General features: G+C 35.2%; 3 protein-coding genes across 3 annotated transcripts in view; all 3 read left to right on the top strand.

The window, feature by feature from the left end:
• LOC136219281 (cellulose synthase-like protein E6) overlaps window positions 1–9,902 on the top strand; it is a 26,722-nt gene extending 16,820 nt beyond the window's left edge. Inside the window, exons 2-8 of the mRNA XM_066006633.1 lie at window positions 6,615–6,921; window positions 7,001–7,141; window positions 7,310–7,444; window positions 7,533–7,745; window positions 7,829–8,050; window positions 8,790–9,137; window positions 9,221–9,902. Coding sequence (XP_065862705.1) covers window positions 6,615–6,921; window positions 7,001–7,141; window positions 7,310–7,444; window positions 7,533–7,745; window positions 7,829–8,050; window positions 8,790–9,137; window positions 9,221–9,757 — 1,903 coding nt within the window. The 3' untranslated portion in view covers window positions 9,758–9,902. The remainder of the gene's footprint in view (window positions 1–6,614; window positions 6,922–7,000; window positions 7,142–7,309; window positions 7,445–7,532; window positions 7,746–7,828; window positions 8,051–8,789; window positions 9,138–9,220) is intronic.
• Window positions 9,903–20,749: 10,847 nt separating this feature from the next.
• LOC136217329 (uncharacterized) lies at window positions 20,750–35,838 on the top strand. The gene is made up of 18 exons (XM_066003929.1): window positions 20,750–21,425; window positions 25,149–25,455; window positions 25,535–25,675; window positions 25,858–25,992; window positions 26,080–26,292; window positions 26,370–26,591; window positions 26,894–27,241; window positions 27,311–27,844; window positions 28,830–28,940; window positions 29,394–29,444; window positions 30,812–31,068; window positions 31,382–31,688; window positions 33,871–34,011; window positions 34,090–34,221; window positions 34,301–34,459; window positions 34,544–34,768; window positions 34,858–35,205; window positions 35,293–35,838. Exons 1-18 carry the CDS (start codon window positions 21,172–21,174, stop codon window positions 35,836–35,838), a joined length of 4,431 nt encoding a protein of 1,476 aa, XP_065860001.1. The 5' UTR covers window positions 20,750–21,171.
• Window positions 35,839–39,242: 3,404 nt separating this feature from the next.
• On the top strand, window positions 39,243–46,803 carry LOC136219278 (cellulose synthase-like protein E1). The gene is made up of 8 exons (XM_066006630.1): window positions 39,243–39,594; window positions 39,673–39,985; window positions 44,733–44,873; window positions 44,953–45,084; window positions 45,165–45,377; window positions 45,454–45,678; window positions 45,768–46,115; window positions 46,193–46,803. Exons 1-8 carry the CDS (start codon window positions 39,338–39,340, stop codon window positions 46,736–46,738), a joined length of 2,175 nt encoding a protein of 724 aa, XP_065862702.1. The 5' UTR covers window positions 39,243–39,337; the 3' UTR covers window positions 46,739–46,803.
• The last annotated feature ends 25,286 nt before the right edge of the window (window positions 46,804–72,089 follow it).

The following is a 72,089-nucleotide window of genomic DNA, read 5'->3' as shown; positions in this document are numbered from 1 at the left end:
ATCTGTTGGCAAGGGGTGAGCTGCCTTCTCAATAAACATATTACACATATATGTATATACAAGTAATGTAAAGAGCACAAACCAAAATAGGTCATCAGTACCAAGTTAGAATTTATTCATTTAGAATAGTAATACTGATTTTAGAAAGGCCTTGCTATACTTAGACAATATATATAAAATGGTCATTGGGCCCAATCTGTATTCCGGCTCACTAAATTAGGAATACAATCATCTGTGCTACGGAGGAGTTACACTCAACTCACGTACTCATATATCTCAACACATGTGCTTCCGGCTCACAATATTCAGATAGCACTCTCAACTTAGACCATTTCACATATCCATCTAAGCAAGCTCATATTCATTTATAATCCAACCATTATTCAGTTCCAGTATGTGCACAAGGCTCAACATGCCGTATTTACTCATACCACTGCAACATACTCAATCATATCACTTTCTTATCAATCATGACGTATCAAAAACACTCAAACATTATCCACATCATTCACATCAGATTCAACCACATCTCACACTCAACAAGTCACAAGGCACAATACAGTCATACACATATATAAGCAATATGCTTACCGTCGCACTTGGTTCGATCTATTCAACATGATCGGGTGTGCGTTCAATTGCACCTTGCCCTCCTAATGTCACATAACATTGATCCAATTAGCCTTAACATAAACTTAATGAAAATATAAACTAAGGAATGCTATATGATTTACAAGACACTAATGCCACAAAGTTCATGCAATCTAATCCTTTTGTCTTAGATCATCATATGAACTACTTGCACATATTCTGCCATAACTCTCTCTATATAAATCCAAATGCCCTGATTCTTGAACCTACTGAAACTAGACATATATGGGTATAACATATCCAAAATTCATGTGAAGATCACTTCTACACAATATATGGAATGCAAAATGATTCTGTCCTGTTTCCTGCCAAGAAACAGACTATCCAGATTTGCATCTACCATAATTCACTCAACCTAGCTCACACTAAACACAATGGATTGCCAAATCCTTTTACATACATATACTTCAAGTAGTTAGGAACACTTTTGTATAAAGAAACTTTCTCAAATTATGACTCTAAGGTCCTCAAAATGCTACATCAACATGGCTACCTCACATGACATTCAATTTCGAGGCAGTCATGTTCCATCTAGGTTTTCTTCATCTATATATGGAATTAAAGTCTCATATTTTACAGAGGGTTTCATAACACATATAGGAACATATGTTATTCTTTATGTATCTTCAAATTCGAACAATATCAATATGAAAAACAGGCTCCAAAATGACTGAAAGCAGTACCCTAGATTTCTGTTTAGGGCACTTGATACATATATTTCATTTGGACAGCCTAAAACCAATGAAAACAACACCAAAACTCAACAAGCTCAATCAAAACTCATCCACAACAAATCCTATGATCATACCTAGGTTTTTTTCAGAATCTCCAACTCATAGAAAACAAGCTAAAACAGCATACTAACCTTCAACTTGTGTCTATCACCTAGTATGCTTCCTAACTTGACTTGTTTGGCTTGAAAATGGAAGAAATTGGAAGAGTTTTGTTTGGAGGATGTTAGGGTATATCAAAGGAAGGTTTGCTGAAGTTTTGGTCGAAATTGTGTCTGGAAATGAGGAGAAATGAGTTGTATCAATCATTGTTAAAACAAAGAGGCATACTTTGTCTTACTTGAGTGACACCTCGTGTTTGCTCACAAACCTCCAATCCAGCCCTCCACAAATGTAAGTTAATCAATTTAGGATATATGAATTCATTAATTCATTCATTTAAGTCCTAACTCAATTAACCAATCGTTACATCTTAACGACACACTAATCGCCTACTAATCGCACGATAATCGCATTATGCATACAAAACTTCTACTGACAATGAGATGAATCTAAAATGTATGTATTCAATCATGAAAATATATATGAATGTGGGAAGACTCATATGTTAGGGTTTTGGGGATGTTACATTAACAAACACCATGTCTCCAACTTGAAATTCTTTATCAGTTCGATAAGAGTCAGCCTGAGCTTTCATACGGAGCTGAGCTCGTTGTAGATTGGCCTTCAAGGTGGTAAGGATGGAAGTGCGGGCAAAGAGCAATTCATCCAAAGAGGCAATAGTAGAGGAGCCAGCAACGTGGTCAAGAAGAGAGGGCGGTGGGCGACCGTAAACAGCCTCAAATGGTGTCATTTGGATAAAGGAATGCCAAGCAGTATTATAGTGCCACTCTGCCAGTGGAAGAAATTGAACCCAGGATTTTGGATTGTCATGCACAAAACAACGCAAATAGTCTTCGAGACAACGGTTAACAACTTCAGACTGACCGTCCATTTGAGGATGATAAGCGCTGCTAGTGGACAAAACAGTACCCTGTAAACGGACGAGTTTAGTCCAGAACTCACTCATGAAGACGAGGTCTCTATCGGAGACGATGTTGGACTGAAAACCATGGAGGCGAACAATCTCCTTGAGAAAAACTTCAGCAACAGAAACAGCAGTAAGATGAGTTCCAAGGGCACAAAAGTGGGCTGCTTTTGTAAGGCGGTCGACAACGACCATGATAGTTTGTTTGCCGGAGGACAATGGCAGATGTGTGATGAAATCCATGGTTAAACAGTCCCAAATTTTTCCTGGAATGGCCAGAGGTTGTAGAAGTCCAGGAGAAGCTATATTCAGAGGTTTCACTTGTTGGCATACGGAACATTTGGAAACATAGTCCTGAACATCTTTGCGGAGGCGGGGCCAATAAAATTGAGATGCCAGTCGTGACACGGTACGTTTGACACCAGCATGACCACCTAATGGAGAGCAGTGAAACTCATGGAGTAATATTTCCTGCAAGGCAGAATCAGAAGGAACAAGAATTCGAGACTTGTACAACACTAAACCATCACGCACGACATAAGCGGGGTATGAACCATGGGATGATGTAATTTGTTGGAGGAAGGAGGCTGGGGTAGAGTTGGTTATATAGAACTGTTTGAGGGCTTGAATAAGGACCACAATGGGTCGAGATATAGTAGAAATCTGATGGAAGGAGGCCTCGGGTAAACGAGATAAAGCATCAGCGGGAATGTTCTCCTTGCCGGGTTTGTACACAATTTGGAAATCAAATCCAAGTAATTTAGCAATCCAGCGTTGCTGGTCAGGGGTTTGGATAGTTTGGGTCATGAGAGCTGTTAATGGTTGATGATCCGTCTGAATGATAAATGTGGTACCCAACAAATATTGGCGCCACTTAGCTACAGCAGAAGTAAGAGCAAACAGTTCTCGAATATAAGTAGAAGAAGCTTGTAATTTTAGGGAGAGTTGCTTACTGTGGAATGCAATGGGATGGCCTGATTGTGATAGGACATCCCCGATGCCTATGCCGGAAGCATCAGTTTGAACCACGAAGGTCTGAGAGAAGTCTGGAAGGAGCAATACAGGAGTAACAGTTAGGGCATGCTTGAGGGTGGTAAATGTTGCATCGGCCCCACCATCCCATCCAAAGGCATCTTTGCATAAAAGCTGAGTAAGAGGAGCCGAAAGCTGTGCATAGTGGGCAACAAACCTTCGATAATAACCGGTGAGCCCTAAAAATCCTCGTAATTGCTTTATGGATGTAGGAGGTGGCCAATCCACAACTTCCCGAATTTTCTCCGGATCAACTGACACTCTGGTAGCCGAAATAATATGTCCCAAATATCCTAACGAAGTCTTGCCAAATTCACATTTAGAGGATTTCACAAAAAAAGAGTTAGAAGACAGGATTTGGAATACCTCAGCCAAATGATTCAAATGATCTTCCCAAGTAGGGCTGTAGACAAGGATATCATCAAAGAAAACCAGAACAAACTTCCGCAGAACATGTTTGAAGGTAGAATTCATCTCCGATTGAAAGGAGGAAGGAGCGTTGGAAAGGCTAGAAGGCATGACCAAAAATTCGTAGTGACCCTGGTGAGTACGGAAAGCGGTTTTGTGAACATCAACATCAGCAACACGTAATTGATGAAATCTAGCCCTCAAATCAAGTTTAGAAAAGAATTGAGCTCCATAAAGCTCATTCAAGAGTTCGTCTACAGTGGGTATGGGGAAACGATCACGGACGGTTACCACATTTAGTGCGCGGTAGTCGACGCAGAATCGCCAACTTCCATCCTTCTTTTTTATCAGTAAAGCTGGGGAAGAGAACAGGCTAGAGCTGGGTCGAATGATTCCCTCTTGTAGAATTTCAGCCACAAGTTGTTCCATAGTATCTTTTTGGAAGTGGGGATAACGGTAAGGTTTAACATTAATGGGTGTGGTGTCAGGATAAAGGGGTATGTAATGATCGGAGTGGCGATGGGGAGGTAAGCCATGGGGAATAGAGAATATATGGGAATAGGTTTGAAAGAGGGATTGAAGGGAGATGGATTGATCTGATGGAAGGTGAGGGTCGAGGTTAGGAATGGTGGTGAGTGTAGAAGGGGGGTGGATAGTGTCAACAGACACAAGATAATACTGGGCTGTGGAATGGGTTTGGATATCTCTGTGGAGTTGATTAAGGGTCATGGTTGCAAGGGTTGGATGTTTAAGCCCATGTAAGGTAAGTTGTTGTCCCTCATGCAAGAAGCTCATCCAGAGGGATCTATAATCAAATAGAACAGGCCCAATAGAGGCCAGCCATTGGACGCCTAAAACGACATCGGCTCCATAGATTGGTAAGAGGTGAAAATCAACGATAAACTTACTTGACTGAAGAATTAGGGGAAGCTGGGAGCAGAGACCACTGCAGAGAAGGGCATCGCTGTTTCCCACGGTGACCTTGAGGTGAGAAGATGGTTCAATTGGTAATCCCAGTTTCTTGGCAACCCGAGTCTGAAGGAAGTTATGAGTAGATCCGCTGTCGATTAAAACCGTTACCGGAGTGTCATTAATGGTTCCTTCTAGGCGGAGCGTGGTGGGAACAAAGTGTCCTTCCAACGCGTGTAGAGAAATGGCTGGAACCGGTTCCGAGGAGGAAGCGACCGATGGCGGGTGAACAACAACCTCATTTGTGGGTTTAACTGAAATGGAATCGATAGATTCGGGGCTAAAGGTTCCATCGTCGAAATCCGTATCGGCAGCCATAAGGCAAAGAAATTGAGGTGTTTTACAGCGGTGACCTGGTGTGAATTTGTCATCACAATTAAAACAAAGACCCTTAGATCTGCGAGCAGCCATTTCGGCCGGAGTGAGGCATTTGATGGGTAATTTAGGGGGAGAAGGAGGTGGCGGTTTTGGTGGTGTAGGAGGATAGGTAAAGGTTTTGGTCGACATATTTGGTAGTTTTGGGTAAGCTCCCTCTATTTTTTCTTCAATAATTTTAGCCATACCAATAGCTTCATGAAGAGTGGGTGGTTTGTGGAGAAGTAATTCACGGCGAATCGGATCCTTGAGACCAGAGATAAAACAATTGCGCAAATTGAGGGGAGTGAGGCCAGTGGTTCTTGTAGAAAGGGATTCAAAGGACTATAGATAGGTTTGGACAGCAAAGGAGTTTTAGTTTTATCAAGGCGGAAGATGATATCAGTGAGGGCTTGTTGGATGGAATCAGATTGGGAGGCCTGTTTGGCAATATTTTCAGAATTTGCCCTAACAGAGAAGGAAACTTCTCTAAGTTCTTTATCCAGGCCATGGATAGCTTCTTCAAGAGCCTTGTGTCTGGTTTGAGCATCGTCAGCCATGTGCAGAATTCAATGAAAGCACCAATGATGAAGCCTTCTTGCTAATGAGCTGCACAGATAAAGCAGAGATAGAAAAAGGGAATAAAGGAGGAAGAGAAGAAGAATATAGAAAAGAGGTGGTTTGTAATTGCCTCCCTCACAACTTTTTCATTCCATCCATTAATAGCAACATAACAGAATTCAGTTACTACTCACTTGACAGCTCATACTAAAAACAAAGACTCAATTGACAGCTCATACTAAAAACAAAGATTACATAAAATCATTAAATCTCTTTGGTGGGCGGATGTTTCTAGTGCTTCTTCTTTCTTGCTGCACTTGTGATATTGGACCTAAATTGGGAATAGTTGGGCTTGAGCTTGAGACATCAATTAGACCTGCAACACATCAGGTCAATGGTGTCCCTAAAAACCCCTAAATTTTCTACATCAGGCACATGTATTCTGCACACCTTCAACGAATTACTCGTTGAACCCAGTCCTTTTTGATATTCTGAAATCAACCCGGCGAAAATTTCAGACTTTTTATGAGGGTTTTTAGCAATAATTACAGGGTTCTCAGGGCTAGGAGGATGGCCAGTTAAGGAACAACACCATAAAAACTTTCGAGGCTGAGAAATAGGGTCCTGGCGGCCGGAATCTGCCATGATTGAAATGCTAATGAAAGAAAGGAGGGAGCATAAGGAAAAGAGCTCGGAAGGAGGGTAAGGAAAAGGCTCCGATATCATGTCATGGAACCAATTGAATTAAAAGCTCAAACTGATAGTTAAGGTTCAATAATATATCTTATATTAATCTCCAATGATCACACATCCTTTTTTATTAGTAGTGTTGTTAACATATTGAAAATATAATATGTATTACTTCCTGATGTTAATTATAGATATGGAGAAAATATACCCGGAGTAGATATATTCATATGCACAGCAGACCCGATGATAGAGCCGCCCACAATGGTGATAAACACAGTTTTATCAGTTATGTCATACAATTATCCACCTCAAAAACTGTCTGTATACCTATCAGATGATGGCGGTTGTGAATTAACCTTTTATGCACTACTAGAAGCCTCCAAATTTTCTAAAATTTGGATACCATTCTGCAAAAAGTATAACATTTTACCAATGTCCCCTCAAGCCTACTTTGATCAACTCAATCATACTTTTCCTCCACAATTCTCACTCGTTAAGGTACGTACTTCAATACTCTCTTTTCCCCCAAATACATATGTTACTTTTAGCTTCTAATCATGATTTGAATCATATGAAGAAACAATATGAAGAAATGAAAGAAAGGATAGAATCAGCAGTGGAAAAAGGCAGTGTTTCTAGAGATATAAAGGATGAACACAAAGGCTTCTTAGAATGGAACCATAATGTAACAAAAAGAGATCATCAACCCATTGTCCAGGTGATCTACCTAATTACATTACTACTACTTTATTTTGGATCTGGTTAAGTTTTACGCTGGCCGCCACAAACCTACCACGACCCTGTAAATGCCACAAAGTGATCCTCACAGGTGGAGTTACTACTACTATATTAATTCCATTTAATCATTCTTCTGAATATATTATAGATTATGATAGACGGAAGAGATAATGAAAGTGGTGTAGATTATGATGGAAATCCAATGCCAACTCTTGTATATCAGTCAAGAGAAAAAAGACCCCAATTTCCTCATCACTTCAAAGCTGGTGCCATGAATTCTTTGGTAATATAATGTTCATTACCTTTGTTGCACGGACACAAAACACAGACACGAAAAACGATACTAAAGGTTGTAATTTGTTTGTATGCAGATAAGAGTATCATCAGTTATAAGCAATGGATCTATAATTCTGAACCTAGACTGTGACATGTACGCAAATGATTCAGATACACTTCGCGACACACTTTGTTTCTTCATGGACGAAAATAGAGGTCACGAAATTGCATTTGTACAACATCCTCAAGTCTTTAACAATAACTCCATCAATGATCTCTATGGAAATTCATTTCGGGTCGTCCGTCAGGTAAACATTCTTCAACTAGTTTATTCTTATCTTATGCCATAAAAAAGCAACCTCAACCACAATTTTTTACATGAATTTTGAAGCTGGAGCAACCTGGATTGAGTGGATATGGTTCAGCTGCTTATTTGGGGACAGGATGCTTCCATAGAAGAGAGACACTTTGTGGCAAAAAATACTCTGCAGAAACCAAATTAAAACTAGAAACTGATAATAAGAGAGATGGTAGAAGTGTTCATGAACTAGAAGAAGCATCAAAACTTGTTGCTAGTTGCATCTATGACAAAGATACTCTATGGGGCAAAGAGGTAATTAATTATCACTAGTGGAAAAATGAACATTAGGTGCGACACGTGTTCACATTGCGCGTCGTTATCTGCAACGCACATTCAAATGGTAAATATACTGTCATTTGGGACGTTTTTTTTAAGCGTGCCTAACAAAGAATAGTAAAAATTGATCTTTTGCGACGCTTTTTACATTGATGCGTCGCATTAGATTTATTATATGGGAAAAAATCTGCTGTTCCCATTTCGGTGTCTCCTACCATGCCCCTCTCACAAAAAGTGGTCATTTTTAATTAAAATAATATATTTTATGAGCCACGGGGACCCATATGATTAAAAGGGATCAATTTTTGTGAGAGTGACATGGAAGGGGACACCGAAATGGGGACAACAGATTTTCTCCCAACTTATATTATCATTTGTGATGAAAGATTCCGTAGCTGTTGCTAACGAAGATTTTTCTACTAGTATATAATCCTAATTGATTTCCCTTATTTTAGTTGAAGATGTTGATAGATATTATGAGGGCGAGCCTTGGCGCAACGGTAAAACGTTGTTGCCGTGTGACCAGAGGTCACGGGTTCGAGTCTTAGGAGCGGCCTCTTGCCAATTAAATTGGCAAGGGAAGGCTTGCCCCCAATACACCCTTGTGGTGGGACCCCTCCCCGGACCCTCGCTCAGTGGGAACGCGTAATGCGACCGGGCCGCCCTTTTTTATGTTGATAGATATTATATGAATGGATAAATTAAATGATTTCAGATGGGATTAGTATATGGGTGTGCAGTTGAAGACATGACAACTGGATTGACAATCATATGCAGAGGATGGAAATCAATTTACCATGTTCCAAAGAGAGAAGCATTCTTAGGTTTAGCTCCAGTTACATTGGAAATTGATTTGATTCAAAATAAGAGATGGACAGAAGGGCTGTTTCAGATTTTAACTTCAAAATATTGCCCTTTCACATATGGGCATGGGAAGATGAAACTTGGTGCCCAAATTGGATACACTGCTTACTTATTATGGGCTCCCATTTCTTTGCCTACACTCTATTATGTCATTGCTATTCCAATTTCTCTCCTACTTTCCATCCCCTTGTTCCCTCAGGTATGTTTCCCATCACTCAGCTATGTTAAGGCGCAATCGTAGATCTTATATTAATTTCTGACACTATGGTCATGTTGTTTCAGATGAAGAGTTTATGGATGATACCCTTTGCATATGTGTTCATGTTCAGGAACATATATAGCATAGTTGAGGAAATAGTTTGTGGTGGCAACATTAAAAGCTGGTGGAACTTACAGAGAATGCACATATTCAGAAGAACAAGTGCCAATTTATTTGGATTGATTGACAGCATAACTAAACAATTAGGATTATCTCAATCATCATTCAGCGTTACGCCTAAGGTTGTCACGGATGATATTTTAAAGAGGTATGAACAAGAGATTATGGAGTTTGGAAGCTCTAATTTTATGTTCACAATTCTAGCTACATTAGCTATGCTAAACTTAATCAGTTTGGTAATTTGGGCCGTGATTAATAATGGATTGGATATGGAATTGATGATCCTACAAGTTGTGTTATGTGGGATTATGGTGTTGCTTAATTTGCCTGTTTATCAAGCAATGTTCTTCCGTAGTGATGATGGTCGCATGCCGATTGATGTTGTGATCAAGTCAGTTGGTTTAGCTTCAATAGTTTCTTGCATTATGCTTAAGTATTGATTGTCCCAAAAATAAAAAATATGTGTATTATATTAGCTTGTTGATTTGTTGAACCATGCCTCTATCATGGTATCTTACAATTTTAGTATGACATTTTATCCTATTAAATTAGTAACATTAAGGAATAAAAATGTTTGTTTTTTTAGTCATTGTTTCCGACTTTAAGTGCGCAAGTTCGAAGACAATTGTGTTAACTTTAGGGAGCCGTCGGTTCAAATTGCACTTCGTCTGCTGAAATCGCTTTCAAAGCTGAGATACTAACCACAGCACAACCTTGAAAAAGGAAAACGTTTTTTGGTTTTCATGTCTCCTCCTACAATTTGAAACCGATTTATCCTTTTATAATTATGTGCGCTTTAATTGCAAAAATCCTCCATGGCCTCTCCAATATAGAGCTCCTGGTTAGTCTTAATTATAAAAATTGGTCATAGAAAATTCTTATCTTTCTTTGAGCAATTGCAAATTGACCATGTTAAGTTTGACTATCCACCCACAGACCATAACTCCCCTATTATATTATGTCTTTAGTTGTTCAAACCTATGATACCCAAAATGTCAAATATTGTTGGAATAGGAACAGACAAAGCACACGAATTACTATTTTTTTAAGACGTTTACAGAACTGCCAGAAAGTGCATGCAGATTAAATTCTGGTCACATCCAAGATAAACCAGCTCACTTGTAATATGAAAAGGCTATAACATTCACAAATACTAGTTTTTGGAAAATGGCATAGTGATCATAATTTTCCTTGCTTTTGTCGTTCATTTTGATTATGAAATTTGACAAATGGATGTGAAAACAGCTTTCTAAACGGAAACCTGCTTGAGGATGTATACATGATACAACCTGAATAGGTCCATTTATGGACTTAAGCAAACATCTAGGAGCTGGAACAAACGTTTTGAGGAAACCATAAAACAAACTAGTTTCGAGCAAAACACAAAGGAAGCTTGTGTATACAAGAAAGCTAATGGGAGCTCAATTGTTTTCCTAGTATTATATGTCGATGATATTCTACTAATGGGAAACAACATTGTTATGCTGCAATCGGTAAAAATTTGGTTATCTAGTAATTTCGCCATGAAGGACTTGGGATAAGCAACTTATACCTTAGGGATTAAGATCTATAGAGATAGATCAATAAGACTGTTTGGTCTCTCCCAGTCCTCGTACATTGACAAGGTGCTAAAGCGGTATAGATTTAAACAAAGCATGCCCAAAAGATTCTTACCCTTTGCTTTACATAGATATCTTGATTGATTCTACTGCGGGGTATGCAATTTATTCGTTACTAGATGCGGCAACAAGATAACATCAGATTCCTATGAATCTAGAAGATATTGCTAATGTTTGGTTCAGAACAGATGAGGGAACATATGGGTATAATCTAATGCCTTTTGGATGATTGAATACCTTGGCTGATTGAATACAAAAATGAATCTGAACTTACTTGAATGTAAAACAAACTAAAACTAAAAACTACTTTATGCTAGAATTATGAACAACTGAAAATTGATTCCTAACATAATGTTTCCAGCCTCTATTTATAGTGCTTTGATTCTTATCCTTGGTCTAATCCGGTTCTCTTTCCACTTTGGAGTCGTATTGTGAAGCTTTAAGATTGATTTGGAATGAAACACCGAGTAAGAATTGGAGTAGGATTGAATCTGTCTTTGATCGCTACTCGCCGAGCAGAGGTGTCTTTGCTCGCCAAGTAGTGAGTCAAAGTTGTGAGTTTTGAGTTGACTTTGTGTCTTGGTTGTTACATTGGTTGACTACTCGTTTAGTGAGAAGTATCGATGAGCAAGTTGGTTACTTGCCGAGCAAGCCTTGTCTACTCGTCGAGCTGTCATTTGCTTTATGCTTCTTTTGCTTTGTTTCACTCCATTTCGTACTCAATTGTTCCTCAAACATCTCAGAACATTCATCAAACATAAATAGAGAGAAAACATTATAAACCAGGGGATAAAGGCAATAAAAGCACATAAATGAGGCTTAAACCCTATCTAAGACTCTATATAAAACGGTGCTAACAGTTCCCTATAATTATTTTTAAATGAGTTATTTTAAAAACCAATTTACTAGTTATAAATAGCCAGTTTACTAGTTATAAAAATAACCAGCATTATTGGTTTTAATTTCTAAATGTTAACATTTTTTATTTAACATAATGTTTTTAGGTATGAGAATTCTCCGGAGTCCTCGAAACCATATGGGGAGAGGGGATGGAGACGAAAAAAATCCCTGACATATTAAATGTGGGTTCCCTAAAACTGTCCCTACAAACATTGAGAATGGAGTGGGAAATGTATCCCCTCCCTGCCCGCCCCATTGCCACTCATAGTTTTATAGTGAAGTATTTATATTTAAACACTTGAAAAATCTTGTTGTTAAAGCTTGTTTAATTAGTGTTTCATTATAGTTTGAGACATTTTTAATGAATTTCACTTTGTTTCTTTTGAATTGATGATTTTTTTTTTTGAGGCACTACTTTAGACTTGTAGGCATTTGTTATATTGTCCTACTGTCACGTCCGATGTTGTTTAGGACCAGAGTTGACATTTTACAATCACATTTATTTTATTGATGAGAATGATTGCCTAATATTAGTATTAGTCATATTTTAGGTTTTGGGTGGTTTAAAATAATAAAAACATTGTAATCGTTTTTTTTATCATATTTGTAACCAGATGTATTAAAACATGTCCCTGTTTGGGAATTAGCTGTTAGCTGTTAACTGATTACATTAGCTGTTAGCTGTTAGCTGATTACATTAGCTGATTTGGTTAGTTGATTTGTCTAGCTGTTTGTGTAGATCTGTTTAGTAAAAATTAGCTGATTGATAATAACGGTTTGTGCAAAAAGACGAATAAGGGCATTTCTTTTTTTAATACATAAAAATATACATAAAATAATTAGGGTTAAAGAAGTCCATTAATTTTAATATTGCAAAACGCTAATTGAAAAAGCTCCTAAAAGGAGCTTTTTCTAAATTAGCGTTTTCATCCCAAAACTCTCTCCCAAAACTCTCTCCACCAAACATTCCAATTAGCGGTTTCAGTGGTCAAACCGTTAAAGTTGGTCAAACCGCTCTTTTTATCCCAAAACGCTCTTTACCAAACAGAACCGTTATCTTTGATCCATATTTCCGAAAAATAATACATGTTTATTACAAGCTTTTGTAAAGGCGCATTACAAAAGAAAACTGTGTATTAGTATAGGGCCCATTATATATATATATATTTATTTGCAATGCTAGCAATTCTACTCAGTTTTTCTGTTACAATATCATGATTTTTATCTATTGCAAAGATTTTTTTTTTTTTAAGCAATTGTTATAGTATTAAATCATTTACTATAATTTAAAGAGTTCAAATGGATCCTGGTCAACACAAGAGAAATGGAGACTTACAATCTTGACCGAAGGCAATGATTGGTCGTTCTCATGTTGCCGAAAGCAACTTCTTGAGGGGCACTTTGGAGGACACATGGACCAATCAAAATATTGGATTCCAAATGCACGTTCCTCATTTTCATAAACATGATGTCACGTAAAGATAAGGTTCATTTGACCTATCATAAGCTGCCACGTGTTCAAAAATATCACTTTAATTATCTATAAATAGCGGAGGTATTCCCAGAATCGAGGTAACTCATTTCTAATCATTGAAATACATTCTCATTAGTCTTTGATATTCTCTGGTTTATCAACTGACTTTACCATCAGAGAGGGTTCGCCAGTCTCCGACCCCTTTTCTGACGTGAGGTAAACCTAGGAAAACTAGGATGCTATTTAATATTTTAACGTGTATTTTGTGAGCCAATTAAAAATCAGAAAAGTTAGAAAGTGTTAAAATCAACTCATCATGGAAGTTAAGGTAGAACAGTTATTCAAGACGTGGTCTAAAGGTAGAGAACGTGACTTAGTGGAAGAAAGCAGAAAGTTACTGCTAATGTCTACAAAAGGAAGAGATCGCGATGGAAAGAGAAGAACTCAATACACACTCAAACAAAACTCTAGTAATTTCTCTCTAAACTTCAGCAATTTAAATTTTCCAAGTTCAGTTTTTCATTTTGAATTTGTTTCTCAGTCTGTAGACGTTCAGTTTAATTTCAATCCAAACACATAATTTTCTTTCAATTTATTTTATTTTGTTCTTCAAGTATTTCTTAAGTTGATATCGTTTTAATCATCAAAACCTCAGAAAATTTTAAGGTTTCTTTTATTTCAAACAATCATTTAATTTTAGGAGTCCGTACACGTACTCAGTTTAATTTCACTGTTAAAAGTACTATAATTCTCTGATACACCCGTATTTTCAATAAAAGAGCCAAACAATGATGAAAAGAAAAATATTTACATAGTATTATAACAAACTATTACAATTAGTATAAGAAATGACTATTTGCTTATGTTACATGCTTCACCAGGTCTAAAGGAGGCTTGGTTGTCAAGATATAATTAATTAGACACAATTAAATCAATGTAGTAAATAGAAAGGTAGATGGGCAAGTAAATAATAAAAAAAAGGGTAAATTTCAAATAAAACCTCTATGGTTTCACTAATTTTCAGATAAAGGACTGTGGTTTAATTTTTGTCAAAATGAGGATTGATGTTTCGCATTTGGATTAATGCTATTAAAACCATCTTTAACGTCCTGAAAATGAAAATTTTCAAGATTTAAAGTTGTTCAATGTAATATTTTTTATGGAACTACATTTTCGATTTTCGAAAATCATCTTTTTTGGAACTTTCTCTCTCTAAACATTAACTTTCTCTCTCTTTACCAAACATCATCTAAATAATCCTAAAATAAAAAAGTTGAAGAATTAAAATTGCTTAGAATATTAGTAGTTCTTAAAATATGTCATTTTTGAAGTCGTCAAGAGTGATTTTAATAGTATCAATCGAAAAAGTCCTTATTTTGCTAAAGTTGAAAACCTCAATCATCGTTTTGACAAAAAGTAAACCACGGCCTTTTATTTGAAAACTAGTAAAACTACATGGGTTTTATTTGAAATTTATCCTAAAAAAAGTGAAGAAGGCTCCAGATATTATTTAGGCAAAAAGTATTATTAGATCCCCGGTCTTCCAGTTTTGCTAACGTGAAGATGCCTTTGATCTTTTATTTGGATACATTAAGTTCCTGATTATTTATTTTTTGTCTCATTAAGCCCTTGATGACCAAAAGAGTTAATTTTAAACATAAAATTTGGTTAACAGACTGTTATTTATTGCACCTGTATTCGAAATTTGTATTTTTTCACTGTTTGGAAGAAGTTTGGATGTGTAATGTGGCTGTAGAAAAAAGTAGAAACCTTAATTCAAACTGTAAAAAATATTTTTTTAAAACAATTTCAAATACAGATAAAGTTAATAATGTATTTTTAACAGAATTAGATATTCACAACTTACTAATTTGGTCATCGAGAGTTTAATGAAATCAAAAATAAATGATCAGAAATTTAATATATCCAAATAAAAAATTAAGAGATTAATGAAAAAAAAATTGAAAAATCACCATATTTTGCTATTATTTATCCAATATATATAATAATATCGAGTTTTTTTATAGTACGCCAGGCATACCACGCCAGTTTCTCACGTGGTATGCCAAACGTGATGACACCTGTCAAAATAAATATTAATTTTTTTTTAATTTTAGATTATTCCTAAATCTAATAGTAAAAGGAAAACTTAAATCTTATATATCACGTGCCTAGAGGATAACTTAAAATCTAATCTAATAACCCTAAACTTGCTTTAATTGTCGACTGTCATCAAGTTTCTGCACCTGTCTTCTCTGCCTGCTCCATACTGTCATGATTGATATTTAATGTACATCATCAAACTTACTCTTTCAATTATTAATTATAGCCATTACCTTTCATTATACCATTAAATTTCAAGAGAAAAAGGTGTTAAACAAAGCTGATCACATATACAATTTAATTATATTCCACCATGTTCTATTTACATTTAATCATGTATGAGATTTTTATTTTTAAAATTGAGTTGAAATTGCAATTTCTCATAATGCTTGATGAAATTCGACTTTTGTTCTCAAACAATTTTATCCAATAATGCTAGTAATTAATAGTTTGTTATATTTCTTTTGAAATTTTTATATATACAGTTGATAAAATATATATATTTTTATTGAATTTGCTTTTCCTACAAATTATTTTAAGAGTATTAGTTCCAATTTTAAATAGTAGTCATGGTGGAACTCCTAATATAATTTATTTATACATTTTGAAAATTTATTTGTTTGTTAGAGTAAATATGGAAGGACCAAATGAAAAGATTGTGAATTTCAACGAAGCCATCCATGTTAATCAAATAGATAACCTAATCGGAACCATAGTGCACGGAGAGGAGGAAGCATACAATTTATATAATACTTATGCGATACGAACTGGATTTAGTGTTAGAAAGTCTAGAAAACGATCAGGTGTTGATGGAAGCATTCGTCAAATAGAATATTGTTGTGCAAAAGAAGGTCATATGTATGATAAAGATTTTTCAGTTCAACAACGTCAAACACTAGAAACAAGAACAGGATGTGGAGCAATGATTCGTTTTACAGTTGAAGATGGTAAATGGAAAGTGACAAGTTTTGTTTCATATCACAATCATGAGCTTGCATTGCATTCAGAAGTTCATATGTTGCGATCGAATAAAAAACTTACCTCTTCAAAAACTAATGTCATTAATTCAATGGTAGATGCAGGTAACAAATTATTTTGGTTGTTATATTATATTCTATATTATTATATATTAGTACATATTATTAAGAATTTTTTTATCATATACTAAATGCAGGTTTAAGAACAATAGACACTTTCTCTTATATGTCCAAAGAGGCTGGAGGAGATGAACATTTGGGATTTACAAAAAGAGATTGTTACAATTATGTTCATCATAAAAAGATGTCTTTGATTGAAGCTGGAGATTCACAAAGTCTTGTTAATCATTTTGAGGAATGTCTAACCGAAGATGGTATGTTTTATTATACAACACAAGTTGATCAAGAGAGTAGAATGACTAATTTTTTCTGGAGAGATGGTGGATCTAGGATTGATTATGATTATTTTGGTGATGTCATTGTGTTTGACACCACATACCGCACAAACAAATATGATTTAATTTGTGCTCCATTTGTGGGGGTTAATCATCACAGGAAAAACGTCATGTTTGGTTGTGCTTTTTTATCAGATGAGACAATATCCTCTTTTATATGGTTGTTCAAATCGTTTTTGAAGTCAATGGGGGATAAGGCACCACAAACCATATTTACGGATCAAGATCAAGAAATGGCAAATGCCATATCCGTAGTTTTCCCAGAAACACGACATTGTTTATGTATATGGCATATATCACAAAATGCTCCATCTCATTTAGGTAGTCTGAATTCCAATAAAGAATTCCGGCTTTTATTTTATAAGATGCTACATAGATGTGAGTCTGAAAATGAATTTGATGAGGTATGGAACAAAATTTGTGACTCATTTGAAGAAGTTAGAAATCATAAATGGTTGAAAAAACTATATGATATTCGTCAGAAATGGTGTAAAGGTTTAAACAAAGATGTTTTTTCTACCGGAATTTTATCATCTCAAAGGAGTGAAGTTACTAATAGAGTTTTGAAAACGATTTCCAGTAAGACAGCTTCACTTACTAAATTTGTTCACGAATTTGAGACAATTGTTGCTCGTTGGCGTACTTCTGAATTTGAAAAAGATTTTCGTTGTAAACAAGGTACGCCTTCACTTCTTCTTAAAACTAGTGGTTTATTGAATCATGCTGCATCTATTTACACATGTGAAATATTCAAACATTTTGAGAAAAACTTTTGGCAAGTTATGGCTACAAGTTCAGTTGAGGTCACTTATAGCAATAATATTCGCATGTATGAGGTTCAAAGTGAAGCGGTGAATTCTAAAAAATGGATAGTGCATTTTGATATATCTTCTATGAGCATTAGTTGCAGTTGTAAAAAATTTGAATCGAAGGGTTTTGTATGTTATCATATTTTACGTGTATTGAGCATGAATAATGTGAAAAAAATTCCAGAAAGTTGTATATTACATCGTTGGACAAAAGGTGCAAAAAAAAGACTATATGTTGATAGACTTACAGAGGTAGATAGTGAGATTACACAAGAGACTAATTCGATGTTTCGCAATGATGTTATGAGATGTTTATATGACGTAGCTACAAGAAGTCAAGAAAATATCAGATGTAGGAAAATTTGCAAAGATTCTTTGAAAAAACTTATTGTTGACATTGAAAGGGAATTGTCTACATTGAATTTGGAGGAGAGTTGTGATATTGAAGAACGTGAAACCAATTCTGTTAAGGGAAAGAAAAAAATAACGGATGTTGAACTTATTTTAAGTCCCCCACGTGCTAAACCAAAAGGAACTTCAAATGCTAGACTCAAAGGACATTTCGAAACTCGTCGAGTAAAAGTAAAGAAAGGTGTGTAATAAAGCATTTTTTTTAGTTGTTTAGTATTGTTATTTGTTCTTGAATAATTTCTAAGCTTACTTCATTGACAACAGGAAGTTTAAAACAACAAAGGAAGAAGATGATCTCAGAATCAAATATCAATAATTATTCAACAGGATTGGAACCTCAAACACATTTTCAGGTTTTATATTATAATATCTTGAATACATTAAAATTGTTCAAAATTATAATTACATTAGTGAAATTAGAATTTGATAAATTTTAGTGAATTTAGGTGATTAATGTACCTCCAATGGTTAGACATGGTGTTTATTTCTCTCAACCAACTCAATTGATGTCAACAACTATGCAAAATCAAATATCACCATCAATGATATCATTGCCGTTAACAATTCCTAGCCAGGTAACTTAGTTTAATTGTTTTATGACTGTGTGTGTTTTAACCTTCTATTTAAGTGTGACTAAAATATAATTATTTTAAATGACAAATGAAGGGACTATCAATTCAAATGTGTCATTTACACATATGATGCAAAATATCAATTCATTGAATTGTTCAAAGGTAAAATCTCTTGACAAATTATATTTTTCTTACTATTGTTATAATTAATTTATTATAACAACTAACTATTTTATTTATTTTTTGTTTCAGGATCCAAACTTATTTGCATCGAGAAAATTTGATTGAAATTTTGAGCGTTGCGGTTGCGGTCCACTATTAGTGGTTTAAAGGATAGAAAATATTAGTGGTTTGAGGTAGAGATAGAGAAGATAAGTTTATGGAACCATGAATTAATACATTACAAGTTCTATTTTTCAAAGAATCTCATTTGAGATTAGCAGCAACATCATTAGCAGGTGTCCTTGTATTACTCAATTATATTTAATTGTCCTGGTGCAAGTATTGCATGTCCTCTCTTATCTATATTAATTCGGCAATCAGTGTTCTTATATTGTGCTCAGACAAAAGTCTATGCCACCATCTGTGCAATCATTCCAGAATATTATTAATGGAACTATTAGTTTTTTTTCATGAGAAAATAAGATAAATTTGAATTATGGGTCAATTTGACACTTTCTTCTTTTTTAAATGATTCTCAGATTAATTTGGCACTGGCACATGAAATAGCTTTAAAAAATTTATGCAAATATGAGTTATAATTAAATTATGCTATTGGTTTCAATAGTTGTTGGAGATGGACTCATGGCCAAATTTGAGAACCAAGCACGGCTCCTAGACAACAAGTATTGGCATCAGATCAGACTCAATACTCATTATATTGTGCATTCACTTTGTCAGTACTAATAATCATCTAGGATTCAAGGCAATATTGGTATTGAAAAATCCTGAAAGTGGAGTTCAATAGTTTATAAAGAATGTTCTTGCTTACTGCTTCCTATAGAAGAGAATTCAGGACCACCACTATGTAATTGACTATGAACGAGATCTCCATTTTCCTGTAAAACTCACCATTTTTAGACTTAAGACATCTTCTTAATCCTTCAAGAGGCATATTTCAAATCAAGCAAATAACTTTTTGTTAATTTTATTAATTATCAAATTATTAAAGACAATTTTGTAATCAATATCATCATGATGTGCTTAATCTGGAATTCATCATCAAAATCATCTCCTTCAAAATTAGCATCATCACCTGCAACTTTAGGACAACCTGCAAGTATATATATATGTATGAAGATTAACATTAAACAAACAAAAATAGAACAAAAATAAGATGTACATATGAAAAGTAAATTGTTAAGCCTTTATCTTTATTATGCTATTCAATCCTAGTGTACACAAGTTTCATTTTACTTTGACAGGCCATTAAATTCTCAATAATTGTTTACATAAATTCCCATTTTGAAGCACTTTTAACACCACAAGGATGGATGCCTTGGAATGGTGACTTTGCATTAGAAAATCTTTATTATGGAGGCTTTGAGAATTTTGGACCTGTTACTTTCAAATGGCTTTGAATCCCTATTAGATTTTTTCTATTATCACAATCTTCTCAAACAGCATCAAGAACTAAGTTATAACATGAGATAAGCCATAAATCTATTTCAATCAATTTCTTCAACATCAGAGACAGATTATCCCTGCACCGTACTTTTCAACTCTGGCCGTTAGTTATCCACAGAAAAGGCTCAATCAACTAGCCACACAATAATCACAAAAATAGGTAAATCAGAGTCATTCAATTTCCATTTAATAAGCTCAATCAACGAAAAGAAATATTAGCAAAAAAAAGAAGAAGCATATAGCCTTCGAAATTAATTTAGCACAAGACAAGATTTAAAAATATGCTATTCATCTTTCAAATCCTATTTACATAAATAACCAAGGGTTGATTTGTTCTAAGACTTACAATAAAACTCTATATATAGCAGAATGGAACCAGAGTAGCACTAGCACTGCCAATTTTGCCTCTTCCTCTTGCCTCAACTCGTTACAGTAAACCAAATCAGAGTTCTACAGTTGAAGATCGAAGAGCAGCGCATGTGTGAATGAGGCTGCATCTTTAAGTTTCATTAAAGAGATCGGGAAGGTGGAAAGCGCCTGAAACAGAAAGCTAAGTTGCTGGCGAAGGAAATCGAAACGATATGATCTGAGAGGGTTAGGGAAAGCTAGGTTTCCGATTGTGGATTTTGAGAAAGAGATGAGTCCAGATAAAAAAACTCTGTTTGGCAGATGAAGAGAAAAGAGAGAAAGGAGTCACGTGGTTTAGGGATAATCTAAAATTAAAAAAAAAATTAATATTTGTTTTGACAGGTGTCATCACGTTATTTGCTATGGCATACCACGTGAGAAACCGGCGTGGTATGCCTGGCGTACTATAAAAAAAACTCAATAATATCATATCTGTTTGGTGACGTGTGAAGTTTGATATATATACGGAGGAGGTGCGTCTATGGCAAAAAGGAAAAGACATGGGACTTTTTGAGAGGACGGAAGCCAGGGGAAGACTTGGGTTTAGGGTGTTTTCATGTTCCATTTTTGTGGCTATATTTCTCATATGGATTTACAGGATATTGTACATGCCTGCTCCTGGAGACAAAGGAAGATTTGTTTGGTTTGGGATGTTCATGGCCGAACTCTTCTTTGCTTTCTTCTGGATTTGCACTCAGTCTCTTCGTTGGAATATCGCTTTTTTTCATCCCTCCAAACATGCCCTTTCTCTAAGGTACCTTTCTTATGACAAAACACACTGTTTAGTCCCTATATTTTCAAAAACACACACTAAAGTCCCTAACGTTTTTCGGTGAACTGTTTAGTCCCTAATGTTTTTCTTGGTGAACTGTTTAGTCCCTGCCGTTAGACTCTCATGAAGATTCTGTTAGTCAATTTGGATTTGTGTTCTTCTTTTCCTTTATTTTGCTTTCCTTTAAACTCTAATGCATCTGAAATCAACTTTGAGTGTTCTTGTTCTTAATTTTCTTCTTAATCGTTCAAATTCGTAAGCGTTGAGTCTGTTCTTTTTATTGTTCTCCATGCAAATAGCTTCTTCTTCTAAATTGGATTACTCTTCTGAAGTTTGAAGGTAAATAGTAAAGGGTAATTTAGTCATTTTCGAAGTCATAAACGGTAAAAAATGTAACAAACAGGAACTAAACAGTGTGTTTTATCAAAATATATAGGATAAGTATCCTCAACAATAACGTTTTTTTTAAGTATCTTATTGTAAAGTTTTTTTTTTTTTTTTTTTTTGAAGTATCTTATTGTAAAGTTTTAATAAAATTGGTACGTGTAAATTCAATTTGGAAATCAAAACTTTCCGCCCTGGCCCACATGAGAGGGTAGAAAGGTGGACTTGACTGACTGGCACTGAGTGAGACTTTCCAATAATTTGTTTTTTATATTTTTTTGGAGACAGTCCAATAATTTGTTGAGATACTCTAAATAATATAATATAATATATATATATATATATATATATATATATATATATATTGTCCTCACAGTCACACCTTAGCTCATCCAACATTAGTTTTTATAAAGAGATAAGTTTTTTTTGTCTCTATGTCCACAGATTTAACTCCACCATGTCCTACTAATTGATATGGTTAGACATATTTTATGAAAACAACATATGAATTGCTTATCAAAAAAATATATTTTTTTAAAAATTTCAACACAGTCACAAAAAAATATATTTACAAAATCCAAAGTTGCATAAAAATAATTACAATCCAAACTTAAAATTCCTTTAAAAAGCGGATATAAATTACAGTCTTGATCACATGCATCTTAATGAACATGTAGAATTTACTCATTCACCGTTAGATCTAGGCTTATTAGAATTCTAAGGTGGAGATTCAAAACATTCTGAGACTTAGATTTAATAAGCATATATCTAACGGTGAATGGGCAAATTCACTTGCTCATTAAGGTGCATGTAAAATTTCCTGAAAATTTCATTATAATATTTTGTTACTTTTATATTTTGCAATGTCTATTTATTATAAAATATTACTTATTTATTTAATTGATATATAATAATTAATAATAGATGAAAAAATAATAAAATTTTATATATTTTTTCTAAGAAGACAAGTTTGAACAACAACTTGAAAGTGTACTAATTTTATATTTTAGAATGGGCAGACCAATACCTTCCTAATTCTTTTTATTGTAGAATAATAATAATAATTCATTTTAATGATAGTGGAGTTATCAATAGAAAAAGACAATTATTTCTTACGTCCGGTGCCTGTCGTGTTTGTGATTACTTAGAAAGATGTTATAGAGTTAGAAAGAAGGATGATTACAAACTCTTCTTTTTTTTTGGTAAATGATGATTACAAACTCTAATTACAGAGTTTATTGTCAAACTAATTATCTTAGCTTTCAACACGATTTTTCATATCATTTGAAAAACCATTAATTCATATTTAAATATATGCATTGTCACTCCACTGAATAAATAAAATAGTAGGGTATCATATTTGGATCCATATTACATATGATAAAATATGTTTGGAAGGTCTTTCGTTTGACATGGAAAATCGGATGCTTCTAATACTTTTCCTATAGTCACACATGCTTTATATATATAGACTGGATATTTTTTTATCAATGTATTTGAAAATTTAAATCTAATTATATTTCGAAAACATTCTATTTTTCTAAACTTTATATATATAGAAATTTCTTATTGACTCTTTCATTTTTTTTAAGTGGGTTTCAAGTGGTTTATTAGTTTTCTAAAAATTTAGTTACAGTTGTGTATTTTCTAAACTTGCATGAAGTGAGACTCACTCTAACTTATTTAAAATTACTTATTATTATTATTATTATTATTATTATTATTATTAGGGGAAAGTTCAAATAAAACCCATGTGGTTTCACTAATTTTCAGATAAAGGACTGTGGTTTACTTTTTGTCAAAACGAGGACTGAGGTTTCGCACTTTTAATAATGCTATTAAAACTATCTTTAACGATCTGAAAATGAAAATTTTCAAGAATTAAAGTTGTTCAATGTCATATTTTCTATGGAACTACATTTTCGATTTTAGAAAATCATCTTTTTTGGAACTTTCTCTCTCTAAACATTAACTTTCTCTCTCTTTACCAAACATCATCTAAATAATCTCGAAATAAAAAAGTTGAAGAATTAAAGTTGCTTAGAATATTAGTAGTTCTTAAAATATGTCATTTTTGAAGTGGTTAAGGGTGATTTTAATAGAATCAATCGAAAAAGTCCTTATATTGCTAAAGTTGAAAACCTCAATCCTCGTTTTGACAAAAAGTAAACCACAGTCCTTTATCTGAAAATTAGTGAAACCACAGAAGTTTTATTTGAACTTTACCCTTATTATTATGTCATGTAGATTTAGAGAACCTAACAGATCATTTAAGACAAGTTTAGACAATAAATATGACGCTTTCAAAATAAATAGACAATTGATTTTTACTAACAAATAAGAGAAGCTAAAAGTATATTTAGTGGCGGAGCGAAAAATTTATACCTGAGGGGTGAATTTTAGTCGTGTGGTTGGAGTAATTTTTTCAAATTCAGTATGTCAGAGTTGATTTTTTAAAGTGTTGGAAGTTAAAAAAAAGTGTTAAACGTAAAAAGAGTAGACATATTTAATTTTCTATAAGTTCAACGCTAATTTTAAAAAAATTATAACGTTTTTTACAATTTTAAAATTTTTCATTTTAAATGTTTTATATTTTTCATAAATTAAAATTTTTAATTTAGAAATTAAGTTATTTGAATCTTAGAAATAAGAAATTAGATTTATTTTAAACCATCTCATCTACTCTAAAATATTAATACTACATAAAATGTATATAAACTATTATTAGGGGGTTATAAAGGGCAGGGGCTTCGGCCACTGAGTCTATTAGACTTATTTGTTATCTATTCAAGAGACATGGAGATTGAACTCATGATCACATATACCTTTTGATGAGTAGTGTTAACATATTGAAAATATAAGAGCATTTCTACTGCATAGAGATTGGTTGTTACTTTTATAGGTGGAGTTATAATTCACCATTAGAGTATTGGTTACTTTTTTGTAGTTTGTTATCAAAAAGAGTTACAAACTCTTTCTTCTCTCCATAAAATTAAAACAAAAACTAATTGTAGAGATTGGCTACTACGAAGGTGCCAGATGCATCTGGCACGTGTAGTACAAAAAGTAGAGGAGGAAAAGTGGGTGCCTCTCAAAAGCAGAATTAGTTTGCTTTTTCCTTTATGAATATTTATAGATCTGATTCTTATATATTAATTAACTTATATTTTTTATCCCACACAATTTTCAAATAATAACCTATCCTAGTGGCTTGTTACTTTCTATCTCTTATTTTCCTACGTGTCATAGGAGAAGTTACAACCTTTCTAATTTCACAATAGGGATGTTCTAATATGTATTAATTCCTGATGTTAATTATAGATATGGAGAAAATATACCCGGAGTAGATATATTCATATGCACGGCAGATCCGATGATAGAGCCGCCGACAATGGTGATAAACACAGTTTTATCAGTTATGTCATACAATTATCCACCTCAAAAACTATCCGTTTACTTATCAGATGATGGCGGTTCTGAATTGACCTTTTACGCGCTATTTGAAGCCTCCAAATTTGCTAAAATTTGGATACCATTTTGCAAAAAATATAACATTTTACCAATGTCCCCTCAAGCCTACTTTGATCAACTCAATCATACTTTTCCTCCCCAATTCTCACTCATCAAGGTACGTACTTCAATATTCTATTTTTCCCCAAATACATATGTTACTTTTAGCTTCTAATCATGATTTGAATCATATGAAGAAACAATATGAAGAAATGAAAGAAAGGATAGAATCAGCAGTGGAAAAAGGCAGTGTTTCTAGAGATATAAAGGATGAACACAAAGGCTTCTTAGAATGGAACCATAATGTAACAAAGAGAGATCATCAACCCATTGTCCAGGTGATCTACCTAATTACACTACTACTACTTTATTTTGGTTCATGTCCATAAGATCTGGCTAAATTTTAAGCTGGCCGTCACAAACCTACTGCGACTCTCTAAATGCCACAAAGTGACCCTCACGGGTGGAGTTACTAATACTATATTAATTCCATTTAATCATTCTTCTGAATATATTATAGATTATGATCGATGGAAGAGATAACGAAAGCGGTGTAGATTTTGATGGAAATCCAATGCCAACTCTTGTATATCTGTCAAGAGAAAAAAGACCCCATTTTCCTCATCACTTCAAAGCTGGTGCCATGAATTCTTTGGTAATATAATGTTCATTACCTTTGTTGCACGGACACGAACACAGACACGACAAATGGTATTAAAGATTGTAATTTGTTTGTATACAGATAAGAGTATCATCAGTTATAAGCAATGGATCTATAATTCTGAACCTAGACTGTGACATGTACGCCAATGATTCGGATACAATTCGCGACACACTTTGTTTCTTCATGGACGAAAATAGAGGTCATGAAATTGCATTTGTACAACATCCTCAAGTCTTTAACAATAACTCCATCAATGATCTCTATGGAAATTCATTTCGGGTTGTCTGTCAGGTAAACATTCTTCAACTAGTTTATTCTTATGCCAAAAAGAGCATCCTCAACCACAATATTTTACATGAATTTTGAAGCTGGAGCAACCTGGATTGAGTGGATATGGTTCAGCTGCTTATTTGGGGACAGGATGCTTCCATAGAAGAGAAACACTTTGTGGCAAAAAATACTCTGCAGAAACCAAATTAAAACTAGAAACTGATAATAAGAGAGATGGTAAAAGTGTTCATGTACTAGAAGAAGCATCAAAACTTGTTGCTAGTTGCATCTATGAGAAAGATACTCTATGGGGCAAAGAGGTAATTAATTTTCATTAGCTACGCTTTTTAGGGTCATTAGTGACGCGCATATTCAATAGCCCGCAACGCTAATGCTGAGCCACGCGCATTCAAATGGTAAATATATTGTTAGTAGCAAGCGTCGCAAATGACAGTAAAAATTTATCATTTGCAACGCTTTTTACATTGGTAAATTATATTTTATCATTTGTGACGAAAGGTTCAGTAGCCGTCGCTAATTCAGATAATCCTAATTGATTTTCCTAATTTTACTTGAAGATGTTGATAGATATTATATGAATGGATAAAATAAATGATTTCAGATGGGATTAGTATACGGATGTGCAGTTGAAGACATGATAACTGGATTGACAATCGTATGCAGAGGATGGAAATCAATTTACCATGTTCCAAAGAGGAAAGCATTCTTAGGTTTAGCTCCAGTTACATTGGAAATTGATTTGATTCAAAATAAGAGATGGACAGAAGGGTTGTTTCAGATTTTAACTTCAAAATATTGCCCTTTCACATATGGGCATGGAAAGATGAAACTTGGTGCCCAAATTGGATACACTTCTTACTTGCTATGGGCTCCCATTTCTTTGCCTACACTCTATTATGTCATTGCTATTCCAATTTCTCTCCTACTTTCCATCCCCTTGTTCCCTCAGGTATGTGTCTGACCACTCAATATCGTAGATCTTATATTAATCTTTGACACTGTGGTCATGTTGTTTCAGGTGAAGAGTCCATGGATGATACCCTTTGCATATGTGTTCATGTCCAGGAACATTTATAGCATGGTTGAGGAAATAGTTTGTGGTGGTAACATCAAAAGCTGGTGGAACTTACAGAGAATGCACATCTTTAGAAGAACAACTGCTAATTTATTTGGATTGATTGACAGCATAACTAAACAATTAGGATTATCTCAATCATCATTCACCGTTACGCCTAAGGTTGTCACGGATGATGTTTTAAAGAGGTATGAACAAGAGTTTATGGAGTTTGGAAGCTCTAATTTTATGTTCACAATTCTAGCTACATTAGCTATGCTAAACTTAATCAGTTTGGTAATTTGGGTTGTGATTAATAATGGATTGGATATGGAATTGATGATCCTACAAGTTGTGTTATGTGGGATTATGGTGTTGCTTAATCTGCCTGTTTATCAAGCAATGTTCTTCCGTAGTGATGATGGTCGCATGCCGATTGATGTTGTGATCAAGTCTGTTGGTTTAGCTTCAATAGTTTCTTTCATTATGCTTAAGTATTGATTACCCCCAAAAAAATATATGTGTATTATATTAGCTTGTTGATTTGTTGAACCATGCCTCTATCATGGTATCTTACTATTTTAGTATGACATTTTATCCCATTAAATTGCTAATATTAAGGAATAAAAATGTTTGCTTTTTTTTAGCCATTGTTTCAGAGTATGCAAGTTCGAAGACAACTGTGTTAACTTTAGGGAGCGGCCGGATTTCAAATTGCACATTGATCTGCTGAAATCGCTTTCAAAGCAATGGTACTGACCACGACACAACCTTGAAAACTGGAAAAAGAAATAGGTTTTTCATTTCTCCGCCTACAATTTGAAACCGATCTTGCTTTAATTGCAAAGACCCTCCCTGACCTCTCCATTTAGAGCCCTTAGTCAGTCTTAATTCCAAAAATGGTAATAGAAAATTCTTATCTTCTTTAAACAATTGCAAATTGACCATGTTTGTTATCCACCCACAGACCCTGACTCCCCTATTATGTCTCTAGTTGTTCAAAATTATGATACCCAAAATGTCAAATATTGTTGGAACAGCAACAAGCAAAAAGCACATGAATTACTGAAAAAAATAATGAACAGAGTTGTGGACTATGTCGTTTTCTTTAAGACGTTCATGGAACTGCCAAAAAATGCAAGCAGATTAAATTTCCTCACCTTCAAAATAAAACAGTCCACTCATAATATGAAAAGGCTATAACATTCATAAATGCTAGTTTTTGGAAATAAGTAACTAAAAGTGAATTAGAAAATCCATAATGATAAATTATACATGGGACTTAGTTGATCTATCTAGGTGTAGTAGATATATAAAATGCAAATGGATCTTTAAAAGGAAAGAAAACATCATGGGTAAATTGAGAAATTTAAGGCAAATTTTGTTGCAGTAAGCTATATTCAAAAGACATGAATTGACTATTTTGATACATGTTCTCATGTTACTAAAATTTCTATAATTAAAATTTTGATTGCAATTGTAGCAATTCATAACATTATGGTACATCAAGATGACTTTTCTAATTGGTGATTTGGAAGGAGAGACCTATGTAAAAGAATCCGATGGACACGTTGTACACGATCAGAAAGATAAGGTAAGTAACCTAAGAAAGTTTTTTTATATGTTTTGAAACAAGCACTCAAATAATGGTATGAAAAGTTTAATGGAACTTTACTATCTAATGAGTACATTGTGAATGGATCTCGTACATGTGTCTATTCAAAAACTTTTTGGATCACATTATATTGAAAAACTATTAGAAAAAATTAATAGCTTTGATGTAGTGCTTACTAGAGCACTATATGATCCAAACATATGTCTTAAAAGTAATAGAGGAAACATTGTTTCACAAGAAGAACATGCTAAAAGCATTGACGGTGTAGTCTTTTTAATGAATCATACTAAACTCTACATAGCATATGTAATGAGTAGATATACTCACAATCCAATAATGAACATTGGAATGCACTTCATCGTTTACTTAAATACTTAAAAGGTATCATGAATTTGAGTTTGCACTTTAATAAATTTTCTATTGTTTTGGAAGGATATGGTGATGCAAGCTGGGTATCTGATGATGATAATGAGATGGGCTCCAGTAGTGGCTATGTTTTTATTTTGGATAGTGGTGTCATATCTTGGAAGTCGTCCAAACAAACTTGTTTTGCACATTTAATCATGAAATTTGAGTTTGTAGCCCTAGAATTAGTTAATCAATATGAGGAGTTTGTTAGCGGGCTTCCTTTATAGGGAAGGCTTTCTACACATGGCTCACATTGCATTGTGATTCACAAGATTGTAAAAAAAAGTGTCATAATGGAAGAAAATACACATTCGTATTATACATAGTGTGATGAAACAACTCTTAAGAAATGGGTAATTAACTTAGATTATGTGAGATCTGAGAGAAATTTAGTAGATCCTCTCACCAAAGGGTTACCAAGAAGAGTTGTTCTTGAAACCTTGAAGGGAATGGGGCTAAAGCCCATTGATTGAAGGACGCATGTTGGACGCTACTTATGATCAAACAAAACCAAGTATTATATTTTTCTCATTCCTATATCGTATGATAATGCGTGATCGATCTGTATCCCAATTTTATGGTGCTTCATTTATAATGAACTTGATGGATTATTTACGAGGTTGAGTTATAAGAACCTCTTAATGATTTCATGTTGAAACAGCCTACTTGAGTGTGAATGTGAGTCTGCTTCTATAAACGACATATGGTGTCTTTCTAGAGCACTCATAAGATCCAAACTATCTTGGACATTAAAAACGTTGTGTTTACTTTATCATTGAACAACAAAAATTTTAAAGGTTTTTATGCGAAGTGGGGGCCTCAATTTGAGTAATTGAAGTCAAGATTAATTCACTCCAAAAGGTTTTTTTGTTCCATTATTTTCGACTTTGAATTCACAAGTTGAGAGGCGATCAAAATACAGTCCCAACTTGAATAAATAATCTATTCCTATAGTTACGTAGAAACTACTGTTTGCTTTTTCATTAGTTTACCTACATAGAAAAGAGCTCTTTCTTGCTTTACTAGGAATAGCTGTCGGCTGCATTCCTGCTTAACTAAAGAAATTCTTTGGCTAATAAGAAAGATGTACCCTATTTTGCTGAAGAATATAATATCATTAATTGTAAAATAGACTTTTATAAAATAAAGTGTACAAATTTAATAAAGTTTGAATCCTAGATCTTAGAACATCCAAACCCATTATGAATTACACTTTGGAAGGAGTCTGTTTTTTTCACCAATTAATAGAAAGTTTCAAAATATGAGCTGTAATGTCCCCATTAAGCTACTGAAAAAGCAACGAAAATAATTTATTGTTTGACCAGGTTTAGACAAAAAGTAAGGAAAAAGATTTTGAAGAATAATTAAAAAAACAGTGGAAAGATGAAAACGATGGTTATAAGTAGTATAGCATAGAGAGCGAGTGAGAAAGATAAGAAAAGATGGAAGCTCTGTTTGAAACAAGATCAGCTAAAGGAAATTTTGTTTACAGAGGTTTTGCAGCAACTGTCTTTGTGGGCATAATTTTAATATGGTTTTACAGATTTATTAACATTCCCAGAAAAGGTGAAGATGGAAGATGGGTTTGGATCGGTTTGCTTGTTTCTGAGATTTGGTTTGGTATTTATTGGATTCTCACTCAATCTCTCAGATGGAACCAAATCCGTCGATTCACCTTCAAAGACGCCCTTTCTCGTAGGTAAGTGTTTTTGACCTCTAAAATGATACAACTTTATTCTTAACGTCAGTATCCAAAAGCAATTTTACTCTTAACGTTGACAAGTTGGGTCAATTAGAGAAATTCATGAATGTAAATTTATCTATTAATCAATGTAAATTTATTAATTGTATTTCTTAATTTGTGTGAAATATTATGGAAATGACTTATATAAGAAGAGAAAGATAGTGATAAAGAGTGACTTAATTTTTTTAAAGAGCGGACTAAAAACTTACCAGAGATGCTATAATAAAATCTTTCTGTACATGTAACGTAATGAAATGGTTATGTGCAGGTATGAGAATGAATTGCCTATAGTAGACATATTCGTATGCACCGCGGATGCAACCATAGAGCCACCGATAATGGTGATAAATACTGTTTTATCGGTGATGACATATGATTATTCACCAGAAAAGCTTGGTGTTTATCTCTCTGATGACGGCGGATCGGAGCTTACGTATTATGCACTTATGGAGGCCGCCGAATTTGCAAGAGTTTGGATACCTTATTGCAAAAAAAGGAACGTGGGACCCATATCACCTGCTGCTTATTTTGCCTCCTCTAACTCTACTCATACTACGGACTTGCATCCTATTAAGGTATAACCGTCCTATTAAGGTATAACCATGTGAAAGAGAAATTTTACAGTACTCCGGGAGTAATACTCCCGACCAATCAAAAATTGTTTTCAATACCACTATATGGGCATGATTGGTGAAAAAAATATATATACACATGTATCGTGAATTGATTGGTCGAGAGTATTGCTCTAGGAGTATCCTAAAATTTTTCGCATGTGAAATCATCTATGAGAGTACACCTGTTTGATTAGCATTCAAATTGATTTATATAAGTTTAATAATTGAATATGACCGAATAAAAAATAATTTTAGTTACTAACAACCAAAATCTATTATAATTATAAACATTACAAAAATATTATTTTTTGGCTCTTTTGTGGAAAATGCAAGCGTGCTAAAGAATTATAGTATTCTCGAACTATGAAAATAAACTGAGTGCGTCTACGGACTCCTAAAATCAAAGAACTGTTAGAAATAAAAGTGATCTTAAAATTTCCTAAGGTTCTGATTGTTAGAGATTAATATAAAATTTGCGATTGGACCTTAACTATGAGCTACAGACTAAGAAACAAATAAGCTCTGATTTGCTTGAGTGTGTGTTGTGTATTGAGTTGTGCCTTTTCATCGTGATTTCTTCCTTTTATAGACGTTGGTGGTAATCTTAAAATATTAAATGACTTTTTGGTTCCCTAAGTTTACCTCAAGTTTCGCCTGAGGTTCACTCTAGGAAGTTGGTTTCCCCCGAGGTTCACTCCAGGAAGTTTTTCCTGGATTTACTTTAGGATGCATTCCTCCATCTGAGATTCACTCTAGGAAGTTGATTTCTCCTGAGGTTCACTATATAAGAAATTGGTTTCTCCTAATGTTCACTTTAGGAAGTTTCCCCTGGTTTCCCTTGAGCCTCACTCTAGGAAGTTGGTTTCGTGTGAGGTTCACTCAGGGAAGTTGTTTTCTCATGAGATTCACTATAGGAAGTTTTTCCCGGTTTCTCTTAAGAATTTAATAGGCACTCAACCCCCTAAACTTGTAACTTTTTTCACCTAGCCCCCTCAACTTAGGGGACAACCTCTCAACCCCCTCAACTCTCCAAAAATATCACATACAACCCCTTACACCTCTATGTTTGGTCAAAATATTGACCCGTGTAGAAAACGTGCTTTACTGTTGATCACACCAATACCACGTGTCATTTTTTATTAAATTTTTCCATTTAGACTCCTGCTCGGCGAGCAAGCCCATTTGTGCTCGGCGAGCAACTACCAGAGATAGATTTCGATCAGAATTCTTATGCCAGAATGGAAAATTTTAATAAAAAAAGTGACATGTGACATTGGTGTGGTCAACAGTCAATCACGTTTTCTACATGTATCAATATTTTTACCGAACATAGGGGTGTAAGGGGCTGTATGTGATATTTTTGGAGAGTTGAGGGGGTTGAGAGGTTGTCCCCTAAGTTGAGGGGGTCAGGTGAAAAAAAGTTACAAGTTTAGGGGGCTGGGTGCCTATTAAGCCTTTTTTTTAAGTTGTTTCTCCTAAGAAAAACTGAGGTTCACTCTAAGAAATTCCAAGTGAATGGTGCACCAAAAAAACATAAAAGAATTTCCTAAATTGAAAAGCTTCCTAACCAATTCTTTTAAGAAAAAATTACTAAAAAGTTCTTTTAAAAAAAAGTTTCATCAAAAAGAAAATTTCTTCCATGAAAAGTATGTACGAGGTATGCATCAAGAAATATGGAAACAGTTATATAAGTAAAAAACTTGTGCTTTTAATTTTCAAATTTAATCAACGCATATTTATAATGAAATTTATATAATATATATACACTATTATTGCTCAATTTATACATATAAGTATTTTTTTTTTATTCTCTTAATTTTTTCTATTTCCTTAATTATTTAATATAATATTTTTAAAATAATATTAAATATTATTATAAATCTTGATAAAATAATTTAAACAACTTGTAAATTTTTTATTTTATACATAAAATTTATTAAAGATAAAAAAGTTTATATTTACAATTTTATATTTTTCTTTTATTTTTACAGTTTTTAAATATTTTTCATTCATTAATAATGACGAAATTCTATCTATAAATTAAAGTTAGTTTTGTCATTTTTAATATTATTTGTCCTAGTTTGACATTTTAACAAACTGACTAAAAAGTTTATGGGAAATAAAATTCAAATTTTCCTCGCAGCAATTGTACGAGGAACTGGAAGAACGGATTGAAACAGCAACCAAGCTAGGTCGAATACCAGAGGAAGTCCGCTTAACAAATAGAGGATTTTCACATTGGAATTCATACTCTTCACGGCATGATCATGACACCATTCTTCAGGTACTAACTTAACTTTTTCCTTTTTTCAGTTTCTTTCCCACCAACTATTTGATATATGAATTTCCATCTCATCGCCAGATTCTAATAAATAGGGAAGATCCAAAGGCGATAGATATTGAAGGGTGCGCATTGCCTACTCTAGTATATCTTGCTAGGGAGAAAAGACCCCAACATCCCCACAATTTCAAAGCTGGAGCTATGAATGCACTGGTTAGTGCGTTTCATCTTATAAAGTACAAATCTCTTTTATTCAAAGACTTCTTTTTTATAGTCCAATTAATGTATGCAGTTAATGTACTTGAACAATTCCCAATCACTGAGGGATGCATTATGTTTCTTCATGGACGAAAAGAAAAACCATGACATTGCCTTTGTGCAGTTCCCACAATGCTTTGCAAATATTACCAAGAATGATCTGTATGGTAGTTCCATGCCAGTGATTAGCAATGTGAGCAAAAAAAATACAGTTTATATGTCATATTACTTGTTTATTTTGGTACATTTCTCTGATATGGTTTACCATATAATCTAGGTGGAGTTCCACGGCTTAGATGGCGTCGGAGGTCCTTTGTATATTGGAAGTGGTTGTTTTCACAGGAGAGATATTCTTTATGGAAAGAAATATGGTGATAATAGTAAATTGGAATGGAGAAGAGAAAATGATTATAAGAGAAAAAAGAGTTTACAAGAATTAGAAGCAGCAGCCAAGCCTCTAGCAAGTTGTACTTGTGAGCAAAACACTAAATGGGGGAATGAGGTCTTTATTTATTAGATTTGATTTTTGAAAAATTGCAGAATTTTGTGAGGCAATTGTGTACACTAAAGGAACTAAATATTTGATTGCAGATGGGATTGAAATATGGGTATCCATTGGAGGATGTGATGACAGGATTGTCGATTCAATGCAAAGGATGGAAATCAGTGTATTTCAATCCTGAAAGAAAGGCATTCTTAGGTATTGTACCAACAACCTTGCCTCAGACACTAGTGCAGCACAAAAGATGGTCTGAAGGTACTTTTCAGATTATGTTTTCTAAGTATAGCCCTTTATGGTATGTGAATGGAAAGATTAGCCTCGGTCTGCAAATGGGTTATTGCTGCTATTGTTTCTGGGCTCCAAATTGCTTAGCAACCTTATATTATTCCACAATTCCTTCACTTTTTCTCTTAAAAGGCACTTCCTTATTTCCTCAGGTACATGTTCTGTTATGCCAATTAAAGTGTATTGATCTCTTTTATTAAAAAAAACAAGTTGTTAACATTTAGTTTGATGAATTTTAGGTTTCAAGCCAATGGTTCCTACCATTTGCCTATGTGATATGTTCAAGCTACACTTACAGCCTAGTTGAATTTGTGTTGAGTGGGGGTACATTCCTAGGCTGGTGGAATGAACAAAGAATGTGGCTATATAAAAGAACAACTTCCTACCTCTTTGGTTTCACAGATACCATTCTAAAACTGATGGGATTTTCTGAATTAGATTTCGTGATCACTGCCAAAGTAGCGGACAAAGACGTATCGAAACGATACAAGAAAGAGATAATGGAGTTTGGTGTATCCTCTCCAATGTTGATTATATTAACTGCACTTGCAATACTCAATTTAGTTTGCTTTGTTGGGGTGTTGAAGCAAGTGGTTAGCAATGAGAATGCAATTGAGAAAATGGTTTTGCAAATTATTCTTTGTTGTGCTCTGGTTTTAATCAATTTGCCTATATATCAAGGGTTTCTCCTTAGGAAAGATAAGGGTAAGTTGCCATATTTAGTGATAGTTAAATCATTTGTATTAGTTGTTGTTGTTTGTAGCAGCTTTACTTTGTTGTATTGATAATTGTGTTGTTATTTCTACTAATTACTTAACATATTTTTTTGAATTTCATTTCCTATGTACTTCTAGTTGTAAAACTGCCCCTTGTACTAGATCATTATGTAGTGGAGGGGGAATTTTAAGAATGAATAGAATACAAGAACTTATTCCTAAAAATATATTGTTGATAGGAAAAATAGCATATAAATGATTTGCTAGTTTGGTATTTCTAATTCTAAATCTTTGAATGAATTATTATTAGCTTCTAGAAATATATATTTTTCTATTTATGTGGGAGTGTTGAAATAAAGAAGACAATGGGTAAGAAAATTTTTACAATACACCGGGAATAATACATACAACCAATGAAAATCGTTTTGCATAGCATTAAATAAGAGATAATTGGTGTAAAGAGAAAAAAAAATGCATAATTAACACATTGAAAATGCTCCTTAAATTAAACTTGTTCTGGTGACTAACTTTGAAGCTGAAGGATAACTCAGATTTTGTATAATTAACACATTGTCCTAATGCGGATTCATGCAATTTAAGCATTCTCTAGACTTCCGTTCCTTCTGTCGGGGTAGCCTTCCCAAATATAATAACGTCATCAGCAAAGAAAAGGTGAGATATCACCAGGCAATACTGGGCTATTTTGATTCCATGTATTCTCTTTCTAACCTCGACCTTGTGAAGCAAAGACGATAATCCCTTAGCATATAGAATGAACAGGTAGGGAGAAACAGGACCCCCCTGCCTAATACCACGTCCAGGCTTCACGAATCCCCAGAGTTGTTCATTCACAAAGAAAGAGAACGTCACTGAAGACAAGCAAGTTATAATGAAGTGTCGAAAATGTTCGGGGAACTGCATATTCACCATAACCTGATTCGAAAATTCCCATTCAACATGGTCATAAGCCTTATTCATGTCGAGCTTCCAAGCAAACTAGCCCACCTTACCTTTCATTCGATTTCACATAGAGTGAAAGGCCTCGAAAGCAACTAATGCCTTGTCTGTAATCAATCTCCGAGATACAAAAACACTTTGAGTGTGGTGGATGATCTCAGGTAAGACCATTTTTCAGCCGATTAGTAAGAACCTTTGAGATGATTTTGTAGATAACATTACATAAGCTAATGGGTCTGAAGTCTTTAACAAGGGTCGATTGTTTTACCTTAGGGATAAGAGTAATGAATGTGTGATTGATCCCTTCAAGCATCTCACCAGACTGTAAAAACTTAAGAACAAAATCCACCACATCATTCCCAATCAGCCCCCAATTCGCTTGGTAAAATATTCCCGTCATCCCATCAGGTTCGGGGGCTTTCCTCGGGTTCATACTCTTCACGACAGCCTCAATCTCCTCACGACTAAACTCAGCCACTAACAGTTTCTTGTTTGCTTCAAACACTCCGCTAGTAATACTCTGGACCACTCTATCGGTTTCACTTAGGTTAGAAGAACCAAAAAGCTCAGAGAAAGATTTTACCAATAGCTCAGAAATTTTCCCATCCCTTTCAAACAAGTTCCCACCTTCATCTTGAAGTTTTAGTAATGCATTTGGCTTTCTCCGACTTGACGCCTTAGAATGGAAAAAGGGCGTGTTTGCATCTCCCCATCTCAAATCAGCTCGAGCTCATTGAATGCCACATTACTTCCTCTCGATTCAATAGTTCCACCAAGCGAGTCGAAGCATCTTTAATTCGATCACCTACCTCCACTGACGCTTGCATCTTATGCAGTTCAGATAGTAGGTCACGGGTTTGAGAGATCTGGCGCCCTATGTGCCCAAATTCTGTTTTGTTCCATCTCGCTAAAGCCACTGCGCAACATTTAATATTCTGTTGAACACCACTCCATTGCGTCCCACCCGGGTTCTCAGTCCATGCTGAACTGATGGTATTTTTGCATTTATCCTCCCTCAGCCACATTGCCTCAAATCTAAACGAGCATTTATTATACCGGTTACCGCCACGCCACCCATCAAACTCAATCAAAATAGGGAGATGGTCTGATGCAATTTGGACCAAATGATGTACTTGAGCCATAGGAAATTTTCGATCCCATGCTTCATCCGCAAGGAATCTGTCCAACCTCTCATAGATCAATTGATCCCATTTTCTTCCATCCTACAATTTTGGAATTCTTCCATCTTTTTGAGATATTTTGGTCTTTTTTCCCACTTCTCAGAAAGGTGCAAAATTTCATTAAAATCGCCAAACATAAGGAGTGGATGTTGATCCAACTGGTTTAGAAATAACATTAGCTCCCATGTCAGTTATTTTGTTCCATTCTCCGGCCATCCATAAATCCATGTCCCTCTCCATTTCACACTTCCATCCTCATGGAGCATATGAAAATAGACACAGTGAGCAGAATATCTATATAACTGCACTTTCAACTTCTTCCTCCAACCAAGTAACAAACCTCTTGATCTTCTAATAACATCAACCCCAAACAAATGGAACTCATTGAGCCTCTTCTCTAACTTTTTAACCTCACCACAATGTAACATAGTCTCCACAAGGAAGAAGACATCCGAACAATTAACCCTTAAATGATTTTTAAGGCACGGAATGTCCAAGGGTTATCCATACCTGACATTCCAGCTCATGAGTTTCATTGGGTAGGGTGGGACCGAATTGGTCATCACCCTCTAGTCAAAATGTAACATAGATTTCTTCGGTCACTTTTTTTTTTTACTATATAATTTTTTTTATTATAAATGTAGTTATAATATCCATTCATAATGAAACAAATAATATAACATTTTAGGTTTGAAACGTGTTTAGATTTCTATTTCAAATTTTTGAGTATAATTTTTTTTAATTAAGTGTCTCTTATATCTTTTTTCATCCAGGACTCATAAAATGTTAGGACCGATCTTTAATTTAATTATTAACATTTTAATATATTGTTTTTATAACTGTGTTAGTAACATATTAAATATTTTAACTATAATTTTCTAAAATAAATAAATATTTTAAACATAATTAATATTTAAAAGAGTTGATATAATAGATATATAATACTCAAATTATTTATTTTAAATTTTTAATTATCGTTTAACTAAAATTGATTTTGTTTAAAACATTCAATTTAAATTTGTACATTTTTTTTTTTACATTCACTCAAAACGTTGATGACTGTGAGAGATAATGAAAGATAAAAATAAAAATAAAAATATAGGAAAAGGAGTTTAATATTATTATGGAATCTTCTAAAAAAAATGTTGAAATTCAATAGCCCTAGGAGGATCCAAATCCATAAAAATAGTATATTTTGGACGTAGTTTCTTTCCATTGACCAATTAATAGAAAGTTTCAAAATATGAGCTGTAGTGTCCCATTAAAGTACTGAAAAAATCAACAAATATAATTAATTTAGTTCAAGTAGACAACAAAAATAAGAAAAAAGATATTGAATAATAATAAAAAAAAAAGAAAAAAGAAAACGACACCCACACAAGGATAGCTATAATATAGTATATGCAGCAGAGATAGAAAGATAAGAAAAAATGGAACCTCTGTTCGAAACAAAATCAGCTAAAGGAAACTTCATTTACAGAGGTTTTACAGCTACTGTCTTTCTTGGCATAATATTTATATGGTTTTACAGATTTATTAACATACCCAGAAAAGATGAAGATGGAAGATGTGTTTGGATCGGGTTGCTTGCTTCTGAGATTTGGTTCGGTATTTATTGGATTCTCACTCAATCTCTCAGATGGAACCAAATCCATCGATTCACCTTCAAAGACGCTCTTTCTCGCAGGTACGTAGTTTATCGGGTTCTTAATTTAAATTTTGAGGAGTTTGGATTAAAAATATATAAGGAGTTATTTATGTGTAGGTATGAGAATGAATTGCCTAGAGTAGATGTATTTGTGTGCACGGCGGATGCAACCATAGAGCCACCGATAATGGTTGTAAATACAGTTTTATCGGTGATGACATATGATTATCCACCGGAAAAGCTTGGTGTTTATCTTTCTGATGATGGGGGATCGGAGCTTACGTTTTATGCACTTATGGAGGCAGCTGAGTTTGCAAGACTTTGGATACCTTATTGCAGAAAATGGAACGTGGGACCTAGATCACCTGCTGCTTATTTTGTCACCTCCTCCTCTGACTCGAATAATAGTACAGACTTGGCTGCTATTAAGGTAATACTACGTCGTTTCTTCATTAATTCCACGTACTTAATTATTCGATTTTACAATTAATTTCCCACCACAAAACGTAACTCTTTTATTTTCAATCATTGTTGTACAATCTCACCAAACAAACAAATAATAAGGCTAATGAGGAGTAGTTCTTTCATTGTTCGTTTTTTCTTTTTTAAATACAGCAGAAAAATAATAAAATTCTATACAAATTCAGATTAGAGCATGTATAAAATTCAATAGAGATAAATTAGAAGGTTTAATGTATATTTATATCCTTGAACTTGACACGTTTTGCCTATTGACACCCTGAACTTTTAAAATAATCTATCACACACATGTAGTTGGCTTTAAAAACCTATTACATACATATACTTGGCTCATTCGACCTCCTACACACAAAATCGTTGATCTTTCGTCTTTAACGAACAAGGTGCTAAAAGCGCGTGAGTTCGTTCGGTATGCCACCTCGTCCGTCAAAGACAAAAGATCAATAATTTTGTGTGTAGGAGGTCCGAATGAGCCAACTATAGGTGTGTGATATGTTTTTAAAGCTAACTATAAGTGTGCGATAGGTTTTTAAAGCCAACTATAAATGTGTAATAGATTATTTTAAAAGTTTAAGGAGCCATTATGCAAAATTTGCCAACTTTAAATGTGTATATATGCATCAAGCCTAAATTAGAAGCAAAGTTAAATGGTACAAATATTCAAAAACCTAAAAAATATGAGATAAAATTATAGATGAGGTGAGGACTTTCTTCATTCTTGATAAATAAATAAAAAACGGCTAAATTTGCTCACATGAAAACATTTCTACAAAATTAAGGAGACAATTTTGTTATTTAAAATCAATGTCTTGTCTATAGATGTAGGGACTGAGCCAGCCCAGTGCCCGGGGAGCTCAAGCCCCCGGCCATCGGCTCCACCCTTAAATATTCATAGTTTTGCCTTTTGTAACTCACCCTAATATTAGTATATAAAGATTCTATGTAGAAATATTTCATTATTTAAAGATAGATGGGATGGTTAAAGATGTTTGCTTTTTTTTTTAAAGGTCCTAAGTTATTTTAGAAAGTGTTTATTTATTTGAATCTTATTTTTCAATAATTATAAAACTATGTTACCATTATTTTTTTTTGAAGAACTATGTTACCATTATTAATTAATTTATTTATTTTCATAACACTTTTGAATTTATTTTTATTATATCTTTTCCATTAAAAAAATTAATTTCTTATTTTTGAGACTTAAACAACTTAATTTCTAAATTAAAATTTAAAATTTTAAAACTAAAATTAAAAAAATGTAAAAATGTTATAATTTTTTAGAAATTAGCATTGAACTAATAAAAAAATTTAAATAGGTTTAATATTTTTATGTCGAGCACTTTTAATATTTTAGCGAAAACACAAGAATGATGTTTTAATTCGCTGGAGGCTAAAAAAAATTTGTCCAGCCCTTGTGGGCTAGACTTTGAAAAATTACCCCTAACCGCACACCTAAAATTAATCCCCACAACTCTAATTTCATGACTCCGCCACTGTATAGATGACTTGATTATCTAATTGTCTTTTAATGCCGGGCTTTTAATTCAATAATTTTAAATTCAGGATTACCTGTTAGTTACTAGTTACTAGTTTGTAGTTAATCGTTTGTTGATAGTATTTATTATTTGTTATTAACTGATTAAGTATTAATGTTTAGTAAAATTCTATTAAGTTGTTGTGAGAAAAAAAAATAAGAAAAATGAATAATTTTTCATTAAAAATAGGTTAAAAGGGAAATTTTTGTTGCTTTAAATTTTATTTGATCAGATTTTAACAAAATAACTAAAGAGTTAGACAGAAAAGGGTAAATAATTAGTATCTATGTTTAATTATCTAATATAATATCTTTTAAAATAATTTTAATATTAGTATGAATCTTCATAAAAAAAATTTAACAAATTATATATATATTTTTTTATCCATAAAGTTTATTAAAGATAAAAGTTTGCATTCACTTTATATTGGAGAAAATAATATTATGTGGGAAAGAAAATAAAAAAAATACAAAATAGAAAAATAAATGTTTAATTATTATAAAATATTATAAATGTGACAAAGAGTAATAAAGAGTAATTTTCTCATAATTTTTTTTTTTTTGAGAAAAGTAATTTTTCATTTTTAATAGTATTTATTTTAGTTTAACATTTGAAAAAATTGACTAAATAGTTTGATGGAAACAAAACTTAGAGACTGTATAATTATTTTTAAAAACACATAGACTAACTAGTGTAATATGCAAAAATATATATTTATATTTAATTAAAGGTAAAAACCATCAAGATACTTCTGATATTTCATTTTTTGATTCATTAAGTCATTGATATTTTATTTTGATATATTAAGTCATTGTTTACGAAATTAGTTGTGAACATTTAATTCAGTTAAAAAAACGTTATTTATTTTATCTGTGTTTGAAATTATATTTTTTACAGCTTGAAATAAGGTTTTACAATTTCTCTATAGTCATATTACACATATTAAAAACTATTTTAACTATTTTCAAACTGTGAAAAATACAAATTTCATAGATAGATGAAATGAAAAACACTATGTTAACTGAGTTTTATGTTCAATTTTTTTTTCTTTTTTGTCATCGAGGACTTAATTTGATCTAAAATAAAAGATTAGAAGCTTAATGTATCTAAATAAAAGATCAAAGGCTTAATGAAGAAAAATGAAACATCTGAATCTTATAATGCATTTTGCACTATGAAGCACCGATACAGTATGTAGGCAGGTATGGATACACGTACAAGTATAGTAAACGACATTTAAAAAAATATGAGATGTGGGTATGACGGGGATATATATATATATATATATATATATTCATAAGTCAATTGTAAAAATATAAATAACATTCATAATAACTAATAAATTATTAATTCACAAAAAAAAATATTTAATATTTCAAATTATTTAAACTACTAAGTCTAAAGACTATTATAAGACATTTAATAATGATTAGCTTTTAGTTTTTTATTTATTCTTTTGCAAATAAAAGAATGGATGCAACTTAGTTTATTTAATTATTTATATTTAAAAAAATATATATTAACCAATCTTTTTGTAAAGTTATTTTAAAAACCCCCTAAATATTACCTAATTAACTCTTAAATACTATCCCCTCACCCCATGTATCTCTGAAGTTTCTCATAATTAAAAAGAAAAAAAAGAAAAAAGGATACTTGTTTTGTCGAATCCAGTACGTATCTCCGTGTATCCCCGATGTATCCATATCTCTAGAATATCTGATACGCATACATCTACCTTTTAGAGGATTGGTGTTTCATAAATTTTGTATTAATTAAACTGTGGTGGTTGATTTTGAAATTAAATAATATCTATATAGACTTGCATGTACTTATCATATTAAAATGAATATGAAAGAATCTAAATGAATGATAATAACATTTTCATGGGGTCAATGAAAAGCACGTTAACTCAAAAAAAAAAAAAAAATACAGTAAAACATCTATATAAGAATACTCTATATAGGAATAACCTCTATTTTGTTATAAAAAAACTCGGTCTCAACTTGGGCCAGTTATAAATAGGAATAACCTCTTAAACGTTATTTGTTATACACTTTTCAAGTCCAACTTTTAGAAACGATACCTCTATATAGTAATAATTATATATATATATATATATAATTATATATATATATATATATATATATATATATATATATATATATTAAGAATTCAAACCAAATTATAAAATATAAAAAAAATTATTGAAATTATCTATGAGTTGGAAACACGAACTACAACTTGAAATTATAAATATTTAGTATTCTCATTGATGTTTACATTTTTCTCATAAAACTCGTCCAATTATCTATATATTGAAAACCTAAACTCTAAATTGAAATTCTCAATATTTAATTTGTTTTATTAATATCTATTGTTATACATTATATATAAACCATGCATGCCTATGATAAAAATTTAAAATTTTATGTGTTGAGAAATTTTATTATATCAAACTCTATTTAGTAATAACTTCCAAATTGTTATACAAATAGTCCGGTCCCAAGTATATTCCTATATAGAGGTTTTACTGTACCATTGATGAGTGTTTATATTTAAACCCTCAATTTTTTATTAATATGAAGTTTTAGGTTTTTTAATTTGTTTTTTTTATATCGTTTTGCATTATCAATTCACTTTTTAAAATATTTTTCCAATTTTACCTTCATTTATCATATGAGAGTAAATGAGAGTAATGGAAGGTTAAGTATTAAGTTAACCTTGTTTATGAGATATTTTTTAAGAGTAAATGAAGGTTAATTGAGTTAAATGTTTACTTCCTCTAACCTCCAAACTCTAACCTCCAAATTGGGGGTTAATGAGAGTAACGTAAACTTTTTTAAAATTTCTTGTCTCTGCAGAGTAAATTTAACTTTCCTTCCCTTCCATATTTAAACTCTCAAACAAAGTTAAACATTTAACCTCATTTACATCCTATAAACTCCCAAACAAGGTTAATTTTTAACTTTCATTTCCATCACTTCTCTTCCCTTTACATTACCTCCTTTAACTCTAACATCCATTAACCACTAAACTCCCGAACAAATGCTAAATATCCAGGTGGTAATTTAATAGAATGAAATTTTATTTAATTGGTTTCATAGTATATCATTGATGAATCTTGTATTAGATTCAATCTTAAAATTCAAATTTTCCTCGCAGCAATTGTACGGGGAAATGGAAGAACGGATTGAAACAGCAACCAAGCTAGGTCGAATACCAGAGGAAGTCCGCTTAACAAATAGAGGATTTTCACATTGGAATTCATACTCTTCACGGCATGATCATGACACCATTCTTCAAGTAATACCCTAACTTTTTCCTTTTTTCAGTTTTCCTGCCCACCAACTGTTTGATATATGAATTTCCATCTCATCGCCAGATTCTAATAGATAGGGAAGATACAAAGGCGATAGATATTGAAGGGTGCGCGTTGCCTACTCTAGTATATCTTGCTAGGGAGAAAAGACCCCAACATCCCCACAATTTCAAAGCTGGAGCTATGAATGCACTGGTGAGTGAGTTTCATCTTATAAAGTACAAATCTTTTTTTATTCCAAAACTTGTTTTTTATGGCCCAATTAATATATGCAGCTAAGGGTGTCATCAAAGATCAGCAATGGACAAGTTATTCTTAATCTAGATTGTGATATGTACTTAAACAATTCGCAATCATTGAGGGATGCACTCTGTTTCTTCATGGACGAAAAGCAAAACCATGACATTGCCTTTGTGCAGTTCCCACAATGCTTTGCAAATATTACCAAGAATGATCTTTATGGTAGTTCCATGCCAGTGATTAGCAATGTAAGCAAAACAGTTCATATGTCATATTACTTGTTTATTTTGGTACATTTCTATAATATGGTTTACCACAATGTAGGTGGAGTTCCACGGCTTAGATGGTGTCGGAGGTCCTATGTATATCGGAAGTGGTTGCTTTCACAGGAGAGATATTCTTTATGGAAAAAAATATGGTGATAATAGTAAATTGGAATGGAGGAGACAAAATGATCATAAGAGAGAAGAGAGTTTACAAGAATTAGAAGCAGTAGCCAAGCCTCTGGCAAGTTGTACTTGTGAGCAAAACACTGAATGGGGGAATGAGGTCTTTATTTATTAGATTTTATTTTTGAAAAATTGCAGAATTTTGTAAGGCGATTATGTACACTAAACGAACTAAATATTTGATTGCAGATGGGATTGAAATATGGGTGTCCAGTGGAGGATGTGATAACCGGATTGTCGATACAATGCAAAGGATGGAAATCAGTGTATTTCAATCCTGAAAGAAAGGCATTCTTAGGTATTGCACCAACAACATTGCCTCAGACACTCGTGCAGCACAAAAGATGGTCTGAAGGTGATTTCCAGATTATGTTTTCTAAGTATAGCCCTTTACGGTATGCGAATGGAAAGATTAGCCTTGGTTTGCAAATGTGTTATTGCTGCTATTGTTTCTGGGCTCCAAATTGCTTAGCAACCTTATATTATTCCACAATTCCTTCACTTTTTCTCTTAAAAGGCACTTCCTTGTTTCCCCAGGTACATGTTCTGTTCTGTTCTGCCTATTTAACTGTATTCATCTCTTTTATCAAAGTAAGTTGTTTGATGAATTTCAGGTTTCAAGCCCATGGTTCCTACCATTTGCCTATGTGATATGTTCAAGCTACATTTACAGTCTAGTTGAATTTATGTTGAGCGGGGGTACATTCCTAGGCTGGTGGAATGAACAAAGAATGTGGCTATATAAAAGAACAACTTCCTATCTCTTTGGTTTCACTGATACCATCCTAAAACTGATGGGATTTTCTGAATTGGATTTCGTGATCACTACTAAAGTAGCGGATGAAGATGTATCGAAACGATACGAGAAAGAGATAATGGAGTTCGGTATTTCGTCTCCGATGTTGATTATATTAACTGCACTTGCAATCCTGAATTTAGTTTGCTTTGTTGGGGTGTTGAAGCAAATGGTTAGCAATGAGAATGCAGTTGAGAAAATGGTTTTGCAAATTGTTCTTTGTTGTGGTCTAGTTTTAATCAATTTACCTATATATCAAGGGTTTCTACTGAGGAAAGATAAGGGTAAGTTACCATATTTAGTGACAGTTAAATCATTTGTCTTGGCTGCTGTTGTATGTAGCAGCTTCACTTTGTTGTATTGATAGTTGGTTGTGTTATTATTTCTACTAATTACTTAACGTGTTTTTTTAATTTCATTTCCTATGCACTTCTAGTTGTACAACTGTCCCATTATGTAGAGGAAGGGGAATTTTAAGAATGAATAAAATACAATAGGTTATTCCTAAAAAGTTATGGTTGATAAAGATTTATGCACAAAGATTGATAGTAAAATAACATATAAATGATTTTTTGGTTTGTTATTTCTAATTCCAAATCTTTGAATGTATTATTATTAGCTTCTAGAAATAAATATTTTTCTATTTGTGCTATGATTGGGAGTGTGGAGACAAGGAAGACAATGGGTAGAAGAATACGATAATTCAGAATAATACATCTGGTCAATGAAAATCGTTTTGCATAGTACTAAATAAGAGATAATTGGTGTAAAAAATATATACATGTAACATCCCTAAAACCCTAACATATAAGTCTTCCCATATTCATATATGTTTTCATGATTGAATACATACATTTTAGATTCATCTCATTGTCAATGGAAGTTTTGTATGCATAATGCAATTATAGTGTGATTAGGAGGCGATTAGTGTGTCGTTAAGATGTAACGATTGGTTAATTGAGTTAGGACTTAAATGAATGAACAAACATGATCTTAATTGATTAAATTAGACTTATGGAGGGCTGTAAATGAAGTTTGTGAGCAAGCACCTCACTAAGCATGAGGTGTCACCCAATAGTAAGACAAATTATGCCTCTTCATTTTTAAAAGGATGTACACAACTCAATTCTTATTCTTTCAGCCAAAAATTTCGACCATATCTTCATCAAAGCTTCCTCTTTCAAAGAAAACTATAAAGAAAACTCTTCCAATTTCAAGCCAAACAAGTCAAGTTAGGAAGCATACTAGGTGATAGACACAAATTGAAAGTTAGTATGCTGTTTTAGCTTCTTTTATATGAGTTTGAGATTATGAACTACTTAGGTATGATGATAGGATTTGTTGTGGATGAGTTATGATTGAGTTTGTTGAGTTTTGGTGTTGTTTAAAGCGGTTATAAGTTGTCTAAATGAAAGATATATATCAAGTGCCCTAAACAGAAATATAGGGTACTGCTTTCAGTCATCTTGGAACATGTTTTTCATCTTGATATTGTTCGAATTTGGAAATACATAAAGAATAAAATATGTTCATATATATGTTAAGAAACTCTTTGTAAAATATGGGACTTTAATTCAATATATAGATGAATAAAACCTAGATGGAACATGACTGCCTCGAAATTGAATGTCATGTGAGGCAGCCATGTTGATGTAGTATTTTGAGGACCTTAGATTCAGAATTTAGGAAACTTTATTCAAAAAAAAGTGTTTCTAACTACTTGAAGTATATGTCTGTAAAATGATTTGTCAATCCATTGTGTTTAGTGTGATCTAGGTTGAGGGAATTATGGTAGATGCAAAGCTGGGTAGTCTGTTTCTTGGCTGGAAATAGGACAAAATCATTTTGCATTCCATATATTGTGTAGAAGTTATATTAATGTGAATTTTTGATATGTTATACCCATATATGTCTAGCTTCATTAGGTTCAAAAAACAGGGCATTTGGATTCATATAGAGAAAGTTATGGCAGAATATGTGCAAGTAGGTCATGTGATGATCTAAGACAAAAGGATTAGATTGCATGAACTTTGTGGAGTTAGTGTCTTGTAAATCATATAGCATGCATTAGTTTACATCTTCATTAAGTTTATGTTAAGACTAATTTGATAAATGTTATGTGACATTAGGAGGACAAAGTGCAATTGAACGCACACCCAATCGTGTAGAATAGATCGAACCGAGTGTGATGGTAAGCATATTGCTTATATATGTGTATGGATGTATTGTGGCTTGTGATTTGTTGAGTGTGAGATGTGGTTGAATCTGATGTGAATGATGTGAATAATGTTTGAGTTTTTTGTGATACGTTGTGATATATAAGAAAGTGATATGATAGTACGTTGTAGTGTTATGAGTAAATGTGGCATGTTGAGCCTTGTGCACATACTGGAACTGAATAATGGTTGGATTATAAATGCATATGAGCTTGCTTAGATGGATATGTGAAATGGTCCTAGTTGAGATTGCTATCCGAACATTATGAGCCGGAAGCACATGTGTTGAGATATGCGAGTACGTGAGTTGAGTTTAACTCCTCCGTAGCACATATGATTGTATTCCGAATTTAGTGAGCCGGGATACAGATTGGGTCCAAGGACCATTTTATATATATTGTCTAAGTACAACAAGGCCTTACTAAAATAAGTATTACTATAATAAGTGAAACAAGTGAATATCTTTCTATTGAAAATTCTAACTTGGTACTGATGATATATTTTGATCTGTGTTGTGATGTACTTCTGTTTTGTAAATCCTCTATGTAGGATAATGACGTAAACATGTATTGTAAATTGTAAACGGTTTCTCTTATATATAATATGTAAAGTTTATATGAGATTGAAATTTATATGATTGAGACTTGAAAGCATGTCTATAACTGATGTTGTGTGAGATATCATGTGATCCTAGTGAGGAGGTTACAATACATGTGACATTAATTGATTCATTAGGTATATTAGTGGGTAGAGTATCCACCAAAATAACTTTGTCGTTGCTTTTTTCTATTTATTATATGTATGAGATAAGGTGTAAAACTACCCTTAATTTTACCGATCAAGAGCAATTTTATTCATAATATTTAGGATTGTGTAATTTTAACCAATGATAATTTTACTCTTAACATTGACAAGTTGGGTTAATTTGAGAAATAATTCATCAAACTGTGTTTTCTCAGTGATGAATCTTTCCATCTCCACTATATGCGTACACCATTTTATTATTCATCAGTAACAGATAACAAACATATCTATACACATGAATTTTTTTTTTAAAATTATACTATATTATATACGAGTTGTTATTTCTACTAATTACTTAACATGTTTTTCTGAATTTCATTTCCTATGTACTTCTAATTGTACGACTGCCCCATTATGCAGAGGAAGGGGAATTTTCAGAATGAATAAAATACAATAGTTTATTCCTAAAAGGACATGGTTGATAATGATTTATGCACAAAGGTTGATAGTAAAATAACATATAAATGATTTTTTAGTTTGTTATTAGCTTCTAGAAATATATATTTTTTTATTTGTGCTATGATTGGGAGTGTGGAAATAAGGAAGACAACGGGTAGAAGAATACGGTAATTCAGAATAATACATCTGGTCAATGGAAATCATTTTGCATAGTACTAAATAAGAGATAATTGGTGTAAAAAAAATATACATGTGACATTAATTGATTCATTAGGTATATTAATGGGTAAAGTATCTACAAAAAAACAACTTTGTCATTGCTTTTTTCTATTTATTATATGTATGAGATAAGGTGTAAAACTATCTCTAATGTTAACGATCAAAAGCAATTTTATTCATAACGTTTAGAATTGTGTAATTTTAACCAATGACCATTTTACCCTTAATATTAACAAGTTGGGTCAATTTGAGAAATAATTCATCAAACTGTGTTTTCTCAGTGATGAATCTTACCATCTCCACTGTATGCGTACACCATTTTATTACTCATCAGTAACAGATAACAAACATATCTATACACATAATTTTTTTTTAAAAACTATACTACATTATGTACGAGTTGGAGAAAAAAAATCCAATTATTTTATCAAATTTATATATATATATCGGTCTCCAATCTATTATGAAATTACAAAAATGTTAAAAAAAAATTAGAACTAACTTATGTATAAACGGGAACAAAATATATGTGTTTGTTAATGATGTCTGAAATTGACTCAACGTACTAATATTATGAGTAAAATTACACTATTTTAGACGTTAAAAATAAAATTGCTCTCGATTGCCAATGTTAGAGACATTTTTACTCTTTATCTCTGTATATATTAACAGTCTCGCGGAGGTCATTTTCTATCATTGAAAACGCTCTCAGAAACAACAAAACCCTAAATGATATCGGCAGCACGACCACCCCATCCTCAGCCGCCGGCCTTTTGGCTCCTCCAACTCCATGTCTTCTGACCTCTCGTTCGACCATGTTGGCTGTTACATATCTTTTCCCTAAAATTCTACCATCCGTCGCCCCCAATTCCCATTTGGTGCAATAATCAGTTTCATATGCCTCTGTGGTCTCTCCACCATTAGGGGCTCAGCCATCGACGATGATAGTTCGTGATGACGGATCATTCAAAACCATGGTAATATCAGAGAAGGCATATGAAAAACGTTTGAAAACTCTCGAGCACGCATTAATTGGTCTTCTTGTTTTGTCCAAAGGGGATCAACCCTACAAACTCAGTGATTTGAAGATGCAACTCACAACAGTGTGGGGATTAATTGATCCTTGGAGACTGATTTACCTAGGTCGTGGTTACTATCAGATTTTGCTCAATTTTGCTGCAGTGAAGACTTCAGTATGGGGTACCTTAAGTCTCAAGCTATGGATTTTTCGATTGCAATAGTGGACACCTGATTTTGATCTTACTGAACAAAAATAAACCAACATACGGGTTTGGATTCGGATTCACTCCCTCCCTTGGGAATACTTGGACCTAGTGATTCTGGCAGATATATCAAAATGCATTGGAGGTTTCATGAGTATTGATCAAGCAAATCTGGATGGAAATTATGGATATTTTACTCTGGTTCTGGTGGATGTTGATTTATCAGTGGACCTTCGGACTTCTATGGGCATTGAGCGTCAGGGAACAAACATTGGGTGGAAATAGTCTATGAGAATTTGCCATCATTATGTAAAGTGTGCTTCTCTATTGGTCATATGTGTTGGTCCCGTGTGATTAGTTCCAAGGGGGGGGGGGGTTAGGAACTAATATAACTTTTTCGTTTTAATTATGCTGACTTAATATAATTCTTTGAGTTTCACAACTCAGTTTTGGTCAGCACGGCCGAGTGAGCCGTAAAACGGCTTTAGTTAGATATTGACTAGAACTGTTTTACTTGCGAGTTGGGAAATGACACTTTTGTGGTCAGCTTCCAACTCAACACTCTAATTTACTCAGTGTCAGCTTAAGCAATTTATATACTGAGTAAATATAACAAGCAACACATACAGATATATATATTCAGAGAGAGTTAGAAATTACTCAGCACGACTTATCCTGGTTCGGCCTCTCCGCCTACGTCTAGTCCCCAGAATCCCTCCGGGCTTTTTAAATCCAATACTGAGCTCTTTAAAGGTAGAGCACAAACCGTTTACAAGGCAGTTGAATATGCAAGAGTACCATCCTCTATTCGTCTACTCAACTCCTACTAAGTGCTATAACCGAACACCTAGATTTCTCTACCACTGAGTACTTAAAACCGAGTACTCAGCACAACTCTCTCAGGTTTACAATTGATACAAAACTTGTTCTTTTTCAGACAAAGAACACTTTAGATGATTACAAAATCAATCTAGCTTTTACACAGAGATAGAAATTTGGTGTAAGATCTTTTCTTGTTTTTATGTGCTTTATATGTATGCTTTTTCTCTTGTGTTTTCGGCAAAAGATCCAAGAACTTCACTTGTCCTTTTATAGTTGAATATCTGAAGCAGAAATGATTTGAATTTGGAATTTTCTGTTGGATTCAAACGGCTTTCTCTTGTGACATGTTCTGGTCAGCTTCAGATTTGCAGGCCAATCCTGTCGTCTGAATTCCACAGTCGTCAGGCTTGTCTTCTTCCTGCAGGTTTCGTCTTCTTGCGTCAGTTCGTCTTTTAGCTAACGAACAGTTGACCCATGCATCTCGAAACTGTATCCATGCATAATTCCAAGGCTCCTGAATTGGTGCAGACAGTTGTTGGATCTTGTCTTTTAGCAAACGGATCATTCGTGCTGTCCTGAAGATCACTCAGCTTGACTTTGATAGCCGTTGTCTTTGATTGTTGCCAATTCTGATACTGAGTTCCCTTTTACTCAGCTTCCACGATCAGCTTCGTTCTGCAAGATATAGTTCCGAATAAGGCTTCTTTTCTTTGATACTGAGTTGCGTTCCACTTAGCTTCATTGATCAGCTTCATCTTTAAGCTTTTGTTCTGAAGATGACTTATCCTCTATTATGCTGAGTTGCACTTCACTCAGCTTGTGCTGTGTTCTCATGCTGACTTTGTCCTGTCTTACTTTTTATTTCTATTTTCATTTATATTTATACTCAATATTGAACAAACATATTAGTACAATTAAATCAAAGCACTTAAATTTAATTGCCCCTTAATCATGGATTAACTTAAATAATTTTGTCAAATCAAAATCATGTGGAAAGGTGTTTCAACAAACTCCCCCATTTTGATGTTGGCAAAATATTTGATTGATGGAACTTAGTATTGAGATTCCCCATGATTGAAATTCTTTTTATGTTTCTGAAGTTACTCCCCCGTTAGGGTTGCATTTATTGACATAACTTAACTCTAAACCTTCTAAGATTTAATCGGGTAAAATTAAGACATGCCTATACTGACTTAGTTCAATTCTAGACCTTCCAATATCTAATTTAGATGCGCCTACGGTAGCTTTCAGAAGAGTTTAGTACATGTTTTACTCAGTTTGATACATGGTCAGTTTAGGTATCAGCGTTATGAAAAAAAATGTATTAAAGCTAATGTGTACTGAGTATTTTCCTTTTTCTTTTGTTTGTTTGTCCAATTAGGACAGATCAGCATAAAGCACAATACGTAAGTAATCATCACATAAGATTAGTCAGTTTGAATAAGCGATGCATAAGTATATAGATGGTCAGCAAGACAGAATACGCTAGATAAAGAGAAATTACAAGTCAAGATCTAAACTTAGCAAATCTAGCCAAACTATTTCTTCATGTTGACTTGGGCAGGATTAACTTTGCCTTTTCCTTTGGCGTTTCTTTGTTGTTGCTGACTACCAGATGCTTCTCTTGCTTCCCCTGATTTGTGCTGAGTTCCATCAGCTTGTTCTTTCTCCCCCGTTTTGCCAGCATCCGGCGGAGGAGGAACGAAAGTGTCGTTGAGAGCAGCACGAGTTAATCTCACGGAGTACGCCTTAAGCTTTTTCGTGCTTTCCCTTAGACCGTAAAAAACGGGAACACCATCGTCCAAGACTGAACCGAGAATTCTAACAGAGGCACTAAGCATACTTAGAATATATTCTTGGGATTTCCCTACCCAGGTGATAGTGTCAGTCAGCAGGGCATAAGCTTGATGATACATCTTGAGCAAAGCCGAATTGTAGAACTGATGTTGAGCATTCATGTGGCGCACATGTTTGAAGGTGGCTTGGGAATATTTCAGAATTTCATTCGTCTTGACTTGGTCAGTTTCCATTTCTTCCTTACTCAAGTTGAGTAGGCGGACAGCCTCACTAATTTGCTCAATGGAACACTGGGAGGAAGAGGAGATTAACTCACGCGTTCTGGTCTGCTCAGAGTTTAGCTGGGTAAAAAGTTGATGAACCTCAGCAGAGGTTGCATACATTGAGTTCACAGCTGACAAATTGTTGAGTTGACCCTGGAGAGAGTTCATATGATTTACCATTGTCAGCTGGAGTTCAGCCAGCTTTACTATAGATTCCTGCTTGGGTTGTTTAGCCTGAAGTGATGTCATAACACTGAGTAGATCCTTGAGACCCTTGATTTTAGTCAAAAGCTGAGTGACAGAAGAAAGTTGAGTTGGCTCAGCGTGAACAGACCCAGCGGCTTCGGTAGTGGATTAATGAATATCCTGAAGTAAGGCTTGAGCTGAGTCAATGATTCTGCGTCCAGACTCAGTAGCATGCAAGTAAGCGTAGGATTCATCATTTTGTGGCCCAGATGCCGGAATATGAGTAGCACCAGATGGAGGAGGCGTTTGGTGCTGTCCAGAAGTAGATGTGCCAACGAGGTCAGCGGCTGGACTTTTATTCAGATTACCAGCAGGAACTGACTGGTTAGCGTTTTGCGTTGAAATATTTGGAAGAGGTGGATCGGCAGAGTTATTGACTTGCTCAGTGTCAGCTGGAATTTGAGTTGAAGATTGAGGAATTTCAAAACTGACTTGAGCAGACTTTTCCTGTGCTGACTCAGTTATTTGACCAGCATGAACTTCAAGCACTTGCTTGGTAGAGATTGGATTTTCTGGAGTCTTAGGATCGGCTTGTTCCTCAGCTTGAGAAACATAGGCTTGCTTTTTCTTGACTTTCCTTGGAGAAGGCTCAGTGTTCTTTGAGAAGAATTTGAATTGAAGTGCAGTGAGGTCAGTAATGGGATCCCGTAGAGGAGAATCATCCATAAGGTCAATGACTTGAGATTTTTGAGCCTTCTTCTTGAGTCGTTTGCCTTTGCTAGATTTTGGAGGAGAGGGATCAGCAGGAATAGAATCAAGAGACTTAGCAGAGGAGGTTAGCCCTAGGTCAGCATGATCTTTTGCTGTTGGCTCATTTTGCTCTTCAACTCGCTCAGTATCAACTGACTTCATTTGCTCAGCAGCCATTTTCACACTTGGCTCAACATCTACTGTCTCCTCAGCATCAGACTGACCTCCGAGATTACCCAATTCTTCTTCTTGGTCTGTAGGTGTTTTCTCGAGATCAATCTCTTGACTTATCACAAAGTGTGAGTCTTTAGATATTACAGAGGCAAGAGGGGGTGCATCAATAGGGTTCAACCTAGAGGATATCTTCTTCTTCTTTCTCAGAGGCTGCTCGGGAGTGTCCTCTTTTTCTTCCTCAGGCTCAACTTGCCTTTTCAGTTTTCCTGCTGACTTAGGTTCCTTCTGACCTTGCTCAGCATCAGCTTTCTTTCCTCTTGACACAATCCGAATCTTTTTCGGGGCAGCATCAATGTCTTTGGAAGAGGTTTGAATAGCTTTCCTCTTTCTGTCTTGCTTATTGCAGTCAGTGCGAGCTTGCTTTACTTTCTTCCCCTCTCTGGTCAGCATGCCCTGTGTTTCCTTAGCCGCGGCCCCCTTACCTTTCTTGGGTACTATAGGTTGGTCGTAGGCCAAGCCGAACAGTACGCCAGCTGAAATCTCCGTTCCCCAAACGTTGATTTCCTCTACTAAGCTCACTCGGTAGTCTTTAAGGATTTTGGTGATCAGTGAGCCTAACCTAAGGGTGTCAGTACTTCATTGGAAACCACTGATGAGAAAAAACGGCATGTTGAGTGGCTTGTAGGTCAGCATATGCCAGATAAAGCATTGCTCAAAATTGGACGCTGAGGATGTGGAGTTGACCTTTGGGAATAGAAAGTTCGTCAGGATATAATGGGCCATCTTCTGATTCTGACCCATGGAAGTGCTAGCGATTTCACCTACATGACCGGCGGGTTTGCAAAACTCAGTGGGATATTCAATTTTAGCGTGGTCGTTCGTGGTTCTGAATTTAGCACCTTCATTTTTCAGTTTGAGTAAAGTGGCGAGATAGGGGGGATTGACAAAGATTTCTTTCCCCTTGACCTTGGTGACCATGTAGTCCCTGTCATCATCAGCGGCTCGCAAATTGGCATAGAATTCCTTTACCAATTCTGGGTAGGTGGCTTCTCGAATAGAAAATAGCTCAGGCCAGCCATTTTTGGAGATCCATTCGCAGAAGGGTTTCTCAACGTCTACAAATCCCTTAGAGGACCATCAGGAATGGTCAACCTTGTATCCCCTGACACTGTTGTAGACTTGAGAATAGGTACGTTCCATTGGTTTCTTGCCTTTATCCTTCTTCTGTTTCTTTGAGGGAGTCGCTTGGTCAGCTTGAGTGTCTTTTTCGGTGATGCTGACCTTAGATTGGTCATGCTGACCATGACCTTGAGACTCACTTGAAGTCTCCTCATGTTCCTGCTCAGTATGCGATGAGGGATTTTCATCGGAGCGGTTGTCGTTGTAACCGACACCGGAGATATTCTGTGAATCGTTAGACATGATTCTTAGAGAGATTTTGAGAGGTTTTGGGATTCAAGAGAGAGGGATTGAATGCCAGAATTTCTGTGTGTAAAGAGACACAAGTGGGAATTCGTCCACTATTTATAGGGGTGTCGAGTTGATCTGAATCGTTGAAATGGCGGTTTGACCTCGAGATAATCAACCGACAATGATTCTGGCATTTATGACACAATCGGCGCATGGGTTTTCTAATTACTGCACTTACGTCATCCTAGGTGGCTATTTAATACGCGTGACAGCATTAATTGTGCAACGGATCTTTACTCAGCGTTAAGAATTTTAAACGTTTGAAGTTTTGAGTAGTCAGTTTTACGTAGAAGAATTATTCGTGTGCTTAGTAACTTAGCTTAAGATAATCACTTAGTATGTAAGTCTACTCAGTATGAAGTGATTTTATATTATGTTTGACTCAGCATGCAATAGTTACTAATTTAGCACAAATTACTCAGCATGGTAATCACTCAACATTCAATTTAAACATAGAATTTTATTGAAGGGGATTAGACATACCGATAGCTTCCCTTAGTATGTTGAATTTCTCACGAGCCAAAGGCTTAGTGAAGATATCCGCAAGTTGTTCATCTGTTGGTACAAAGATCAGCTTGATCTCACCCTTGAGTACATGATCTCTGATGAAGTGATGGCTTATGCTAACATGCTTCATCCTGCTGTGTTGGATTGGATTTTTAGATAGGTCAATGACACTCTTGTTGTCGCATTTGACCTCTATTGTTTCCGTTTTGACTCCATAATCCTCTAGCTGTTGCTTAATCCATAGGACCTGGGCCACACAACTTCCAGCAGCAATGTACTCAGCTTCAGTTGTAGACAGGTGATGCGCCCTCACCTAGTCTGAGATGAAGACTCACTAAGGGATAAGTGTACCCCGTCGTTATCAAGTAATAAATTTCTGGTTAAGTCCAGGTTATCGTCCACAGGATTTATTTCTGCAAGTATCGAGCTACTCGGTTTCAGGTGTTATCTAGGCTTAGGGGGTTTTGAGTTTGTTTGTTTAAGTTAATCTACTCCTAGGCTGAATTATACTAATCCTAGCTAAGTTAACTGATTCTAACTAAATTATTCTATGCCTAATTAACTTACTCTACCCCTAATTAAGTTAAACTACTCCTAATTGATCTTTCACTAATGCAATTATCCGAAGGAACATGGTATGAACGATAATAATGAAGATAGATTATTAGGTCTATTGAATAAAAAACCTAATCTGAGTCACTTGTATTCAAGGCGATTAACCCTACTTACCCTCTTGAAGTTCCTAGCGCGTGATTCCCTAAGGCCGAAACTAGGTCTAAGGCTCAGTAAATTGGCGCTTAATCAACTAAGAGGTCGTCAATCTCCTAGGCTCTGACTAGGTCAGATTCAGCTCGCAATATGTGCCTACTAGATTTTGGGGCTTTTGAATGAGTTAAACCAATTGAATAAAGCGTAAGACAGAGATTAGACAAATAATCATAGAACAAAACAAGAGCTAAATTATTATTAAAGGCGAAGATAAATGTCACAAGATACAATAAGCTAAGTTCGGCAACTGTATCAAAGAGTACAAACAAGGAAAGATAAAAGGAGATACAAAAATCCCTTTCAGGGAACCTGTTTACTCTGCAGCCGGTGACCTAATCTTAAGGACGAACCTTGATAATTCCTCGAGAACAGCTTTGAAGGAGCTTCAATGGAGGTCGAAGAAGATGGAGGAGATGGAGAGGAATTACAAGGGGAAAGCTAAGATAATTTACAAAAAATGAAAGATACTAATTTACATTGGAAAAACTCTATTTATAGGCGTGGCTCGGCCCTCTTTTTGACCTATTTTCGTGTCCTTATGCAGGTAGGAAGTCATGGGGTCCGTTGTGGCATCGTGGGGCGGAATTGGTCTTTTTGACCAATTCCCGCAGGTCTGTTCGCCGAGCAGGGCGAGCTGCTCGGCGAGCAGGCCTCTGGCGGCCTGCTCGGCGAGCAGGCATCCTGCTCGCCCGAGCAGGCCTCTGGCGTCCTGCTCGGCGAGCAGGCATCCTGCTCGCCCGAGCAGGCCTCTGATGGCCTGCTCGGCGAGCAGGCATGGCCTACGGAGGCCCGCTCGTCGAGCATTCTTGCCCGGTATGCCCCCGCGTGCTTGCCGACTGCCGTCGATGCCTTTTTCATCCGAACTTATACCTGCGCATGTACAGAAACTCTAGATAACATTAGTCCAAAGGCTAAATTGATCCGCCAATCGTTTATTTTGAGCAAACGCTTCGTTTGGTGCGACTTTTGACGGACCAATTAGCTTCAAAAGATAACGGAATTATACTATGCATGCTATTTTGGCTGTAATTGCCTAAATTGGTCATAAAACGAGCCTAAACAACGAAAAATAAATAAAACGTTTCCAATTCCTAACTAACTCACACAAAAGCATTTAAATGCGAGAAATGCTCGCTTATTAACTAAATAATGCTAAAACCCGTCCCAAAACCGTACCCAAAGATAGGGGTTTTTGACCCCTATCAAACCTCCTCGCACTTAAAACTTTACTTGTCCCCAAGTAAACTAAAAAAACTAAACCCGCAATCACAAGCAAGCTAGAAAACCTCCCGGTTTGACTAGGTGCTTGACACAATTTCGAGCATCTGTAATTACATGCATTCGGAAATACAAAGTAGAGACACGATATCCAAAAGCCGCATTTCAATTATCATAGGTCATATGTTTTAAGAAAAAGGACACATGTTCAATTAAACGAGCTTGAGGGGATCGCTAAGTAAAACACCTCACCATAGGTAGTTCACTCATTTCACACAATTTTCGGTGGCTAAAGTGTTTACTCTCGGCTTATGTTCTTGCTTAGGATTACGTTGATTTTGCACGTTCATCCGAGTTCCTCTACTATGCTATATGACTCCGATGATATAAAAAAACAGCCTCGAATTTGGGTTGTAATGTGGTTAGAGGGTTGAAGGTACAACAAGGGTTAATAGTTCTAGCGCTAGAAAAACAAAGTTCAAATGGCTTTAGCAAATATGAAGTGACTGAGCTTTTTATTCATAAAATTTTTTTTTTCTTTTTCTTTGAGACGTTTTGATTTTAAGAACTGGGGAACGAAGTTCTCCCCTTTTTGTTCGTCTCTTTTCTTTTCTTTTCTTTTTCTGTTTTTCTTTTCCTTTTGGATAGTAATGCTCATTCACTTCTTAGCCTTTTGGCTTGCTACTTTGATGCCATAAACAAAGATAAAGCGCTAGGAACGACAAAGACTCGATGTGAGCTTTGCAAAAACTTTGGGTTAAGTAACAAACCAAGTGATGGCTTGTAAAAATTGGGTTAGAACGAAAGAAAAATCTATAAACTACAAAAATATAGGCTCAAAGGGGCTTCCTAGAGTGGATGAAAAAGAGAAAATAAGGTAAAGAAAAGGGTTAATTCTAATGAGGCTGATTTCATCGTCTACCATCTCAAATCATTGCATGTAGGTTCAACACAGTATTAGGTGCAAAATCTGTAATCTTTCCCCAAGTCAAAGCATTCACACAAAAATGTCAAGAAAAAGAGCTTTTTGATGTTCGCTCTTGGGCTCAAATTCAACTCACAATTCTTTGGGTTTCAATTTTGTGTTTACTAGTTTTCCCCAAACTCAAGTTCAACATCACATGCCTTCAATTCTTAAGTTATCTACCTAAGTAATGATTTTAGCATTTCTTCAAAAGTAGGGTCTAAATGCAAAGTTTAGCTCATGCTCTTACAGATACAAGGATTGTGTCCTACACCTAAGCTAGTTGTCATGCAATATTAGATTCGGTTCTCAGTCCTCAAGGATAAATAACGAAGTTTAGATTCGAAGGAGGTTCACGGTTTTAGGTCCTAAACATGCAAAAACATAAATAAAACCCGAAAACGCTAAACCAAACTAGACACGACGCAACAAAAATTAAAAAATTTATACAATTTTTGTAAGTTTGTCTACCCCTCCTCCTCACACTAAAAATATGCAATAAGTTCCAACATTGCATCACATATCATGAAGTATAAGTGTAAAAAGTTAGGGTGGAGAAGACAACTTACTGATCGGCCTCCCATTCTGTGCTTGTCTGCAGGCGCAGAACTTGTACGTCTGAATCGTCTTTGCCAAGATAAAGCTTTAGGCGGTGCCCATTTACCTTTTGGGTGGCCCCATCCCTTCCTTTGATTTCAACCATTCTGGAGGGGTGTGTGTTGATGACCGAGAATGGCCCGTGCCATCTACTTTTGAGTTTGCCCGGGAAGAATCTCAATCGGGAGTTGTATAGTAGTACTTGATCACCTATTTCAAAGGTTTTCTTTTGTACTTTCCTATCATGCACCCTCTTGGTTCGTTCTTTGTATAGCTTGGCATTTTCGTAGGAATTGTACCGGAGCTCATCCAGCTTGTGCAGCTGAGTTAGCCGTAGTTCACCGACTTTGTAGTTCACGATGTCTGCAAACCAGGGGAGAGATCATACCGAATACAATGTTTCGTCCGGGAATACCTCCTTGATTGCCTCATGTTCTAAGGCTTATTGATCTGACTCTAACCTGGATAGATGGTCTGCTATTACGTTTTCTACCCCTTTCTTGTCTCTGATCTCGATGTCAAATTCTTGGAGTAGTAAGATCCAACGGATCAGCCTAGGTTTTGCATCCTGCTTGCTCATCAGATATCTCAAGGCTGCATGGTCAGTAAAAACAATTACCTTAGATAGCACCAAATAAGATCTAAATTTGTCAAAGGCAAAAACTACGGCTAGCAATTCCTTTTCAGTTATTGAATAATTTTGCTGTGCATCATTCAAGGTTTTGCTAGCATAGAAGATTGGGCGAAAAAGTTTATCCACCCTCTGCCCAAGACAGGCTCCTACAGCCAGATCACTGGCATCGCACATTAACTCAAAGGGAAGGGACCAATCCGGGCTTACCATAATAGGTGCTTCGATTAATTTCTTTTTCAGTAATTTGAATGCAGACATACATTCTTCATTGAAATTAAAATCAGCATCTTTTAGTAATAATTGAGTGAGGGGTTTAGTGATTTTTGAAAAGTCTTTTATGAACCGTCTATAAAACCCCGCATGTCCTAAAAAGCTCCTAACCAATTTTACATTGGTAGGAGGTGGCAGTTTTTCAATTACCTCAATTTTTACCGGATCGACCTCGATCCCCTTTCCCGACACCTTGTGTCCTAACACTATACAATTTTGGACCATAAACTGGCACTTTTCCCAATTGAGTGCCAAGTTTTTGTCTTCACAACGTTCTAAGACTCGGTCCAAGTTTTCAAGACATTGGTCGAAAGTAGGTCCTACAACATTAAAATCATCCATGAAAATTTCTAGGAACTCCTCGACCATGTTAGAAAACATAGCCATCATACAACGTTGGAATGTGGCAGGGGCATTACATAGTCCGAAAGGCATCCGCCTATATGCAAAGGTCCCATAGGGACAAGTGAACATGGTTTTCTCTTGGTCCAAAGGGTCCACAGGAATTTGCATATAGCCGGACAGCCCATCTAAAGTACAGAAAAATTCGTGCCCTGCCAACCGTTCCAACATTTGATCAATAAATGGTAAAGGGAAGTGGTCCTTATGGGTGGCCTCGTTTAATTTCCTATAATCTATGCATACACGCCAACCCGTAACCTTTCTATTTGGGATTAATTCCCCCTTTTCGTTTTCCATTACCGTCGTCCCCCCCCCCCCCCTTTTTGGGCACGCATTGAACCGGGCTTACCCATTGGCTATCAGAAATCGAAAAGATCATACCTGCGTCGAGGAGTTTTATAACCTCGGCTTTTACCACCTCTTTCATGTTAGGGTTGAGCCATCGTTGAGGTTGGGCAGATGGCTTGATCTCTTCCTCAAGGAAAATTCTATGCGTGCAGATTTTGGGGTCGATGCCTTTGATGTCGTGGATTGACCATCCAAAGGCCCCTTTATGTTGCATCAGTACCTCCACCAATTTTTCTTCCTGTTCAACTGTCAACAAAGAAGAAATAATAACGGGTAAATCTGTGGGAGGTTGAAGAAAAACATATTTCAGATTGTTGGGCAAGGGCTTAAGCTCCAATTCTGGAGGTTCCTCTAACGAGGTTTTGGGTTTAGGTTTGATCTCGCGATCAAGATCCTCTTTTCTACCCTTGACCCAATAACATTTTTCAGGTGGGAGATCTTCAAATGGTTCATTCGAGTTTTCACATCCCTCACCACCTAGACCGAGTTCTAAAGAGGTATTTCTCATGTTAAGGTCAACTTCCTCAATACATTCATCTATTAGCGCATCTACAAAGTTACAACTTTTGGAGCGTTCTTGAGGAAATTTCATAGACTCATAAACGTTAAATGTTACCTCTTCGTCCTGCACCCTTAGGACCAATTTACCTCCATGGACGTCTATCAGTGTCCTACCATTTGCAAGGAACGGTCTCCCAAGAAGAATGGGGACGGAGTCATCTTCTTCCATGTCGAGGACCACAAAATCGACCGGGAAGATCAGTTTGTCCACCTTCACCAATACATCTTCAACTATGCCTCTAGGTCGTGCGATCGACCTATCCGCTAGCTGCAGTGTCATGTTTGTTGGTTTAGGCTCTCCGAGTCCCAATTTCCTGAAAATTGATAAAGGCATAAGATTAATACTTGCTCCTAAATCGCATAATGCGCTATCTATGTGCATGTTTCCTATCCTACACGGGATGGTAAAGCTCCCTTGATCTTTAAGCTTGGGGGGTAATTTATGGGTGATTATGGCCGAGCATTGTTCTGTTAAAGCCACTATCTCATTTTCCCCAAACTTTTTCTTTTTCGACAACATGTCTTTAAGAAATTTTGCATAGTTCGGCATTTCCTCTAATGCTTCCATTAATGGAATATTGATTTCTAGTCTACTAAGGATTTCCGAAAACCGAGCAAATTTCTTATCTAGGTTGGCCTTTTTCTGTTTCTGAGGAAATGGTAGTTTTGGTGCATAAGGCCTAACCACTTTTTCTACAGCTACTTCAGGAGCTGGAGTTTCAGATGCAGGACCGGGGTTGCTTACCACTTCCGGTTCCCCACTTACCTGAGGTGACGGATGTGTTTGCGATGGAGGTGCCACGAGTGTGTCCACTTCTTTGCCGCTCCTTAGGGCGATGGCTTGAACTGCCTCCTCTTGTAAGAGGAACGCCTCTTGACATTCCCTTTCTTCTTGTCTGATTGCGGCAAGCTGGTTGCTCAGGGTCCTGCATGCCTCCTCGTTGGCTGCCAGTCGGACGGATATCTCTCTTAAGAGGGTCATTATTCCTTCTGAGCACTCTGTTTGCCTGCCATAAAAATCAGAGTTAGAATGGGGACATGGAAGGGTATCCACGGGTGCCATGTAGGGCACCGGTGGATATCGTGTATGCTCCTGATCGTAATAGTTGTAAGTTGGGGGTTCAGAATTATACCTTTGATGATTACCCAAGTAACTTACATTCTCACCTCTAGGTACGTAATAGTTGACGTGGCATACCTTACCGGGGTGATTCTGGCCACATCTCTCGCAAAATGGTGTCCTTGGTTGGTTATTACGGCTGTATGAAGCCACAAGGAAGTCCATTTTTGTGTTGAGATCGTTCATGGACGGATTTGAAGCTCTGTTGTCCATAATTGCTGGAAGAACGATTTTATAAGTACAAGTAATGTTACAGAATTTAAGTAATAGTATATCAACAAGTATTTGTATATACAAGTATAAGTTATAGTCGAATATAAGCAAGTATGATATAAACAAGTATATATAATTCGACTATGATATAAGCTATAGGCAAGTGTGAATGATATAAACAAAGATATTCACAATGAATGCCTAAACTAACAAATCGACCTTTGGTTCGATATTGCAGAAGAAATAAATCCCCGGCAACGGCGCCAAAAACTTGATGCGCCCTCACCTAGTCTGAGATGAAGACTCACTAAGGGATAAGTGTACCCCGTCGTTATCAAGTAATAAATTTCTGGTTAAGTCCAGGTTATCGTCCACAGGATTTATTTCTGCAAGTATCGAGCTACTCGGTTTCAGGTGTTATCTAGGCTTAGGGGGTTTTGAGTTTGTTTGTTTAAGTTAATCTACTCCTAGGCTGAATTATACTAATCCTAGCTAAGTTAACTGATTCTAACTAAATTATTCTATGCCTAATTAAGTTACTCTACCCCTAATTAAGTTAAACTACTCCTAATTGATCTTTCACTAATGTAATTATCCGAAGGAACATGGTATGAACGATAATAATGAAGATAGATTATTAGGTCTATTGAATAAAAAACCTAATCTGAGTCACTTGTATTCAAGGCGATTAACCCTACTTACCCTCCTGAAGTTCCTAGCGCGTGATTCCCTAAGGCCGAAACTAGGTCTAAGGCTCAGTAAATTGGCGCTTAATCAACTAAGAGGTCGTCAATCTCCTAGGCTCTGACTAGGTCAGATTCAGCTCGCAATATATGCCTACTAGATTTTGGGGCTTTTGAATGAGTTAAACCAATTGAATAAAGCGTAAGACAGAGATTAGACAAATAATCATAGAACAAAACAAGAGCTAAATTATTATTAAAGGCGAAGATAAATGTCACAAGATACAATAAGCTAAGTTCGGCAACTATATCAAAGAGTACAAACAAGGAAAGATAAAAGGAGATACAAAAATCCCTTTCAGGGAACCTGTTTACTCTGCAGCCGGTGACCTAATCTTAAGGACGAACCTTGATAATTCCTCGAGAACAGCTTTGAAGGAGCTTCAATGGAGGTCGAAGAAGATGGAGGAGATGGAGAGGAATTACAAGGGGAAAGCTAAGATAATTTACAAAAAATGAAAGATACTAATTTACATTGGAAAAACTCTATTTATAGGCGTGGCTCGGCCCTCTTTTTGACCTATTTTCGTGTCCTTATGCAGGTAGGAAGTCGTGGGGTCCATCGTGGCATCGTGGGGGCGGAATTGGTCTTTTTGACCAATTCCCACAGGTCTGCTCGCCGAGCAGGGCGAGCTGCTCGGCGAGCAGCGCCCTGCTCGGCGAGCAGGCCTCTGGCGGCCTGCTCGGCGAGCAGGCATCCTGCTCGCCCGAGCAGGCCTCTAGTGGCCTGCTCGGCGAGCAGGCCTCCAGGGGCCTGCTCGGCGAGGAGGCATGGCCTACGGAGGCCCGCTCGTCGAGCATTCTTGCCCGGTATGCCCCCGCGTGCTTGCCGACTGCTGTCGATGCCTTTTTGGTCCGAACTTATACCTGCGCATGTACAGAAACTCCAGATAACATTAGTCCAAAGGCTAAATTGACCCGCCAATCGCTTATTTTGAGCAAACGCTTCGTTTGGTGCGACTTTTGACGGACCAATTAGCTTCAAAAGATAACGGAATTATACTATGCATGCTATTTTGGCCGTAATTGCCTAAATTGGTCATAAAACGAGCCTAAACAACGAAAAATAAATAAAACGTTTCCAATTCCTAACTAACTCACACAAAAGCATTTAAATGCAAGAAATGCTCGCTTATTAACTAAATAATGCTAAAACCCGTCCTAAAACCGTACCCAAAGATAGGGGTTTTTGACCCCTATCAACAGGGCCACTGACGATTGCTTCTTACTGAACCAAGATACTAGACAGCTTCCTAGGAAGTCACATCCTCCTGAAGTGCTCTTACGTTCTAGCTTATCTCGTCCATAGTCAGCGTTAGTGTATCCAATGAGTGTGAAATCATTTGTATTTGGATACCATAAACCTGCATTAACTGAGCTCTGCAAATATCTGAAAATTCTTTTTACAGCTATAAGATGAGATTCTCTGGGGTCAGCTTGATATCTTGCACAATAACATACTGAGTACTGAATGTCAGGTCTACTAGCAGTAAGATAAAGTAGAGAGCCTATCATACCTCGATATAACTTACTATCTACTGACTTACCTTTCTCGTCAGCACAAAGGACAGTGTCAGTACCCATTGGGGTTGATATGGGCTTACATTCTTCCATATCTAATTTCTTTAACATTTCTTTGGCGTACTTGGACTGACTAATGAAGATGCCATTCTTCCCTTGCTTGATTTGTAAACCAAGGAAGAAATTGAGTTCGCCCATCATAGACATCTCGAACTCAGTTTGCATCTGTTTACTAAATTCTTTGCACATAGATTCATCAGTAGCACCAAAGATTATATCATCTACGTAAATTTGTGCCAACAGAGTATTTTTACCCTTTTTCTTAATGAATAAGGTTGTGTCAGCTTTGCCTCTGACATAGTTCCTGGTCAGTAGGAAATTGGTCAACCTCTTGTACCAAGCACGTGGTGCTTGCTTTAGGCCGTATAGGGCCTTCTTGAGTTTATAAACGTGGTTTGGAAGTTTTGGATCTTCAAACCCTGGAGGCTGATTAACATAAACCTCTTCGTTTATAAATCCATTAAGAAAAGCACTTTTGACATCCATTTGATATAGTTTAAAGTTCATATAGCTAGCATATGCACACAATATTTGTATACCCTCTAACCTAGCAACGGGAGCAAAGGTTTCTCCATAGTCAATGCCCTCTTGCTGACTATAGCCTTGGCCTACGAGTCGGGCTTTATTTCTGACTACATTGCCTTGCTCATCTAGCTTATTTCTAAAGACCCACTTAGTTCCTATGGTCTTTTGATTCCTAGGTTTTGGTACTAAATCCCATACCTCATTTCTTTTGAATTGGTCAAGCTCCTCTTGCATAGCATTGATCCAGTGTTCATCGTGCTCAGCATCAACAAAATTCTTTGGCTCATGAACTGAGACGAATGCAACATTGCCGAGATACTTTCTAAGCTGATCTCTCGTCATCAGTTTGTTGTCAGCAGCATCAAGAATGGACTTCTCCGAATGTCCTCTTGGAATTTTTATTTCTTTGGGTAATGTTGAGTTGTCTGGAATAGGTTTTTCTACAATATCTGCAGGAGTAGATTGGTCAGTAAAGGTAATTTCGGTTTCATTTTTACCTGTGGTCAGCCCTTGTACTGATGACTCAGCGGCTCCAATTCGGTCAGCGGAAGCTGAGCATGGGTCATCTTCGACGGACTGAGTTGTCTTTCTTGCAGGGTCAGTTTCATCGAACTCGATATGGACAGACTCTTCTACAACTTGAGTTCGTTTGTTGTACACCCTATATGCTTTACTGTTAGTTGAGTACCATAAAAAGATCGTTTCGTCACCTTTAGCGTCAAATTTAGCAAGGTTATCTTTTGTATTGAGTATAAAACATTTACACCCAAAGGCACGAAAGTAGCCAATGTTGGGCTTTCGTCCTTTCCAAAGTTCATAAGGGGTTTTCTTGAGTATAGGTCTAACTAGAGCTCTATTCAGTATGTAGCATGCTGTGTGGACAGCTTCACCCCAGAAATACTTTGGAAGCCTATTTTCGCTCAGCATTGTCCTAGCAATTTCGACTATTGTTCTGTTATTCCTTTCAACAACCCCATTTTGTTGAGGTGTTCTGGGAGCAGAGAAATTATGGTCAATACCACTGGCTTCACAGAATTCGTCAAACTGCTGGTTTTTTAATTCTTCGCCATTGTCACTTCTAACATGAGCTACTCTTAGGTCTTTGTCATTTTCAAGTTTTTTAATCAATGTTGTGAACATCTCAAATGTTTCATCCGTTCTACTCAGCAAGACGATCCAAGTATACCGAGAGAAATCGTCTACAATGACTAAGGAAAATTTCTTACCGCCCAAGCTGAGTGGCTGGACAGGTCCGAAAAGGTCCAGATGTAGTAATTCCAATGGTCTCTTGGTTGAGACGATGTTTTTACTTTGAAAAGACTTTTTCGTTTGTTTACCTTGCTGACAAGCATTACATAATTGATCTTTTTCAAATTTCAATTTGGGCAATCCCTCAACTAGTTGCTTTCTAGCTAATTTGGCAAGGAGGTCCATGCTTACATGACCAAGTCTCCTATGCCATAGCCAGGAGTTATCCTCTTTAGACACTAAGCATATATTTTTGGAAAACTGCTTTTCTAAACTCAACATATATACATTGTCAACACGAGGGGCAATTAAAATCAAGTTGTTTGTTTTTCCCTCGAGTATCCGACACTGAGTAGCATCAAATATAACCTGTCTACCGTTGTCACACAGCTGAGCTATGCTCAATAGGTTATATTTGAGACCCTTAACTAAGGTTGGTGGAGTTCTTCTTGTTTAAGGTTGCACCGGTAGTGTCAGTCCATTCTCGTCTAGGAATTTTTGAGTATTGTGATGTACTTCTGTTTTGTAAATCCTCTATGTAGGATAATGACGTAAACATGTATTGTAAATTGTAAACGGTTTCTCTTATATATAATATGTAAAGTTTATATGAGATTGAAATTTATATAATTGAGACTTGAAAGCATGTCTATAACTGATGTTGTGTGAGATATCATGTGATCCTAGTGAGGAGGTTACAATACATGTGACATTAATTGATTCATTAGGTATATTAGTGGGTAGAGTATCCACCAAAATAACTTTGTCGTTGCTTTTTTCTATTTATTATATGTATGAGATAAGGTGTAAAACTACCCTTAATTTTACCGATCAAGAGCAATTTTATTCATAATATTTAGGATTGTGTAATTTTAACCAATGACAATTTTACTCTTAACATTGACAAGTTGGGTTAATTTGAGAAATAATTCATCAAACTGTGTTTTCTCAGTGATGAATCTTTCCATCTCCACTATATGCGTACACCATTTTATTATTCATCAGTAACAGATAACAAACATATCTATACACATGAATTTTTTTTTTTAAATTATACTATATTATATACGAGTTGTTATTTCTACTAATTACTTAACATGTTTTTCTGAATTTCATTTCCTATGTACTTCTAATTGTACTTCTAATTGTACGACTGCCCCATTATGCAGAGGAAGGGGAATTTTCAGAATGAATAAAATACAATAGTTTATTCCTAAAAGGACATGGTTGATAATGATTTATGCACAAAGGTTGATAGTAAAATAACATATAAATGATTTTTTAGTTTGTTATTAGCTTCTAGAAATATATATTTTTTTTATTTGTGCTATGATTGGGAGTGTGGAAATAAGGAAGACAACGGGTAGAAGAATACGGTAATTCAGAATAATACATCTGGTCAATGGAAATCATTTTGCATAGTACTAAATAAGAGATAATTGGTGTAAAAAAAATATACATGTGACATTAATTGATTCATTAGGTATATTAATGGGTAAAGTATCTACAAAAAACAACTTTGTCATTGCTTTTTTCTATTTATTATATGTATGAGATAAGGTGTAAAACTATCTCTAATGTTAACGATCAAAAGCAATTTTATTCATAACGTTTAGAATTGTGTAATTTTAACCAATGACCATTTTACCCTTAATATTAACAAGTTGGGTCAATTTGAGAAATAATTCATCAAACTGTGTTTTCTCAGCGATGAATCTTACCATCTCCACTGTATGCGTACACCATTTTATTACTCATCAGTAACAGATAACAAACATATCTATACACATAATTTTTTTAAAAAAAAACTATACTACATTATGTACGAGTTGGAGAAAAAAAATCCAATTATTTTATCAAATTTATATATATATCGGTCTCCAATCTATTATGAAATTACAAAAATGTTAAAAAAAAATTAGAACTAACTTATGTATAAACGGGAACAAAATATATGTGTTTGTTAATGATGTCTGAAATTGACTCAACATACTAATATTATGAGTAAAATTACACTATTTTAGACGTTAAAAATAAAATTGCTCTCGATTGCCAATGTTAGAGACATTTTTACTCTTTATCTCTGTATATATTAACAGTCTCGCGGAGGTCATTTTCTATCATTGAAAACGCTCTCAGAAACAACAAAACCCTAAATGATATCGGCAGCACGGCCACCCCATCCTCAGCCGCCGGCCTTTCGGCTCCTCCAACTCCATGTCTTCTGACCTCTCGTTCGACCATGTTGGCTGTTACATATCTTTTCCCTAAAATTCTACCATCCGTCGCCCCCAATTCCCATTTGGTGCAACAATCAGTTTCATATGCCTCTGTGGTCTCTCCACCATTAGGGGCTCAGCCATCGACGATGATAGTTCGTGATGACAGATCATTCAAAACCGTGGTAATATCAGAGAAGGCATATGAAAAACGTTTGAAAACTCTCGAGCATGCATTAATTGGTCTTCTTGTTTTGTCCAAAGGGGATCAACCCTACAAACTCAGTGATTTGAAGATGCAACTCACAACAGTGTGGGGATTAATTGATCCTTGGAGACTGATTTACCTAGGTCGTGGTTACTATCAGATTTTGCTCAATTTTGCTGCAGTGAAGACTTCAGTATGGGGTACCTTAAGTCTCAAGCTATGGATTTTTCGATTGCAATAGTGGACACCTGATTTTGATCTTACTGAACAAAAATAAACCAACATACGGGTTTGGATTCGGATTCACTCCCTCCCTTGGGAATACTTGGACCTAGTGATTCTGGCAGATATATCAAAATGCATTGGAGGTTTCATGAGTATTGATCAAGCAAATCTGGATGGAAATTATGGATATTTTACTCTGGTTCTGGTGGATGTTGATTTATCAGTGGACCTTCGGACTTCTATGGGCATTGAGCGTCAGGGAACAAACATTGGGTGGAAATAGTCTATGAGAATTTGCCATCATTATGTAAAGTGTGCTCCTCTATTGGTCATATGTGTTGGTCCCGTGTGATTAGTTCCAATGGGAGGGGGTTAGGAACTAATATAACTTTTTCGTTTTAATTATGCTGACTTAATATAATTCTTTGAGTTTCACAACTCAGTTTTGGTCAGCACGGCCGAGTGAGCCGTAAAACGGCTTTAGTCAGATATTGACTAGAACTGTTTTACTTGCGAGTTGGGAAATGACACTTTTGTGGTCAGCTTCCAACTCAACACTCTAATTTACTCAGTGTCAGCTTAAGCAATTTATATACTGAGTAAATATAACAAGCAACACATACAGATATATATATTGAGAGAGAGTTAGAAATTACTCAGCACGACTTATCCTGGTTCGGCCTCTCCGCCTACGTCTAGTCCCCATAATCCCTTCGGGCTTTTTAAATCCAATACTGAGCTCTTTAAAGGTAGAGCACAAACCGTTTACAAGGCAGTTGAATATGCAAGAGTGGAATGAAGGTCAGTATAGAAGCCTAAAGTATCAAGCTGAGTGGAATCAATCTTAGCATCAAGAGACTAAGACATAAAAGTCCAACAAAGAGAAGCGAAATGCAACTCAACATAAGAAACAACAACAACAAGTATCTTACGAAGCTGAGCTGACTAAAAACATACTTAGCCTAAGAATTGCCAAAGACAATGATTTACGCAATAGAAGCTGAGTGATTCTTCAGGACAGCATGAAAATGTCGTTTGCTA

Source organism: Euphorbia lathyris, chromosome 2 (genome assembly GCF_963576675.1).
Source record: "Euphorbia lathyris chromosome 2, ddEupLath1.1, whole genome shotgun sequence".
Lineage (NCBI taxonomy): Eukaryota > Viridiplantae > Streptophyta > Magnoliopsida > Malpighiales > Euphorbiaceae > Euphorbia > Euphorbia lathyris.
Note: the sequence above shows the minus strand (reverse complement) of the source record. Positions and strands in the feature narration are given on the sequence as shown.

What these genes read in the sequence shown, in the direction of transcription:
- LOC136217329 (XM_066003929.1), top strand. Translation starts at nt 21,172, where the DNA reads ATGGGACTTTTTGAGAGGACGGAAGCCAGGGGAAGACTTGGGTTTAGG. An exon ending in CGGACTTGCATCCTATTAAG is followed by an intron (nt 31,689 to 33,870) that starts GTATAACCGTCC and finishes TTTTCCTCGCAG; the next exon opens with CAATTGTACGAGGAACTGGA. An exon ending in ACACTAAATGGGGGAATGAG is followed by an intron (nt 34,769 to 34,857) that starts GTCTTTATTTAT and finishes ATTTGATTGCAG; the next exon opens with ATGGGATTGAAATATGGGTA.
- LOC136219278 (XM_066006630.1), top strand. Translation starts at nt 39,338, where the DNA reads ATGGAACCTCTGTTCGAAACAAAATCAGCTAAAGGAAACTTCATTTAC. An exon ending in ATCATGACACCATTCTTCAA is followed by an intron (nt 44,874 to 44,952) that starts GTAATACCCTAA and finishes TCTCATCGCCAG; the next exon opens with ATTCTAATAGATAGGGAAGA. An exon ending in GCACTTCCTTGTTTCCCCAG is followed by an intron (nt 46,116 to 46,192) that starts GTACATGTTCTG and finishes GATGAATTTCAG; the next exon opens with GTTTCAAGCCCATGGTTCCT.